Source organism: Ochotona curzoniae, unplaced genomic scaffold, assembly GCF_017591425.1.
Source record: "Ochotona curzoniae isolate NIBS_2020 unplaced genomic scaffold, NIBS_Ocur_1.0 contig_2599, whole genome shotgun sequence".
Taxonomy (NCBI): domain Eukaryota; kingdom Metazoa; phylum Chordata; class Mammalia; order Lagomorpha; family Ochotonidae; genus Ochotona; species Ochotona curzoniae.
The window spans coordinates 7158039-7219601 of record NW_024465520.1 but is presented as its reverse complement, the minus strand read 5'-3'; the positions used below and the strand labels follow the sequence as shown (position 1 = coordinate 7219601).

Below are 61563 nucleotides of genomic sequence, written 5' to 3'. Positions count from 1 at the left end.
AAACTGTATGTTTGTCACACTAGGTTTTCCACAGCCTATGTCTTCCTCATCACAAACTCATGGTGTCCTTTCATTATTGCTGCTCCACTTCCCATCCAGCTCCCTGCTTACAGTCTGGGAAAGCAGTGGAGGATGGTCCAAAGCCTTGGGGCCCTACACCCATATGGGCAACCCAGAGGAAGTTCCTGGCTCCTTGCTCAAGACCAGCTCAGCTCTAGCCATCACTGCCATTCAGGGAATGAACTAGCAGATGGAAGATTCCCTGTCTCTCCTCCTCTATCCATAACTCTGCCTTTGAAGTGATTTTTAAAAAGAGGGAATTAGGGCCCGGCGCGGTGGCGCAGGTGGTTAAAGGACTTCGCCTTGAACGCCCGGGATCCCATATGGGCGCCGGTTCTAATCCCGGCAGCTCCGCTTCCCTTCCAGCTCCCTGCCTGTGGCCTGGGAAAGCAGTCGAGGACGGCCCAAAGCTTTGGGAACCTGCACCCACGTGGGAGACCCGGAAGAGGCTCCTGGCTTCGGATCGGCATAGTATCGGCCCAAGTGCTTGGACCTCTGAGAGCCACAAGAGAAACTCAGGTGGAGCTCCTGGCCCTGACTTAGCATGGCAGAATCCTTCTTGATGACATTTGGGGGAGTGAACCAGTAGATATGTCATTTTCCCTCTTTGTCTTTCCTTCTCTGCCACTCGGCTTTGCACATAAATAAATAAACCAATTTAAAAATGACACATGAAAAAAGCTTTTTCTGTCTTTTCCCTCCTTTCAAATAAAACGAAAATAAATAAATCACAACTTTTTTAAAGTTTTGGCTGGTACCTCGGTGAATGGCAAGGGTTATGATTGCTTTATCTATTGTAGTAAGAGTCTTGAATATGGCATGATAATAAGTGAGAGGAAGAAATATTACTAACAAATTTTCTAGAGAAATAAGCCTGTTCAGTGATTGCTGACAAGGAGTATAAATGAGTAGACAGCTACCATTCACCCTTCCACCCTTCACTCTGTTGGTGTAGTCTGGGACCTGAGCATTCCCAATATGTTACAATTTCCTTAGATCGTGCCCATGTGCAATCACACCCTGTGCATGAGGTTCAAGGTCCCCGAGACTACAGACTGAGTCCTGTTTGCTTTCCAATCATTTGGGACTTACTAAGGGCATATGAAGCTAAGGTTACCAAGGAATAGCCAAATGCAGTTATACAACATTCTTGAAGCCTCAACTACAAGCATATCAGATTTCAAAACAATATGCATGAAAAAAACAACATTTGAATCAAAAGTCAATGAAAGATAAAGTACAGCAGTTGAGTAGCATACTCAGTTATCTTGTGGGGTTTCTTGAGATGATTAATCAAATGGGTGTGCTGTTTTTCTCCTCCTAGAGCTGGCCGCTCAGTTTCTCTTCTAGTGGCAGGGGGATGGAGGGTGGGGCTGTCAATCACACTGCCATCGCTCACAGCCTTGTACTGTCAGTTAATTAAAATCTCAACACTTTCACAGGCAGAGGAGAATCTGGCAAAGTCACGAACTATAAAAATGGGTTGGGTTTGGGAGAAGAATTTCAAGAAGAACTCTAGACTGCAAGCCTCTCCAGTTCCTGCCCTCTCCAAGTCTTCATTCTTTATCTTTTCCTTTGAATCAATGAGGAACCATCTATCATTTTGTTTGCAAAGCAAAAACTCTTAGAACTGTGCATCTTTCTTTAAGCCTGGTTGAGCTTTTTCCACTGCTGCCATTTACACATTCAGCTCTTACACATAGAATTAAAGACAATATTGAAGGTTTGAACGATAGACTTGTCCTCATTTGGAAAGCTGTTTTACAGATGGAACACCAGGCAGCAAGCACAGCGGCAAGGCTGGCTTGCTCTGCCAAGGAAAGGCTGGCCAACAGATTCTACAGCAGTTAAAGTGAAGAAAGTTATCCTGCAGGTCTTGTAATTTACTCCCTACTGTCTGCAAGTGAACCTGGAGTCAACACCCTCCCCTGACCAAGCCCCAGGAGTGTAGTTCTCAGTTATCAGGTTGTCATCTACACCTGCAGCAATGGCGCACAGCATCCCAAGTTGGCAGCAGAGACGGTTAAGTTGAGGAAATCAGCCTGTCTGGGTGAAGGAGGCTCTGAGAACTGCCAAGACAAGATTCCATTTAAAGGGGAAAACTGAATTTGATTCAGCAATTCCACCTTAACCTAGAGAATTAATAATAGATGAGTAAAGATGTGATCACAAAAGTGCTCATCAAAATGTCCATGATAAATCAGAAACCATGTCAGTGTCCAACACTGAGTTAAGTAAATCATGGTACGTTACAGGTATTTGAACAGTCATTAAGAATGACAAAGTCTTACACACAGTTACACACACACTAGTGGACAAGACACCAAGTAGTTGATTCCCAAGAGGAAAACTGGCAGCTGAAGACCCGGAAGGGAGAGATGTTCTTTTTAGTGTATAAAGAACTTCTGGGCATTTAACACAGTGTGCCATTCTTGCATAACACTTTCTCTAAAAAGTCAGTTGATGTTTTAGGAGATTTCATGAAAAATAAAAATGGCTTAAACTGGATAGCAGCCGGCAAGACCTCAGCACATTGTTCTCTACCTAGCACACTATCTACCACTGTCCACACCATCATCTCCCGAAGGCTGCTTTGGCAAGAAGGGGGAAAGGAGAGAACAGCAAACAAAAATCTCTTCCCTTGGCACCTCGCAACTCACAGACTGCCAGCAGCCTTGGGGTGTCAGGCATCCCCTGTTCCTCCTGGGGTGTGGGTGCAGAAGGGGTCCGGAACTAAAGTTCTGAGCCTCCGGTCTGAGGAAGTGTGAGCAGCTTCCACGCAGGGTGGGCGCTGAGAGTCTGCTACCTGCCCAGATGCACCGGGCCTGGCATTGTTACTGTCACTGTCACATTCTTCATCATTTTAAACAAGAAAATTCATGTTTTTATTTTGCAACAGGCACCACAAATTATGAAGCAGGCACTACTTTAAAAAAAGATTGATTAATTGATTGATTAGAAAGGCAGACACACACAGAGAAAAAAAGACAGAGAGAAAAAGATTTTCCATCCACCATTTCACTCCCCAAGTGGCTGCAACAGTCAGAGTTGAATCAATCCAAAGCCAGGAGCTTCTTCAGAGTCTCCCATGCAGATGCAGGGTTCCAAGGCTTTGGACCGTCCTCGTCTGCTATTCCAGGCCACAAGCAGGGAGCTGGATGGGAAGCGGAGCATCTTGGTGCATGCAAGACAAGGACTTTGGCCACTAGGCTACTGCTCTGGGCCCCAGGTCCTACTTCTATGCCCAGGGCTGATGCTTCCATGCTCAGTGGTACCCATGCTCTTCATCTTAAATTCCTTGAGCAGGTCTTTCCAGGCAATGTTTAAGGTGCAACAAACAAGTATGACTGAATCATCTGAGATAAAACTGAGACAGGGCAGAGGGGAAGAGGCACAAGTTAGGCACTTCTAGTTCCTTAAACAGAGGCCCGGATGTCCCTGCTGGGAAGTAGAAGGAGGAAGATGCAAAGCCAAAATGTGTGGGTACAGTGAAAGGGTTCTCTTTGGTGCCATGACAATTCTATTGTTTAATTCTACTGATTTTCCATGTTTAGCTTCAATTTAACTTAAGCCAATAAAACTGTGCCTAGAAGTCATTTTGCTTAATAATGTAAATATAAAAAAGTTTTGCTCTTTCAGATATCAAAACTATAAAACTATAGTTGAGTTTTCTTAAAATCAGCTTAAATCCTAGAGGTCACACAGTGTCTAATATGTAACTCTGCCTGGGTACATGCCTGGCTTCTGCAGGACCTCTCTCCTCTGCAGAACCTCTCTCCTCTGCAGAAATACTTGTGGCTGAAGTTCTCACTTTGCATGCACCAGGAAACCATGTGGTGCCAGTTCATATTCTGGCTGCTCCACTTCCCTTCCAGCTTGTGGCCTGAGAAAGCAGTGAGGCCGCCTAAACCTTGGGATCCAGTGCCCACATGGGAGACCCGGAAGAAGCTCCTTGCTCCTGACTTCAGATCAGCTCAGCTCTGGCCTTTGCAGTCACTTGGAGAGTGAACCAACAGATGGAAGATCTTTCTCTCTGTCTCTCCTCCTCTCTATAAATCTGACTTTCCAATAAAATTAAATAAATATTTTTTTAAAGTCAAGTTTACCCTCTCTTTAGTAATACCTGAAAACACATCAAAGCATCCTTATGAATCTCCTAAAAATGTCTTTAATCTGGTCTTCCTATAAAAATTATCATTCAAACTTAAAAAAGAATTCTCATTCTTACTATTTGGTATTCTAATCTTAATTTTTAAATTGTAAGTGATTAATAAGGCAATTTTGGGGAAGCTTTAGTTTCACAAAAAAAAAAAAAAAAACTGAATGGAAGGCACAGGGGAAATGTAACATACCGGCCCTCTATGTGCTCAGCCTCTCCCCCCAGAACAACGTGCAGCTGCACCAACTGCTCCTGACCATCCCAAGTCCGTCATTCACACTCGGTGCACCCTTGTTGCTCTGTGTTCAGTAGATCTGGACAAGTGTATAATGAGAGGCAGCCACCATTACGTGGTCCCTACAGAAGAGCTTTACTGCTCCGAAAATCCTGTATTTTACCCATTTCCTCACCAGCTGCCGACTTCCCACATTTTTAAACTTTTTTTTTTTCCTAATAAGTCCTGCAGATTTTCATGGTTCACCTTAGCAGCCATCATCATTTGTACATTTCTCCCATGGGAAAATATTGCCCCATTCTATAAGTTGCTGACTGACTAACAAACTCCTGGAACATGACTCATTTTAAGTCCAAGGGAGGTCATGAGTAGAGAAGTCTAGAGGAAAAGTGGGAGTAAGTTCATGGCAAGGGGAGAAATGGGGCTCACTGAAGGAATCTAATGGTGAGAAAAGAAGAAAGATCAGTAATCCGGAAGATTAAAATGACAACTTTAAAACAAATAAACATGTTCCAGATACACAGTAATATTTCCAAGTGCTCATGAATGTTCCTACACTTCCATCTCTGGAACCCTCTACTGGCCTTACGAAGAACCTTAGTAGCAGGTGACCTCAGTAAATGACTTCCAATTTTCAAATCCCCCCTAAGACGTACACATTCTGAAATGTAACGAAAAGTGTGCCTTTCTCACTTCCAGTTTAGCAGAGCAGAGCAGGCAGGAGCCTTTGCCTCTATCCTCATGGTGACAACACAGCCAGTGTAGTACAAGGACCATGGCAACAGGGAAAAGGAGGAAGGACAGGGCACTGCGGACATCCTAGGAAACAGAAAGCAGAAGGCATTGCACTAACCGGCTGACAGATCGTTTCCACAATGTACCGGGGTGGAGTAAAACTAAGAGCTGCTGAAACCGAGGCAGGTCCACAGAAGGAGGGAGGGGGTAGGCTGAGAAAGAACCACTGGCAAGGACTTTTCTCCAAGTGTAAGGAGCAAGTACGTTTCAAAGACAGCCCAGGGCTCCACACCTAAAAGAGAAATTTGAAAAGCAGAGAGGGAGAAGGAGAGAAAAGAGGGAGAGCTTCTCTTCCTTTTTTTTTTTTTAAGACACACGTACTATTATCAGAAAGGCTTTTGTCAGTTGATTCACTTCCCAAGTGGCTGCAATGGCCAGAGCTGAGCTGATCCGAAGCCAGGAGCCAGGAGCTTCCTCTGGGTCTTCCATGTGGGTGGGTGCAGGGTCCCAAGGTTTTTTGGGCCGTCCTCTACTGTCTTTCCAGGCTACAAGCAGAGAGCTGAATGAGAAGTGGAACAGTCGGGACAGGGACTGGAGCCCATATGAGATCCTGGAGCAAGCAAGGCAAGGATTTAGCCACTGGGCCCCCGTGCCAGGTCCAAGAAAGAGGGCATCTATGGCTCATGGCTACAACGACCAGAACTGAGCTAATCTAAAGCCAGAGACCAGGAGTTCCTTTGAGGTTTCCCATATGGGTGCAAGGGTCCAAGCACTTGGGTCATTCTCCTCTTATTTCCCAGCTGCATTATCAGGGAGCTGGGTTACAGTGGAGCAGCCAGGCCTCAGATAAGCACCCCATATATGGTACTGGCATTGGAGGGGGTGACCTATACAACCGCAGCCGAGTCCTAGCCTGACGCCTACCTTAAGGTGTGCAGCACTGAACTGTCTCTGTGGAAGTATCATGGTGGTGTGGAGGCCTGACCACGGAGCAGATGGGGGACTTGCATCTCAGCATGACTGTGGCTGCAAATGGACTGTGTCCTTACATACAGACAGGAGGTGCCAACATGACCTTGCTCACATTACAACTTTTCAAAAAATCAAAACTTTTTTTCCCTTAATGTTTTTGGGTACAATACAAACACCACAGACTGACATATAAAATTTCTTTGGTACATAAAGCTCAATTTAGTCTTTTAAAAAAAATGGCAAATTGAGGGAGGGTGAGAAAGGGAGAGAGGGTGGGACATGCAGAGCAAAATTTGATAGCTAAATCCTCACCTTACAAATGCCAGAATCCCATATTGGTGCTAGCTCATGTCTTAACTACTCCACTTCTCATCCAGTTCCCTGCTGGTGGCCTCCAAGAGCAGTGGAGGATGGCCCAAACCCTTGGGATCCCACACCCGCATGGGAGACCTGGAAAAAGCTCTTGGCTCCTGGCTTCATTGGCTCACCTCTGGCCATTGTAGCCATTCAGGGAGTGAACCAGCAGATGGAAGACTTCTATTTCTCTCCTTCACCCTCTGTAAATCTGCCTTTGCAATAATAGAAATAAAGCCTTTTTTTAAAAAATAAATCCTTAATCTAGCCTCCTTACTTCTTACAAAAAAGTTCGTGGCTTCTCAATTATGGAACTGTATAGTGACGGAGTACTTGGGTCTGTCATATACAGATGTGGGGGTATAATGGAACATGCATCCCTGCTTTCATATGAAAGATGGATTCCCAAAGAAACTGTTGGACACGGACAGACAAAGAGATGCTGGGCTGTCTGCATTGTCTGTACCAACAGTGTTGGGGTACACTTAAACAAGAAACTGATAGAATTATGATTCCTTATGAAGGACTACTCCATTGTAGTAAAATGGGGAAAATCTGTCAGGGGATGAAAGTTTGTGGGGGAGGAATCCCAGGCTATATGAAACTGTACCTCGCAATTCAAAATTCAAAATAAAAACATATTTAAAAACAAAAAACAAACAAAAATGATCTCCGTGATGGCAGTAACAAACAGGAAACTATATTAACTAAACAAACAAAATTCCAAAACCAAACAAGTGAATCGGGGGAAATGAAAAAATAAGAGTTCACAATAATCAAAGCCCAGGGCTAGCCTAAGGGGTAGATGCTAGTTAACATTCTTGCATCTGCAAGGCTGGGCTGAAACATCCAACAAGAACCAGATTGGGTGGAAGGCCAATCAGGAAAAGCCACAGTTCCTGCTAGGACAGGAGGGCTGGCTCATGGACCCCCTGGTATGTGCAAAATCTGGCATTGGGAGAGGTTCTGATGCAGGAGCCTGGGCAACCCCTCTGGCAGTACACAGACCCGGCAGGTAAGCGCAAGAAGCACGATAGGAAACAGCCCAGAAAAGGCCATGGAAATTAACCCACTGGCATACACATGGCATGGGTTGGGGGCAGACCAGGCTGAAAATGTTCACATCACCCACTGGCGAATTCGAGCACCAGAACAGAGTATGGGTCAGGACAGGTTCGGTTGCGACACATACCAGTACACATTAAGGAATGCCAAGGTGAGATGAGCCATACCAGACGTGGTTGCAGTGCTCAAACAGCACATGTGAAAAACAGTGGGAGCAAAGCCAGCAGGGGAATGTGGGCTCCCCTGCTGGGCATCCACTCCCATTGGAAAACATGAGTCGGGCTGGGGACAGACCAGACTAGGCAGGGCTACAACACCTGTGGACTTCATGTGGACTAGATCAGGGAAGGGTCAGGCTGGGCTGACTGTTCTGACTGGTACAAGCAAAAATTAGAGTGGGTGAAGGATGATTAGGCTTAGCTGTAGCATCAGTTGGCAGAGGATGGCTCTGGGGTCTAATTCTGTCAAGTCAAACCACAGAACCACCTGGAGAATGCATAATCTGGAAGTGGGAGTGGCCTAGTAGGGAAAGAGTGGGCTCCTCCCTCTTGGGTTACCACTCTCACTGGAGAGTACAAAAACTAGGACAGGGGCAGGGGTGGCTAGACAGAAAGGCAGCCAACAACATCTGTGTGGGCTGCATAGTGGAGCTGGTTAGATGGAACTAGCCTTCAATGACCATTGACATGTATGAGAGCCGAATGGGATGTGGGACAGAATGGACTAGTCTGCTGCATATACTGGCAAACCAGGGTAGGGGGCAAGGCTGGTGGGAGTTATTGTGGGTTGCTCCGACTAAGGCTGCAGCCCCCACTGGTTTATGTGAGGGCCGAGTGTGTGCTGGGCAGAACCAGACTGGAATGCAACACCCATTGTTTCAGTGAAAATCGGGGCTGGAAACAGAATCAATCCAGCAATTACAACCACCAGCTGATTGGGGCGATGGAAGGTACCCAGTACCGGGCCCTGTACTTGCTAGTACATACAAGAACCTGGTCTGGGAACACCTCAAAGTTTCTTTGGGGATCTCCCCAACTGAACTGCCGGACTCAGAATCCTAACCAAGAAAAGAGGGAGGACAGAACAAGTCAATCAACCACCTCAGCTATATGTTGGCAGTGAAAAACTGGGTAAAGGGAGACTATGTCAATCAGTGGTTTCTTCAACCTCATCATGCTTGGGGTGGCGAGACTGGCAGCGATTCATAACTGGTGAACTATCATAACCATTTGAGCAAGACCCTTGGAGCGTGCCCCACATCAGGGACCTGGGGTGGGAGACTGGGTGGAGCTTCTACCATAATATCTCCCTTTACGTTAGATACATGAAGGAAACAATATGGAAATAATAGTCTTACCCACTTTCTTATGGCCCTCGAACATTTTTACCCTAAGTAACTGTGTAAAGATTGTCAAGAATATAATATGAAAAAAAAAGGAAAAAGAAATCACAATATTGAGAAAGGGAAGCACTGATTGGGTGAAGGCATCTGGCACACTGTCATCTTGTCCTGGAGCATTTAGCTTTGAGTCCCAGCTCTGTTTTCCGGCTCTAGATTCCTGCCAGGTGTACCCTGGGAAGCAGCAGATGGCCCCGGCGCTTGGGGCGCCCCACTCGTGTGGAGGCCCCAGGAGGTCCAGGCCCTGACTGCTGCAAGCGCGTGAGCAGCAAAGACCGCACACATGATCTGCCTTTCACATCAATTAGATAATGTTAAAAACAATAACAAAGTCCAAGAGAAAGCTACATTTGATACTTAAAAAAAATAGGAAATATTTAGCAAAAGATGACCACAGGATGTTTGACATAGCCAAACGAAAACAAAGAAAAAAATCACCGGAAACATAAATACAGCAAAGATGTCCATAAGGCAAGCCATAATTTATTTCTATTTTAAGCTTTCTAGAAACACTTCTTAATGGAAAAAAATGACATTTGACTGTTTACACATTTTTAAGAACATAGTATCACATATTGCAGGGAACATGGGCTAAGTTCCCAAACTTCGGGAACACACTGGAGTCATTGCAGGATCAAAAATATAGACACCTGATTTCTACCACTAACTTTTTTTTAAAACGTAACTGCTGTGAAGGGAGCTTAATCATTAAAATGCAACAAAACTTGGGAATCACTGGGCTAAATAATCCTGAAAATAAACAGCACCTCCAAAAATCTCAATGGCTTAAAAAGTAAGTCTATTTCTCACTCAGGTTTTAAGTCCATCATGATTTGAAAGGGGGATTTTGCTAATCTTGCTCACTGGAGCCGCTCCATCAATAATGGTGCTAACACACCCCCAGGACTCGGGGTCCACCAGAGCAGGAAAGGAGTCACAAAAATCAAGTATCAGGGCCCGGTGCAGTAGCCTAGCAGCTTAAGTCCTCGCCTTGAACGCACCCAGGATCCCATATGGGCGTCGGTTCTAATTCCGGCAGGTCCACTTCCCATCCAGCTCCCTGCTTGTGACCTGGGAAAGCAGTCCAGGATGGCCCAAAGCCTTGGGACCCTATACCTGCATGGGATACCTGGAATAAGTTCCTGCATCCTGGCTTCGGAGCGGCACAGCATCTGCCGTTGTGCTCACTTGGGGAGTGAATCATCGGACGGAAGATCTTTCTCTCTGTCTCTCCACCTCTCTGTATATCTGACTTTCCAATAAATAAATAAATGTTAAAAAAAAAAAATCAAGTATCAGCTCATCAACTCTTGTGTTCATTTTTCACTAACTCTTTGTTAGAAGGATCAAGAAATATAGTCAGACCTAACTCAAGGGGAAACGGAAGTGAAATCCTCCCGTGGGCACAAAGGCAAAAACCACAAGAAACATTAACGCAGTCACCATGTGTCTACCGTATTTGCGCAATACTACACAGTGAATACTTGCTGTAATATTTTTCTCTGGTACCACATCTGGAATCTTGAATTGCCTTTTGCTGCCTGAATGAAGTTAACAAATCCACAAACATATCCCTAAATAACTTTATGTTTCTAAATTTCCTTTATAATTTGCAGTAAACCCAGTGAACTGACCCATTGTTATTGCTAAACCTGGTTTGACTTGCTGATCTTGCCAGTTGAGTAGACCTGGAGATGCAGGTGCCTGACATGGGCTTACCCCACCCCTCCTTTTCAGAGCCAACAAAAACTGGGTAAGATGGGCACAGCTGGGCTCTCGCAGTTACATCCTATCATGTCACTACTTAGAAATTCCGGCCAAGTTTGTCATGCTTTGGATATTGATGCATTCATACAGGTGGTTCAATCCAAGAGCCATTTTGAAATTCCTGAATTAAAAACTCTCTGGGCCAGGCCTGTGCCCCTGCCGGTCAGCCTGGCCCTTGCTCACACACCAAGTGCTGGGTTCAGTCTCAGTTGCTCTGTTTTGGATCCAGCTTCCTGCTGCTGAACCCTGGGAGGCAGCAGACAATGTGTCAGCTGTCTGGGTCCCTCCCACCCGGGGGGGGGGGGGCAGGCCTGGAGAGCACGCCAAGCTCCTGGCTTTGGCAGGCCCAGCCTCCATCACTGTGGCCATTGAGGAAAGAGCAGACCAGGGAATGGAAGATCTCTCGTTGTCTCCCCCTCTCTTCTCTGTCTTTCAAACAAGTAAAATAAAATCTTTAAAATATATATGTGAGAGATTACATATATGACAGGTTACAATATATATCTCTCTTAATTTAATACATGCCTCATAAATTAGTAAAGGAATTTAAAATAACAACAAAATGATTAAATTTAAAATGTCTTTATTTCATTTATCTGGTAAATACTGTCCCTTGTGGAAAAACAATGTCCTTTGTCTTTCAATCTGAAGCTTAGTTAGCTGAAAAGTTCATTTCTCTTTCTGTACTGCATACTGACATGATATAGGATGCAGAATGTAAAAGTCAATTTAACAGGCATTATTAAATATCTTCACACATAAGCAAAATCCTGAATGAATGGTTAAAATTATAGAGCCACATTAAATATGGGCACATGGATGTCCCACGTAGCCCAACAGCTTAACAGAAAAGATGCTTGAACTGACTTCCGGTAGCCAACTGTTTTGGATGAAACTTTAAATGCCCAATTCTAAGTCTTCCAGCTCTTGAAGAAGTGCTTTCTCTTTCTGAATTTTCTCCAACTGGAAAAGTTCAAACACAAAGAAGTTACTAAAAGGAAAGGAATAATCATCGGTTTTATAACCAAAACAACAGGACAAAGAATATTTCTGACATTTTTCAGATTCATGGGTAAACACACTTTAAAAATATGCTAGAAACAAATTTTAATGTATCTGATATGACTCAAGTTGGGAACTGTCTGAATGCTTTTGAGGAAGATCTTCACGTAGCGTGGGCTGAGGCGGCAGTGGAGCAGGAGGGGAGAGGCGGCCCAGGCACGGGTGACTGACACGGGGAACCGCCGGCTCTTCCAGCAGCGACCTCACTGGCTAAACTGCATCTTCTTAAGCTGAACACCGCTCAAGAATTTAAGTATGAAAGAGAAATGGCTACTCTTAAAACTTAACTTGCTTTTTTTTTTTTAACACATTAAATCACTGCTTACAGAGAAATGCCAGGCGGAAGTGGCTGTGTTTAGGACCACAGATGAAGCATGTAGAACATACCTGGTTCTTCTCTAGCTGCTTCCCACTTGCCGCTTGTTCTTTCAGTTGTTCAATTGCTTTCAGCTTCTATAAACATCAAATATGAGTCAAGAAGCAGGAAGAAAGCCGTTTGTTACATTTTCCTAATGACAACTGAGCTATGTGAGTGTGACACTTTAATAAGGTTAGTAAATTATCTTATATTCCTATCAAGAACAGTCTGTTAAAATCTTAGGGTAAGCTTTTTTTGGTTTGTTTATTTTCCAAGAATCAGAGAGAGAAGGAGAAACACAGAAAGACACAGAGAGAGTTGGCCTCCTATCGGCCCGCTCCCCCGATGGCCACACCGGCCAGGCTGAAGCAGGAGTTACACCCAGGTCTCCCAAGTGGGTGGCAAGTGACCAGACGCCAGGGCCACGTGCTGCTGCTTTTCTCAGGCCATCAGCAGGGAGCTGCTGTGGACGCAGAATGGCAAGGACACAAAGTAGCACCCAAATGAGCTGTCAGTATGGCACACGGTGGCTTTACTCACCATGCCACAGTGTTTAGCCCCAGGTAAACTATCTCAGAGTTAGAAAAGCATACGTAAGAGCAAAATGTGAGTGTGTGTATTGTAAAGATTTATTTTTATCTGAAGAGCAGAGTTACAAATAGAGAAGAGGCAGAAAGAATCTTTCATCTCCTGGTTCACTCCCTAAATGGCCACAACAGCTGCAACTGAGCCAATCCCAAGCCAGGAACCAGAAGCCTCTTCCTGGTCTCCCATGTGAGACTAGGCCTCCAAAGCACTTGGGCCATCCTCTGCTGGTTTCCCAAGGTTAGGAAATCATCCATAGATAACTGGCTTCAGGCAACCAACCTTGACTTTCTCTTACACCATTCTCAAGTACTTCTTTCAGTACGCACAGCTCTTTTTTAAGTTTCTCACCTTCTTCAGGTTCTTAATCTTTTTGTCGACCTCAGGGTCTCCAGAAGTTGACTGCGAGGTGATGTTTCGCGGCGTGCTTTGTGGAGCAGAAACAGATGTCAAATCTGGACTTTTGTCACTTCTTGCTTCCTGCAGGAAGAATTTTCTTAAAATTCAGTTTTGAAAAACATCAAAATATTTCAATCCATATAGCCTTGGTACATACACTACAGAAACCAAATGTGTAATGTGATCTATATTTTGTGTGGTCAAAGAATCTGAATTAAAGGTATCATGAAGTACACTACATATTCCCATAAAAGACAGAAATTAAATGACCTGAGCGTAAACCAGGAGATCCTGCCCGAGGAACAGGCGTTCCTACCTTCTGGACATTCCAGAGATGGTCTGGGAACGTGAGAGGACTTTTCTAATTAAGGCATTTAAAGTTTTGCTGTTGGGAATTCCTCCACGACAAGAGTGCACAGGATCATGCAGGTGTAACGGGTGACAGCATGTGGACCAAAGTCTTGCACAGATGAATCCTTGGTCCAATCAACTTTGCTCTGTCACATAGCTCCCTAGCACACGTTCTGCTGATAAAGAACCTAAACACTGCTTCTGTGGGATCCAACCTCTGATGACCTTCCTAGTCTCATTTCTCCGCTTTGAAGGAACACTGACTCTGAACCATCATTTATTTCTCCAAAGGGGTTACATACTCTTTGCTTCTGCTCCTTGTTTTTTTACTGGCCCTGGGGGACCCACAGTATGTCCCCCCAGGGTCATCCACTGAACCCTACTTATCCTTGAAGCCCCCGGGGAAAATGTCCCGATCAAGGCTGGGGCAGTTGCACAGTTCAGCAGTCAGTGAACAAAGCCAGCCCGGGAATGGCGGGAAGGTACCACTAAGTGCCAACTATGCAGAAGCTGGTGTGGGGAGCAGGACTGACAGTGAAATCCAGACACCTTGATATGGCACACAAGTACCTTAAGTGGCGCTGAAACTGCTATGCCAAACATTGGCCCAAATTTCTGTTTTTGTTTTATTTGTTTATTTATTTATCAAATCAGCAGAATTACAGAAAGAGGAAAGACAGAGAGATTTTCCTTCTGCTAGTTCACTCCCTAAATGGCCAGAGCTGGCCAGTTCCACGTCAGAACCCTGGATATTCTTCTGGGCACAAGGGCCCATGGACTCTCCTCTGTTGCTTTTCCAGATCATTGGTAGGGAGCTGGATGGGGAGTGGAGCAGCTGGGACTCAAAGAGGCGTCCCTATGGGATGCTGGTGCCACAGGTGGCGTATAGAACTGCAAAGCAAGGGTGCCAGTCAACGAGTTTCTATTCTTAAGGAGCCTGTAAATTCTGGTAATGTCCTGTTTGACCACTGCTGTGGTTTGAACGGGATATGAGTAATCACCCCAAAGATTCGTGTGTTGAAATTTAATCTCCCTTGTGAGGTCAAAAGAGAGTGGAAATTGAATCCAATTTTGTTACTCAAAGGTCAGGCCTGTGTGAAGTGTCAGCATGATGGAGAGTCATTAGGTGGAGGCCTCATGACTGAATCCAGGGAGTTGGGTTTTTTTGTTTGTTTGTTTCTTTAAGATTTATTTATTTTTGTTGAAAAGTCAGATATACAGAGAGAAGGAGAGACAGAGAGAAAGATCTTCCATCTGCTGGTTCACGCTCAAGTAGCCACAATGACTGGAGCTGAGCCAATCTGAAGGCAGGAGCCAGGTGCCTCTTCCAGGTCTCCCATTCAGGTGCAGGCTCCTAAGGCTTTGGGCCATCCTTGACTGCTTTCCCAGGCCACAAGCAGGGAGCTGGATGGGAAGTGGACCTGCCAGGATTAGAACTGGCGTCCATATGGGATCCTGGCATGTTCAAGGCGAGGACTTTAGCCGCTAGGCCATGCTGCTGGGCCCAAATTCCCATTTTCTTAAAAATAAATAAATAAATAAATAAATAAATATCTTAAAATTACCCAACCTGCAATACTTTTGTATGGCAGTCTAAGGAGGCTAACACATTCACTGTCTGAATCTCAAATAATCAGCATGGCTTCACTGCCCAACACTCCCAGCCTGCGTGGCCGCACTAGCACCACGAGCCACAAAATGCAACGACTGAATTGTCAATTATTACAGTAGTGTGGCTTTTCAACTAGGAATCAAATAAACAAGTATTTTAGAATGAATGCATCATTTGGGCATTTCTGACATTTACATTCCTAGCTGGATAATTGCATTCAGTAGTGTAATACTGATCGACAAACTGGCTTACCATATAGTCATTTTCATCCTTTGTAAAATTATTTTAAAGATTTATTTATTATTTATTGGAAAGGCAGAGAGTGGAAAAGAACTCCTGTCTGCTGGTTCATTCTCCAAATGTTTGCAACAGTCCGGGCAAGGCACGGCTGAGGACAGGAGCCAAAAACTCCCGATGCCTCCCAATGCTGGGAAGGCGCGTTGCCCAGGCTGCTCGATGGGCAGTGGGCAGCAGCTGGGACTCAAACAAGACATGCTGATACAGACGGGCGAGTGCCCGGACACGGCTTACCTCAGCACTATGATAGCCTCTCCTGCTATATATCTTAAAGGGAAAACAGCTACACCACCTCGGACAGTCTTTATAAAAACGGTCAAGAGCAAATAACACACCACACAATCCCACAGTGCCGCAGGTTTTAAGGTCAAGCCTAGATTACTTCATTAACTGCTAAAACACAAGACTACTCAAAGAGTAATAGGCAAAACAAGAGAAAGATATTCTTATTTAAGTCTAATTTTTTTGTGGTTTTTTTTTTTTTTTTGATGTATGAGTCAGTGAAGAATTTTTAAGTCTAATTTTATAACATTTTATAACAACCAACTCTTTAGGAATATAGTTCTTTAAACTTTAAGGCAAAGCAAATTTGAACTGTCTTTCTGTTCTGACCAGATTAACACCCCAAATACCTGTTTTGCAGCTTTCTTAGCTTCATGTTTCCTTTGATTTTTAAGGGCTGTTTTTGATAAAGGTTTATCATTTCCTTGTGGCTTCATATTTTGAGGCGGCTCCTCTTCATGCTATGGAAAACAGAAATAAACAATTTGGAAAAGGAGATTAGATATGAATACATATATAATGTACATACATGTAAAATGTGTGTGTATGTGTGTATGTATATATAGCCCCTATTTCATTATTTTAATGATAGGCCATGAAATGCATGAGGTAAGATGACTAGATGTTAAGTATTACTCTATCCATTTACTTCCAACCTACAAAACTGAAGGAAACAAACAAAAAAAGTACTAAAACAAATGACACACTTTTTCCACTAGAGGAAAATAGCTGTTTTAATTTAAACTATGTGAGAGACAAAGAATCCAAAAGACAGAGCGGCAGCGTTGCCCCACACTACTGGCGGCTCGCGCCCTGGCTGCTTCCCTCCTGGTTCAGCTCCTTGTTGCCACACAGCAGCCGACCCACGCACGTAGCGCCAGCGTCCCATGTGATCAACTCAAGTGGAGAGCAGGCTCCTGGCTCTAATCTGGCCCAGCCCAGCTACTGCGGCCATGTACATAGTGAATCAGCAGACGGAAGGTATTTCCTCCCCAGAACGATGTTACTCTGCCGTTCAAACAAATAAAACAGATCTTAAAAAGAGAAAGTTCTTACATGCTGGTTCACTTCCCAAGTGCCTGTAATGGCTGAAGCAGGGATCCAGGAACTCACCCCGGTGTTCTTTTTATTGTTTGTTTTTTTAAAGATTTATTTATTTTTCATTCAAAGTCAGATATACAGAGAGGAGGAGACAGAGAGGAACACCCTCCATCCGATGATTCACTCCTCAAGTGAGCGCAATGGCCGATGCTATGCCGATCCGAAGCCAGGAGCCTCTTCCGGAACTTCTTCCAGGTCTCCCACATGGGTGCAGTGTCCCAAAGCTTTGGGCTGTCCCTGACTGCCATCCCAGGCCACAAGCAGGGAGCTGGATGGGAAGTGGAGCTGCCGGGATTAGAACCGGTGCCCATATGGGATCCCAGGCGCGTTCAAGGTGAGGACTTTAGCCACTAGGCCACGCCACCGGGCCCAACCCAGGTATTCTATGCATGCAATTACTTCAACTACCATCTACTGCCTTCTCGGTGCATGTTAACAGGAAAGCAGACTTAAGAGTGGAGCCAGGATTCGAACCTAGGCAGTCCGACCTGGAATGTGGAAATCCTGACCAACAGCTGCTTCACTAAGCCATATGCCTGCACCAATAAGCCTACTTTATCAAACTTATTTTTTTTTAATTATCAGCAAAATTTTCAAAGCTCTCATTATTAGCAGTGGCATATTCCAACTAGTAGAATAAATTTATAATTGATACATAGTACCTTCCAGTTAATAAGAGCTGGTGTTAATTCACTTATGTTAATTTCACTTCAGTTGTTTAAACTGAATTATTTCAGCTCCAACTCAGTTGACAAATTTCTGAAAAGTGAAATACTAAGAAAAATGATAAGGAAATACACAAAATAGGGTTGGCAGTGTGGCACAGTGGGCAAAGCCATCACCTGTGACGCTGGCGTCCGACATGGGGGTCAGTTCGAGCCCTGGCTCTTCTAATTCTACCCCAGCTCCCTGCTGATGTGCAGACGATCACACCAGTGTGGAGCCCCTGCGCCCACATGGGAGACGAGGAATAAGCCCTGGCTGTTACGGCCATTTAGGCAGTGAACCAGCAGAGGTCTCTGCCTCTCCTCCTCCATCCATAACTGTGCCTTTCAAAGGAAGCACGAACTAAGGCCTGGTGGGATGGCTCATTAGCTAATCCTCCCCTTGCAGGAAGGATACGGGAGCCAGTTCACATTCCGAATGCTCCACTTCCCTTCCAGCTCCCTGCTTGCAGCTTGGGAAAGCAGTTGAGGATGGCCCAAAGCCTTGGGACCCTGCACCCACATATGGGAGACCCAGAAGCAGCTCCTGGCTCCTGGCTTTGAATTAGCTCAGTTCTGGTCATTGAAGCCACTTGTGGAGTGAACCAGCAGATGGAAGATCTTTCTGTCTCTCCTCTCTGTAAATCTACCTTTGCAATAAAAACAAATACATTTTTAAAAATAAATAAATAAAATTCAGTGGAAATCTTCAAGATCAGAAAATTCTGATTTTCAGTTTTTACCTTTTCACCATTTTCAAAGTAATCTTCCTTATGTGAAAACAAACCAAATGGTTTAATGAATCAAATAATTCAAAAAATATGCACTAATTTAGAATTTCTTACTCCTGTGCCATCTTACATGGATTTAGAAGGCAGGATGAGTCAGGATTATTTCTTTCTTTATCTTAGATACAACAAATTTTCAGTGGAGGGACAGACTAAACCTGAAGACTATTGTATGCTTTCTCTTGGCCTAAATACAAACATGATAAATACAAATATTGCAAGGCTTAATTTGTTACATTATTTCTACGTAGTTTTATTTAAATAACAATGTAACAATCATGTATTTAAGTAGAATATTTCTATGAGTGAAGTTACAGACCACTGCTACATTCTTTTAGTTCAAGAAGAAAAACTGTACCTTTATGCTTTTGTGATGGAAATGCAATAACGGAAGCACAGGGATATTTATTTCTTGGAAAAGTATCTACTTTCCTAAGTGCCTAATAATTTATTTTAGTTTTTTAAAAAAGATTTATTTATTTTTATTGGAAAAACAGATAAACAGATATGAGGCGAAACAGAGAGGAAGATCTTCAGTCTGCTGATTCACTCCCAAGCAGCTGCAACAACCACAGCTGAGCTGATCCAAAGCCAGGAGCCAGGAGCCCCTTTCAGGTCTCCCACGTGGGTGCAGGGTCCCAAGGCTTTGGGCTGTCCTTGACTTTTTCCCAGACCACAAGCAGGGACCTGGAAGGGAAGCGGGGCAGCCGGGATTAGAACTGGCGCCCATATGGGATCTTGGCACATTCAAGGTGAGGACTTTAGCCACTAGGCTACTAGGCCCCATGAGTGGCTAACAATTAAGTGACCATACATCCCTCTCTACTCAAATAATACCAACTGATGGATTTTGTATGGTCATTTTTAATTTCATTTTTACTGTTTATTTGTATCTTTTTGAAAGGCAGATTGACAAAAACAAAGACAAGGAGATATTGAGAAGAAACTGGGCAAGAGAGAGATCTTCCGTCTGCTACTGCACTCTCGTAAGTCCAGCACAATCAAGCTGAGCAGCAGCCCAGACCTTGAGTCCTGTCGCCTCCGACCTTCCAGAATGCAACTGGGGGGAGTTTCGTATCAGTGGGAAGCAAAGCAGTCGGGACCTCAGTTAGCACTCTGGCACCCCAACATGGGAAGTGGGAGTTCCAAGTGGTGGCTTAGCACACTGCACCACAGTGCCCATCTCTGGTCACTTTGCTAAAAGCAACAATTGTACTGTTCATTTTGGGAACACTTTTAATCCTTAGTGCTATGAAACAAATCTGGGCCATCAGGTCTCTCTCCTGAGCTGTGGAAAGCTAAATACTTTAAAAAGCACACCATAATATCACCAACTCCCTGGCTATATCTTTACAGCGGTAGGGAACTAGGGGCCCGAGAAGAACAAACTCGCTTTGCCTGTCTAGCACTATTTTAATAATTACGAGATTCCCCTTGAGCCTCTAGAATCATTTTGCCTTGGAAATCAAGTGGGGCAAATCAGCCACTGCTGTGCAGTTGCCAAGGCCTACAAAGCGGCACAAGCTCTTCTGTCTGCCATCCTTTATATTCACTGTTGCCTTACATTACTGGCCCAGCTTGGTAAATGAATTTGAGTACTTCATCTACAAACCCAGTAGATCATTCTCAAACTTTTTTTTTGAAAGGCAGAGAGGGAGAGGACCTTTAATCTGCTGGTTCACTCACCTTATGGTCATAATGAACACAGCCGGCCCAGTCCAAACCCAGAACTTCATTTGGGTCTCCCTGTGGGTTCAGGGGCCCAAGTTCTTGAACCACCCTCCAACACTTTTCCAAGCCTATTAGCAAGGAAGCTGGATTGGAAGTGGAGCAGGTAGGATTCAAACTGGCACCATACAGGATCCCAGCACCACAGACAGAAGCCAGCCTCTCAGATCTTCACATGTGAATGAATTAAGTACTTTGAGCTCTGTCCTACACTACGTATTCTAGTCGGGTACTAAGTAACTTAAGAACACAAGAAAAGGGTTTATAGAACTCAGCATAATGAAAATATTTTTTCTAACCAAAATAATAAAACTTTACTTACCAGTTTGGAATGAGTGACAGGTTTATTTCTTAAAGCAGGAGGTCTATAAGCCGTTGTGACTTTAGGCTCCTCATTGGGTACCTCACTTGGCACTGCTTGGTAAGTGATCGCTTTTGCTGGAAATACTCCATCCAGAAATGGCTGCCATGAAACCTGCCACAATTCTCCATTTGCGGGCACATCATATTTGTGCAAGATAGAGCCAGTGTAATGCCAAATCTTATACCCATTATTCACTCGTAACCTGGGAGCACACGTGGCTGTTAAAATATGCTCCCCATCTGGACACCAAGCAAAATATGTAGAATCAGAAGCCACCGGTTTAGAAATCAGCTTGTAATTTTTAGCATCCCACACTTCCATTTGTCCTCTCAGATTTCCAAACCCAGCCAGTACTAATATATGTCCGTGAGGGCTGTAGAAGGCCGCATTGCGAGGACCAGTCCCAAAGTCAAACACAGGGTCACATTTCAAGTTGAAAATTGTCGCTTTGGCAGGCATAAAACCATAAACAGCACAAAATTCAGTAGAACTAGAATTCCAAACCACATCGTAAATGGGGCCACCTTTTGCTAGAAAAAAGAATACAAAATCTCAAGTTAGTAATAAAGAATTACATTAATATTGACAAAGATATAATCAGAGCACGCAAACATATCAAATGGTATGCTACAGGAAGAATGCAAAATCACAGATTGAAGAATCTCTACTGAGCAGACATGCTAGCAATATGAGCTCACAGATGCCAATTTGGGCTTACTGAAACAGTTTACTATTGTTAATAAATGAACTTCGTTGGGAAGTGTAACATATGTACTTTGTAATGAAAATACGCTATAAAACAACACACCTACCCACACGGATGAACTCTATTTCTTGCATAAGCTTTCAGAGTATTTGTGCTGCAATACAGCATCCCATTCTCTAAGAACATACTCAAAAACGACAGCTGGGGCCTTCGTTATCTCAGCGAGTACTACCTTTGGTGGCTTTTCCTCATTAGTACACTAAGATATACTTTATTCGTTTTTAGCTGCAATGTATTCTATTGTAAATCTGACTGCATATTCTTTACTATGAATGTGCCCAAAAGCAAGGGGCATATCCACTTCCTTGCTAACAGACCAACAGAAGGCCTTTCCGAAGAGTTACGAAACTCATACGCCTACCTACAGATGCTCCGGTCAGGATGCCCCCACATTCTCACCTATCCAAGGTAATTTATCACTATCTTAAAACAAATATCAGATTTGTTATTTTGGTTAGAAAAGCAGATTTACAGAGAGATGGAGAGAAAGATCTTCCATCTGTTGGATCACTCCTCAAGTGGCTGCAAAGGCTAAGGCTGAACCAATCAAAAACCAGCAGTCCAGAGCTTCTTTTAGGCCTCCCATGCGGGTGCAGGGTCCCAAGGTTTTGGGCTGTCCTTGACTGCTTTCCCAGGCCACAAGCAGGGACCAGGGTGGGAAGCGAAGTGGCCAGAACACGAATCAGCACCCATCTGGGATCCTGGCATGTGCAGGGCAAGGATTTAGCCACTGAGCCACTGTGCCAGCTAAAATTATTATCTTTGCCAATCTACTAAATAAAAACTTTATCTTGCTTTAATTTCCACCTCTTTAATTATAAGCTAAGCATTTTCTAACACATTTCTAAATAATTTAATTTTCTCTGTGCATCTATTTTTTTTGCCTTATACGTATTAGCATACCTGAAATATTAAAATTTCTTATTACTTATTCATTTAAAAAGTGTATTTCTCCAATTTTTATTCATTATACTTCATTTATGAATTTTTTTTTTATTTTTTTTTTTTTTATTATTTTTTCATTGGAAAGGCGGACATACAGAGAGGAGAGACAGAGAGGAAGATCTTCCGTCCGATGATTCACTCCCCAAGTGAGCGCAACGGGCCGATACTATGCCGATCCGAAGCCAGGAGCCTCTTCCGGGTCTCCCACGCGGGTGCAGGGTCCCAAAGCTTTGGGCCGTCCTCGACTGCTTTCCCAGGCCACAGGCAGGGAGCTGGAAGGGAAGCGGGGCTGCCGGGATTAGAACCGGCGGCCATATGGGATCCCGGGTGTGCTAGGCGAGGACCTTTAACCACTTGCGCCACCGCGCCGGGCCCCATTTATGAATTTTTTAAAAGACTCATTTATTGGGGGAGGGGGGACACTACACGGTGGCAGGTTAATTGTGCCCCTGCAGCATCAGCACCCATACGAAGCTGGCTTGTATTCCAGCTGTTCCACTTTGGATGCAGCTCCTAGCTAATGGCCTGAGACAGCAGTGCAGGATGACCCAAGGAAGCGGCTTCTGCACCCATGTGGGAACCAGATGAAGCTCCTATGCAATCTATAATTTTAATTTTTTTAAATTATTTTTCAATCTATAAATTTTATATGGTCAAATTTACCATTTTCCCCCATTACAGAATCCTGTTCAATTTTTTTTAAAGAATGAATTTATTTGAAACCAAGCGTGACAGATAACTGTGGTCAGCATGTGGTTCTCTTCCCAACTGCCCACAACAGTCAGGGAGCTGAGGCTTGTCCCTGGTTTCACACGTGGCCGACAGGGACTCCACTGTTAATGCTGTCACCTGTGGCCTTCAGGTGTAAGCATTAGCAGAAAGCCAGAACCGAGACTTGAATCCAGGCACTACCCTACAGGAGGGGGGTGTCCCTTGTAGCAGCTTAAACACTGTGTAGAATGCCTGCTCCTTCTCCCTTGTTTTGAAGGTCTTTTTGTTATGGATAGCACATGTCAAAATGCTCTGATTTGGCTCTGCCAGGACCAACCAGAGGTGGGAATTGAAACCCAATAAATCTATAGCAGGTTAATTTTTTAACATGATTTTGTATGGTCTATGAATGACGTAAAAAATAAATACCTAAATGATCCTTGGCAAGAAAAAAAGGTTCCCTGGCTCATAAAGATTAGAGAAATAATTCTTCCATGTTTTCTTCTAGTTCTTTATTGTGTTTTTTTCTGGTCCAATTGAATGCATTTTGGTGAAGAGTTAGAGATACTAATTTTTTGTTCCAAATGGCTAGCCAGTTGTCTCTAAAACACATTAAATGCTCAATATTTTCTACATTGACATAAATGTTGACTTTATTATCTACCAATGCTTACTGAAGTGTGGATGTCACACAGTGGAAAGCAGAGCCAGTCTTGTTTTATCTGTGACTTCATTAGGGATAGTTACTAAGAAAGGGTATCTTACACAAATACTCAATCCAAATGAGAAAAAAATGGTGACCTGCCTGCCAGTATTTCGAAGTTAGTTTATTTCATCCACATAAGAAGTGATAACACTCAGATATTCTTCATAATTCTCACTAGCCGAAGCTGTGGTCCCAAGTCAGGAAGCTCCCTCCTGAAGGGCTAATCTGGCAAGGAAGGGTTAAGTTGGAGGATGATGTGCCCATACAGGAATTTTATCTTAAAGTGCCTACTAAGTGCCTACTCAGGACTTTTATCTTAAAGGTGATTGAAGTATTTTGAGTTCTAGGAGTTGATCCAAAAATTTAGATTCCACACCTTTATGGCATGGTATTTTTTTTTTAAAACTATCTTTGTCTTTATCCAAGAAGACGACTGCAATACTCACGTAATTGTACCACAGCACTTTCTCCATTCGTTGCAATGTAATGCAACGTCTGCTCCCCATAGTAGGACGCTCCGGTCTTGTCCACATCTGTGCTAGCTATTACCAAGACAGCAGTAGCTGTAACAGTGAATATTTTAGTTAGATTTCAAGCTAATTAATAAGCAAGGACTTTGCTTTTTAACACAGATAAGAATACAAAACGCTAATACTTGACTTCATTAAATAACAAAGACTTGATAAATAAGGAATAAAATATATTGATCATACCTTTTTTATTCCACAGCATTGTAACTTTATCAGCCTTAAAGAAACTTTTATTGGCTAGAGCTGCATGAGGCCCGGCAAAGTTGGGGTACTGATACAGCCTAACAAACGAAGGGGCGCCTTTGCTCCCTGGAACGTAGACAGCAACCTGAGACACACGGATACAAATAATTACTGAATGTTAATAATAATTTTACTTAACTACTTAATGTTTTCACAACTGCCAAAAACCAGGAAAAGGTTTCAACTCGTAATATTCCACATAAACAAAAATATAGTACTCACCTTGTATGGCTGGGGTCCCGGTGATAACACAAAATCATTAATTTTTTGCAAATGTAACTTATTTGCAATTGTATCTGCAAAAGAGTAAATGGCATTAGACTGACGAAAGTTAATTGAAATATCTTAAACTCTGAATGCATTATAAGACGTTACTATAATTACACACTAAGACTGAGTCAGAGTGATACAAAGGGAAAAATCTGGGCTACTGGCAAGACCCAGGTTTGAATTCTCATTCAGTCACATAGCAGCAAGCTTGGGCAGATAACAGTTATATCACCTGATCCCAGTGATTGATCTTAACAGCGCAGTGCAGGTGAAAGAAGATATTCAACGGATATCAGTGATCTGCTCTTCAACTGCTGAAATAAAGGAAGCTTGGGGCTGGTGTTGTGGCATGTGGGTAAAGCGGCAGCCTGCAGCGCTGCCATCCCACATGGACACTGGTTCATAAGCTAGCTGCTCTAATTCCCAGCCATCTCCCTGCTATTGGCCTAGGAAAAGTAGCCCAAATGCTTGGGCCCCTGCCACCCATGTGAAAGATGTGGAAGAAGTTCCTGGCACTTGGCCTTGTTCAATATGGCCATCACAAACACTTGGGCAATGAACAAGTGGACAGAAGATTCTCTGTTTGTCCCTCTGGCTTTCTTTTTTTCTCTCCCTCTGACTTTCAAAGAAATTAACTAATTAAAATACATAAAATATAGTTTCAATGCTCATGAGATGTGGAAAGACTGAATGCTGGCCTGCTCCTGTAGAATCTGCATATGTTAATCCATCCATCACAACAGTAACAATGGCTGGTACTGGAATATTTACATAGAATAGGCAATGAGAACCTATCCTATGAACAACACTGCTACCTTGGTGCCAGCATCAGCACTGTGAGCTGCTCACATGAGTGAGAACTGGTTCAAGTCCTGACTGTTTCACTTTGATCCAGCTCCCTGCTAAGGTGGCTGGGAAGGCAACAGAACTGGGCTGAAGTCCTGGATTCCTGCCTTCAACATGCGAAACCCAGGCTTTGGCCTGGCTCAGCCCTGGCTACTCTGTTTGCAACTCGGCCTCCTGCCAATGTTCCTGGGAAGGCAGATGAGGCGCACATAGTTGGCCAACTGCCACCCATAAGAAGACAAGGATGGCGTGCCTGAGGCTTCAGCCTGGTCCTATCTTGGCTGTTGTGGGCATCTGAGGATGAGCTAGTGGATGGAAGATCTCTGATGCGCTCCCTTTCAAATAAACAAACTTAGAATTGCAAATATTTTTCGTTAAGTTATTTTTAGTAATCACTAGAGTTGCTGTTGGTATTGCTAATCTACAATTACATGATAATGTGGGACAAAACAAATGAATATTACGTAAATGTAACATTCCAATCACCTCTGATAATAAAGGAAAACAAGACTATTGGCACTAACAAAAAACAATATGAGTAAACAAATTAAGGAAAAAAATCTTCTAGTATTTTCTAAATTTATTTCCTATTTTCATTAGAAAGTCAGATATACAGAGAGGGGGTGAGACAGAAACATCTTCCGTCTGTTGATTCACTCCCCAAATGGCTGCAACAGTCAGAGCTGAGCCAAACCGAAGCCAGGAACCTCTTCTGGGTCCCCAACACCGGTGCAGGCTCCCAAGGCTTTGGGCCGTCCTCGAATGCTTCCCAGGCCACAAGCAGAGAGCTAGATGGGAAGCAGGACCACAGGGATTAGAATCAGTGCCCATATGGGATCCTGGCACAGGCAAGGTGAGGATTTTAGCCATGAGGCTAGTGTGCCGGGCCCATCTTCTAGTCTTTAATGGAGGTATCATACAAACTCAGGATTATTACAACTTAAAAAAAAAAAAAACAAAAAAACAAAAAACAAAGGGCACAGACAGAATGCCCTAGAACACAGCTTGTGGCTTCTAAATGCCCTTTTCTCTTTAAAGCAACCAAAGTTTCTGGGAGTACTGGTTCATTCTAGGAGTGTAGCAGCACACTCAGGATAATCCTGGAATACCTTTTATACCTACACAGTTCTCAAATAGCCATTAAAGGCTAACTGATTAGGATGAGACAATTTAAGCTTCAACTAAGAAAAACGAACACAGGGGACTGAAGCGTGTATTTTAAATTTTAAAGTTCAATAAGGATAGGGGAAAGCTAACTTGTTACAACGTTAATTGATAGAGAAAGAATATATTATAGTAAATTGACAAAGGAAAAGAATACTCATCCTGCCACCTCTCCCTGCTTCACTACTTCATTCATTAGAAAGGCAGAGTGGCCCAGAGCAGCAAAGACAGGATTTCCATCAGTGGTTCACTCCCCAGTGCCCCAACAGCTGGAGCTGGACCAGGCGAAAGCCAGCAGCCAGCAATTCCATCCAGTGTTCCCTGCTGAGTGAGAGGCAAGTAGTTGAGGCACTTTTTACTGTTTACTAGATGCACTGGCAGAAGCCAGATTGGAACCACAAGTGCCAGGAGTCAAACTGGTATGGGACATGGTTGTCCCAAGTGGAGGTTGAGCGTGTTGTGCCGCAAAACTAATCACTCACCCCACCTCTTCCATCCGAGTAACACCACTAGCAGGAAACGGGAGAATTTTTCTTTATAATAGTACAATCAATATATAAGAAGCAAAAGGGGAAAATTAGAATATCAACAATTTGCAAATACTGATGAAATAAAGCTGACAGGATTGAAAACTGATGTCACTTTACATGACACGTACTTCTTCAAAAAGAAGGAAAGGTCATACAACGTAGTCCTGCTGCCACATGCCACAGATAGAAGAACCTAAACCTGAACATCTCTAAATCCAACTGGCAATTTTTAAGAGAAAGGCAAATATGTTGAAATACACCCATGGAATACAAAAACAAACTCAAGTTACAGAAAAATACAAGTCAAAAATAACTTGTTTCCTGAACACATTATAAGCGGGGGTGGGGGCAGGAAAGATGGATAGGGTTTGGAGCACTGGCCTAGGATCTAACTCCTCACCTTGCATGTGCTAGGATCCCATATGGGCATTGGTTGGTATCCTGGCTGCTCCACTACCCATCCAGCTCCCTGCCTGTGACCTGGGAGAACAGTGGAGGACAGCCCAAAGCCTTGGGACTATGCACCCAAGTGGGAGACCCAGAAGAAGCTCCTGGCTCCTGGCTTTGGACCAGCTCAGCTCCAGTCATTGCAACCACCTGGGGAGTGAACTAGGCAATGGAAGATATTACACTCTGCATTTTCTTCTCTCTGTAAATCTGACTGTCCAATAAAAAAGAAAATAAATCTAAAAAAAAAAAGTAATAGTCCTAATCCTCAGAGTGTATACTGACATTTTTACTGAGAAAGCTTTGTGATGTCTAGGGGCTGTCTCGGAAGGAGGCATAGCTGGGCAGCTCTCAGTGTTAACTAGGACAAGGTGTCGACTCTTCTATGCAACAAAACATGTGCAAAAAGTGTTAGAGGTTTTTCATTAGTATACTCAGAAGTATTCAGATGTCCTAATCTAATAGCAACAAGCATAGACCATACAAGTTATTGTAAAAGAAAACATCTGCAACAGAATTTCACTACATTTATAAAGAGTTAAGCAAAGTACGGATTAGTATCTATGAGAGCCCGATGGCACCACAAAAGGTGAAGAAAGCTGAATGTACACATGTGTATTAAATATTAGCTATTTTATAAATGTTTCCATACTGAAATTGTTGTTTTCAAAGAAATGAACTTCATTGTTCACATTTCGGGCACAAATATTTTCATCTTCTGACCAGGATGGACACCTACATAAAAAGAAAGGGTAGAAAAAAATTAGAAATGAACATTTTTACATTCACATTTTAACAACAGAGGCTGTTTACCACCTCAAAGAAAAATACTTAAACAGTAAATATAAACATCCAATCAGGTACCAACAGTTTCAGCCACTGATTGTAACAGGAAAAAAACTGCTCTTTCCATTTAAAAACGCTAAACAAACGATCCAGCTTTTACTCTATTGCATTCGATACACAAAATCCTTAAAGACACAGATTTTGATTTGGGAGTTTACTTAAATAGCAGAGAAACAATTATTATACCACGATGGTACTTAAAATTTTGTGTAAATAATTAGTACTTTAAATTTCTTTTATTTACCAATTTTGTATTTTTTTCTGGATGAAAGACTTCAAACATGTCCCAGTTTTCAAATCATAAAGTTGAAGGTTAGGTGTCCCAGCTGTGCCATCTTTAGAAGCTGCAATGAAGTAAAAATTTTTATAATCATCATCTCCTAACACATACGAAAACATTTCATTCTTAGGAAAAAAAGTGAACAAGGTTATAAAGATCAAGACTTGCTTCTGACGACAGCAAGCAAGATGGCATAGCAAGTATGCCTCTGCCTGCAGCACTGGCATCCCATATGCCAGTTCATATCCCGACTGCTCCACTTCCCATCCCGACCCCTGCTTGTGGCCTGGGAAAACAGCAGAGGATGGCCCAAACTCTTTGGATCCTGAACACACATGAGAGCTCCTGGCTCCCAGCTTCAGATTGCCTCAGCTCCAGCCATTGTAGCAACTGGGGAGTGAACCAGCACACCCAAGATCTCTCTCTCTCTCCTTTCTGTCTATAACTCTGCCTTTCAAAAAAAAAAAAAAAAAGTTTTTATGTTGTCTCTATTGGGCCTGGCACAATGGCTCAATGGCCAAGTCCTTAACTTGCAAATGCTGGGATCCCATATGGACCCCAGTTCATGTCTTGGCTGCACTATTTCCCACCTAAGTCTCTACTTGTGGCCTGGAAAAGCAGTAGAGGATGGGACAAAGCAGAAAGACCCAGAAGAAGCTTCTAGCTGCTGGGTCCTGGCTTTGGACCAGCTCACCTCCAGTTGTTACGGCCATGGGGGAGTGAACCAGAAGATGGAAGATCTTTCTGCCCTTTCTCTCTGTAAATCGGATCTGCCTTTCCAATAAAAAATAAAGAAATCTTAAAAAAAAAAAAAAAAAGACTTGCCTCTATTAACTTTCCTTTTGTACCTTAATTAAGGAATAAAACATCCATCTCTCAAGACATGATAGTATGACCAGTAAGTCCAGTATCTCTGAAATAAACTGCTATTGATTTTAAGACTACTTCAGAGACCTCTTTTCTTTTAAGTTTGGTGTGGAATACTGTTAGATGGATTAAACCATGAAAGTCTGGGTCAGTATCACCAACATAATGGAAAATATTTATATCAAATCACTCATATGGTTCGCAACTTTCATTTTGTTTAGAAAAAGAGAATGAGCGTTTACACCTCCTAAAAAACAAAACCATGAAAGTTTATGGCCTGTTTATGATTTAATTAGATTGCCTTTATCAGAACAGGTTCTTAAAACAAGCCCCTTATGCCAGCTTCCAAGATTGTATTACTAATCTGTGAAGTACAGCTATATAAATGTCCAAATAACATGTGATCACAGAAGCTTTAGATGGCACAGCATTCCCTACTCTGCCGTATCGTATGCCTCTCTTACACGCTGTCTGCCATTCCTCCATTCACTTATTTAAAATGTGGGGGTTTTTCATTCTTTAATAAGGAGACCTTCTGTATCACATAGTTATTTACCTTCTAAACTTTCCCTTCTGACTTTCTCTTTAACTTTCTCTTTTCCTCTATCTCATAATGGATTTTTTCCCCATTAACTTATTCTACACAGTCTTTATTCTACACAGTCTATAAGTTTCTGCACAGAATAAGTTTCATTCTCTGTGGTTACAGTTATCTGTGGCCTACTGCAGCCCAGAGATAATTAAACAGAAAATCCCAGAAAAACAATTTGTAAGTTACAGGTTATTCACTGTTCTGAGTATCATGGTAAAATCTTGCCCCCACTGTCCTGGCTGGGCTGTACAGTGTATTCATGCCATGTTAGCCTCTCACCTGTTACTTAAGCTGTCTTTGTATCAAATCTACTGTTCCACAGTGCTCGTATTCAAGTAACTCTTATTTTGTTTAAGGATGATTCCCAAAGTACAAGAATTGTGCTGTTAGCAATTTGGATTTGTAACAACAAGCCATAGGGAAATGGTAAAAGTTCCCAATAAGGCAAGAGAGAAAAAATTCCAAGTTAATGATCTTAAGATCAAACGATGATAAGAAGGAATCTCACCCCTGAAAGTGTAAAGAGGAAAAAAGAAATTTGTGGAGCTGGAGTTGTTATGAAATAAATTAAGTCGCAGTTTGTGGTATCAGCATTAGGCACTGCAGTTCTGGTCTGAATTCCAGCTCCTCCACTTCCAATCCAGCTCCCTGCTGTTGTATTTTAAAAAACAGTGCAAGCTGGCCCAATGACCTGGGTCACATAGATTTTCAATCTCCTGGCTTTGGCCATTGTGGCCATTTGGTGAGTGAATCAGCAGGTGTACCAGCTCTCTGTTGCTCTGTCTCTGTATCTCTCCATTTCACATAAATAAATAAGTAGACTGACAAACTAAATTGATGTGTGTATTGTTGCTGCAGCTCAAATTACAATAGTGATGACCACAATGCATGAAGTGTGCTTAGTTAAGATGGAAAAGAATTAAAGGACACAGTTGAGTATTGTCTATAATGTCAGGACCCTAGCAGCATCTTGGAACGTATCCACTGTGGGTGAGGGAGGAATATTGCAGTTCAAGAATCTATCTGCAGTATACTGTATTTGAAGAATACAATTATTGTTGAAAACAAATATTCAAACACTATTTAGTATCATAAAAGCTAATTACATTTTCTTAAGGCCATAGAACTTGTTTTCATGAAATTTGGTCCTGTCAGAACATTTTTAAAATATAAAAATACTTACTAGTGTAAGGCTGCCACGTTGCCAGAACGGTGTTTTTTGGCGAGAACTCGAGGCAAACTGCCTTTGGGAGGTCCAAGGAGTGCAGCGGCTCCTTGTTGCTGACACTGATAGTGTTCACTCTGGTTTCGAAAGAAATTACTTCAGCAATGAAACACTGTTTTATACCCAACACTAACCAAAGCTTCATACTTCTTTTCAAACACAGATCACTCCAAAATATCCATTATTCATAAAATCAACTTTCAGTTGCTTCTAGAAAATACTCAAAAAATACTCTAATAATAAAATAAAATGACCACATTAGCCTTCTCTAAAGCTAAAGCTGGGAAATGCCATAGAATTAGCAGAGGAGACACAAGAACCACTTGCTCTTCAGCTGAGAAGGAAGCAGCAAGGCCTTTCACTGGACACAGAGCTAAGCTGAGGGGAACTGAGGCACAGAAGGCAGAGGCCCCAGAGAGAGTGGCAAAAGAACACGTGTTGAAAGGGAATCGAAGCAAATTGCAGCGGCTAGGGAAATCAATGAGAAACCTTCTGATGTTAACTCAGATCTCAAAAGCAGTCTCCAAAGGACATGACTGTAAGAAGCATTAAGACTCAATAATGACAAAACTAACAACAGTGTATAATAAATAGTGCTGTTCGGATGCTTCCAAAGAACCACAGACTGGCCTAACCAGTTGATGCACATTTATTCATCTAATTCTTAGAAGGTATCATCAGCCCTATTTTTTTTTAACAAACTGTTTAGACTAACAAAAATCAAATGACTTGACAATTGGCCTAAGGTCATACTATTGATACTTCCAGGGCCAATGTGAATTCATTTTGGCCTGATTTGTTCTAACGTACCGTACTACACTCACTGGTAAAGAAAATGATATCCTACCTTATTCCAAAAATTGTTGAAACTATTTGTTATGTACCAAGTTTGAGGAGGAGATTGGTGTTAAAATTACTAGTAACTTGTTGGGAATGAAAGATTATCATACATTGCTTGAACCCACACACAGGATTCTTTACACTTACTGTGAACTACATAATGTAGAGTAACAGGAAACTTTTTTTTAATTATTATCATCTTAATATTCTTAGCTTAATGAATGGTGCTTACTTAACCTAAAACCATTAAAGGAAAAACTATAGTTTCTGACTTAGTTAACCACAAAATGAGCTAAGATCAAAATCTGATTCTCTTGACTAAAACTGTAGCATTGTGGCCTCAGGATATTCGGGAAATAAATGCTAAAATCTGCTTTGGAAATGACCTACGACAATGATGGACATGACTTACGGAGCCAGATTAAAAAGATTCAGTTGGACATCGGGCCTAGCGGTGAAGACACTGGGTATTCGGCATCCCACATGAGAGGCCTGTGTTTGAGGCCCGGCTCGTCCTCCGGCTAAAGCAGAAGCCTGGTGAGCAGTGGGGACCAAACTTCCTCAAGCAGCCGGGCTCTGCCACCCACATGAGCCAGGACAAAAGGTCCAGCTCTGTCAGTGAGCAAAATGGTGGAGGGGGGCCTTTAGTACCTACAGGAATGTGCCCCCCCAACAAATAATTTTTAAAAAAGATTCAAAATTGAATCCATCAGAAGACTAAATGAGGATAAAAGTATGCAAAATTATTAATAATCTCTAAAATATTAGAAAAAGGAATACTTAAAAAAGATAGCAAATTTCTACTGACTCATTATTCAAATAGTTCAAATTAAAATGTGAATTAAAAAATAAGTATTCATAATAGACTATAATAGACTATACCAAAATAAATGAGAAAACTTGAAAATTTATTCTGGCATCTACGCTGTTAAAATTGCAGCAGATACTCAAGACAATTACATTATTAATCATCTGACAGTAGCAGCTTAACATTTGGACTCCATAAATAACTTAAAAGAAAAACAAATTAATGCTTCCATTAATTTTGCCATCATAGAGCTAATTCTTACTTATGAAAGGTCAATCAAGTAATTCAATGTATTCTAATTGTTAATTTTTAAAAATGATACATTCATGTTAAAGGCAGAGTGACAGCGGGAGGAGACACACAGCAGAGAGGTCTTCCACCCACCAGGTCATTGCAAACGGCTGCAATGCCAGGGCAGGGCAGGCTGAAGCCAGGAGCTGCAGGGTCCAAAGTACTTGCGCCACTTCTGCCGCTTCCTTAGGCATCTCAGCAGGGTGCAGGAAGCTGGATCCGAAACGGAGCATCCAGGAATGAACCAGCACCCGGGTGGGATGGCAGCAGCAGCTAAAACCCACCACGTTCCAATGCCATCTCCTTGGCAATGTTCAAAAATGTTTACTCTAATCTGAGGTGAAATTTCAAAGACCTCACAACATATTTCCACTGTAATGACCAACATTTAAAATGTGCTTTTCAAACTAATCCATACATTTTTTTCCTTAATGAAAGAACCCAACAGTACCACATATGGCTAAAGATAGTAATTTTAAATCTAGCAACAAATATTTGAGCATTTCCCAGTCTGTGAAATGACACATTGTAGTAACTTCGAAAATTGAAAAGGACTTACTTTCTTAGTAAAATTTTAGTATTCAATAAAAATAATTATTCTTCTGCTCAGACCAATTTCATAATCTGATCATTTTATGTAATACAGATTACATGAAACATTCTTTTGAATAATTTACATACTTTTATATGCAATGCTAATAGTAACACTAACAGTAATACTAACCGAAGACAGGTGTTACTAACCTAATAGTAAAGAGAAAGTGTCTAAATAAGCAAGCTGTTAGTGCAGGATTTTAGATACTCTAAGCAACAACTTCTCCACATCAATATTAGATTAAATTAACCCTACGTTTCATATGTATTGATTTTTAATTCTAAATAGATAAGTCAGTCATGGCATATATACAAAAAGAACTTCAAATGTTATCAAAGTTGTTTTGGACTTTACACGGGAGATATTTCACCATATCATGACACTAAAAGATGGACTTTATTAACGATATCCAAGCACATGATATTCAAGTAACACTAGTTACATTTACAATCAAAAGACACAAAATAGCAATAAAATCTGAACACTAACTTTTCTCCATTGCACCAGGTAAACAACGTCCCGTCCTTACTGAAGGCATAGACTTTGCAATTTTTCCCAGATTCCCTGAAAATGACAGAAAGAGTTTAGATTAATACACACATGAATAATTTCCAAAAAGTTGATTTAATAACTCAGAACTTATAAAAAATTTAGAAAATAATTCAAATATGCTTCAGTCTGCCAAAATATAATGCCAACAACCATCGTAAAATAGAGTGGGAATCTGATACCAGCCACAGTTCAGACTCAAGAAACAGCCCCCGGAGTCAAGAAGGACTGTGTGGAATCCCCAACATGTGATTCCACGTAAGAGGTGCCAGGTGCCAGCCTTACTCTTAACAAAGTGAAAGGAGTTCACCCACGAGGTTTTGTGGAGAATCCCTAGACCGCCTTCACAGCAGAGCAGTGAAGGACAGGACATCCTCGAGTGACCAACAAACGCCTTGGACTTGAGGCAGAAAACACCTGCCATTAGTCTCACCTGGAGAGACAACAAGCTTAACAACACCAGGAGCGTCACATTCCGGAAATACTGACAAAGGAGTCCACATAAAACCAGATCATTTTCCGACTGCTGGGTAATATTCTAGAAATAATCACAGCTCTAAGTACGTATCTCTCCTTTTTTTTTTTTTTTTTTTTTTTTGGTTAAGATTGATTTATTTTTATTGGAAAGTCAGATATACAGAGAGGAAGAGAGACAGACAGGAAGATCTTCCACCTGATGATTCACTCGCCAAGCACTGGCTATGGCTGGGGCTGAGTCAATCCGAAGCCAGGAGCTAGGAGTCTCTTCCGGGTCTCCCACATGGGTGCAGGGTCCCAAAGCTTTGGGCCGTCCTTGACGGCTGTCCCAGGCTACAAGCAGGGAGCTGGATGGGAAGCAGGGCTGCCAAGATTAGAACCGGCAACCATATGGGATCCTGGTGCATACGAGGTGAGGACTTTAGCCACTAGGCTACAGCACCAGGCCCAAATACTGTATTTCTCAACCCAAACTGGGTGCTGGGGTCCGGCGTGGTGGCCATTGCGGCTGCTTGGGGAGTGAATCATTGGAGAGAAGATTTTCTTCTCTGTCTCTCCTCCTCTCTATATATATCCAACTTTGCAATTAAAAACAAAGTTATTTTTTAATTAAAAGTTAAAAACAAAACAAAACAAAGCCGGGCACTGTATTTCCTGCTTGACAATGAAGATCCAAGCAGAAATGTCTGGGTATGCACGCGTCCACTGGGGCATCCCAGCACTAGATGAGAACTCCATGACTAATAAATAATTTGAATTGCTGAATAACAATAATATACTGAGAATACAGTCCATTTTACAAATCACTGCCCGTTAGCAAGTAGTCACAGTTATGACCAAGATGTCCACCATCCTACTATTCATGCAACTCACTTCCGAAACTAAGATCGAATTCTACACTTAACTCTTACTAAATATCTCTCACCTTTTGACCTACCACTATAGTCTGCTTATAACTATTTAAACGTGATTTTCTCTTTTAAATCATGACATCTTGCAGGAGAGACAGAATGGGTTTGGGCCAGCTGAGCTAGGGTGTAGCACCAGCTGGCAAGGCTGGGACTTGGCAAGTCATGTCATGCTGGACCACATGACCCCCACGGGCACAAGATCTGGAGCTTAGAACATTTCTGGCAGGGGAACAGTGGGCACTCTCCTGTGAGGCTGTACCTATGGCTAATGAGCACATGAAGCAGGGGTGGAGCTGGCCAAACTGGACAAGGCAACATCACCAGTCGGCATACATGAGGGCCAAGTCCAGAGGGGAGTCAAGGTGAGCTAAGCTGCTGCACCCATGGGTGTGCACATGAGCCAGATGTGATGTGGGTTGGGTTGGGCTGGGCTAGCCTGTAGCAGAGGCTGGCATGCACAAAAAAGGGAACTGGCAGTAGCTCCGGTGGGGGTGGGGGCGACTGCTGGGAGTCACCATGAGTAGACCACAGCACCCACTGGGATACGTGGGGAGCAGCTCTGTGGCAGGAAGGCTGGCTGGACTGGGCTGCAGCACCCACCGGTGTGTGTGAGATATGGGACTGAGGTGGCGATAATCAAGCTACACCCACCAGTATATGCACTGGCTGCTGCAGGTGGCAGGCCACACCTGACCCAGCACTGGCTCACACCGGAAGAGTCAAGTCTTCTGTGATCCCAGGAGAGGTGTCTTAAAGGATTACTGGACTAGACTGCTGGACTCAGACTCCGGCCAAGGGAAGAATCACAGGCTGTGTGGTCCAACCCTGAAGTGCATGTACTGGGACAGGGCCTTCTCAGTTCCCGATGCCTGAGCAGTGAACACGGGCAGCAGAAGATGCCAGCTGCCTCATCAGAGGATGCAAAGCAGAACAGCTCTGCCACATGTTCCTGGGGTTGTGGCCGCAATAAGGCGCACTTTGTTAACCAGTAGATCTTGGCAACATTTTCTCAACCACAGAGCAACAAAACTGACAACATCTCAGGGGAATTGAAACTCAGAACACTCTTCTCCACATCAGGGTCTCCAAGGCATCATCGAGGGACTGTCCTCCATCCCTGGATGCTGATACGATCCGACAGCAAGGAGTGGCTCCCTTCCCTTCCCCCACTGGAGACACAGGAGAAAAAAAAGACTGAAGCATACATCCCATCCACCTCCCTCAGACCTCACCTTCCCTAATCAGGTCCACATGAGCCTGCAGCCCTCTCAGCCACGCAACCAATAGTAAAAGAAAATCAAATATTACATCTTTCCTCACAGATGTACATAACGTATAAATTATAAAATATTTCTAATCTATCATACAAATTACCTACAAGAATGACAAATAGGTTCAGTACATCTTGCAGTTCAAAAACTGCTTCTCCCTTATACTAAAACCAACTCCTTAACCAGTTCACTTCACTGTCATCATCACCACACCCAAAAGCTTATTTCCCACTTTGTTAAAATCACGTTTACAGTTCTATTTATTTTGCTGTGTCTGTAAATTCTGTGCTGAAACAAGACACATGTAAATTTGTTCTCATTTTGAGCCCATAATTACACTCTTATCTCAGTGGTTATAAACTGCTCTCTCAATAACTCATTCTAGAACTATGTTTAGGATGGATGGCAAACTTATTAAACTGCAGAATCCAGAACTCAACTGTAAAAGAATCAAAAAAAAAAAACAAAAAACAAAAAAACTCAATTCTCAATTGTTTTCTAAATCATGGTAGATGGGAGATTTTGCTTATTTTGACATAAATTTTTATTTATTTTTGGCATAAATTTTTAAATGAAAAATTTCAAACAAATAAGAACAGAGAAAAAAGTATAATCCATATAGGCAGGTGGCACCAACTTTAAATATTGAAATTTTTTCCTCTCCCTCTCATTTTTATTTTAAGCAAAATTCAGATATCATATTACTCTCTTCAACATTTCAGTATGCATCTATAATTGAAGACAGTCTTTTAAAAATCACTAATATGTAACTTCATCCTATAAAATTAACTCCACTATCATCTAATACTCAGTATTTACATTGGATAGGTATTTTTAAAAAGTTTAAAAGATGTCTTTATTGATTCATTTCAAAGGCAGAGTTATAGCAAGAAGAAATTGGCCTCCAAAGTCAGGGCTGGGGGGGGGGGCCAAAGCTGGGAGCCTGTAACTGCAAACGGCTTTTCCAGTAGGCTTCCAGGCACCCAAGGCTTGCACACTCTGCTGTTCTTCCAGGGGCACTCCCAGGGAGCTGGATACAGGCAGAGAAGCTGGGATTCAAATCAGCATCATTCTGGGATACCAGCAATACAGGCTGCAGTTCAACCTGCCGTACCACACCAGCCACAAATAACCATGTGTCTTTCTTTTCTAAAGATGTATTTATTTGGGCCTGGCATGGTGGCCTAGCGGCTAAAATCCTTGCCTCAAATGCACCAGGATCCCATATGGGCGCCAGTTCTAATCCCAGCAGCTCCACTTCCCATCCAGCTCCCTGCTTGTGGCCTGGGAAAGCAGTTGAGGATGGTCCAAGGCCTTGGGACTCTGCACCTGTGTGGGAGACCTGGAAGAAGTTCCTGGCTCCTGGCTTTGGATTGGCCCAGCACCAGCCATTGCAGTCACTTGGCAAGTGAATCATCGAATGGAAGATCTTCCTCTCTGTCTCTCCTCCTCCCTGTCTCTCCTCCTCTCTGTATATCTGACTTTCCAATTAAAAAAAAAAAAAACTAAAAAAAAAAAGATTTTAAAAGATTTATTTATTTGAAAGGCAGAGTTACAGAGTGAAAGTGAGGAGAGAGACAGACAAGAGAGATCTTCCTTCTGCTGGTACACTCCCCAAATGGCTTCTGGGTCTCCCATGGGGGAGCAGGGACCCAAGCACTTGAGCCATCTTCTGCTGATTTTCCAGGAACATTAGTAGGGAACCGGAGCAGCCAAGACTTGCACCAGCATCCATTTGGGATGTCAGCACCACCAAACCACAGTGAGAGCCTGTTAGGCCCTAGAAGTTCTCCAGGCAATTTAGAGAACTGCCTAACTTAACCCTTCCTGCTGCCAAGCCCCAACTATTCAATGAAAAGACCTAGTCACTTCATTCCCCAACACCACCGATTGTCACAGGCTCTATACCAATACACCCCTGACTGCCTCCATGACAGGAACAGCAACAGGAGTGCGGGCACCAACAGGCAATCCTGAGAATGCAAAACACGCTGGCTGCAGGTGCAATCCTTCCCCTCCTCCCCGAGTCGTGTGCTTCTAAAACAGTAATGTGCACACGATCCGAGTGCCGGTTCATCTCCACTGCCTGCTCCTTGAGAACACGCACACAAGCTGTGCCCTTGGAGCCGGGTCCCTGCCACCCACAGGGGACAAACAGCTGGAGTTCCTGGTTCCTGGCTCTCACGCATCCCAGGATTTGAGAAATCAAGCAGACAGAAGGTGTGTTTTGTATCTGCCAATATAAAACACATATATTCTTATATATTTACAAATACACACATATATATGCTGTTTGCCAAATTTAAAAATATATACTTATAAATATATAGCTAAATATATATATTAAAATAGTTATTTGATTTTTATTGGAAAGGCAGATATACAGAAAGGAGAAGAGACAGAGAGGAAAATATTCCATCCAATGATTTATTCCCCAAACAGCCACAACGGCTAAAGCTAAGCCAATCCGAAGCCAAGAGCCAGGAGGCTCTTCCAAGTCTCCTACAAGGGTGCAGGGTCCCAAGGCTTTGGGCCGTCCTCAACTGCTTTCCCAGGCCACAAGCAGGGAGCTGGATGGGAAGTGGAGCTGCCGGGATTAGAACCGGCACCCGTATGGGATCCTGGTGCATTTGAGGCGAGGACTTTAGCCAGTAGGCTGCTTCACTGCACATCTTTATCACTTCCTGGGTGATGTCTCTATAGCTGATCTCTGGTCTACATTTCCTGTAGAAGGTTCTGCATAATAAAACCTAAAATTGGCCCTTGGATTTGCATGGGATCAGCCTGATTCTAATATTCTCCATCAACAGTTCACTGGATAACCACTGACCTAAACCAGGGCTTCATATGCTATCCAACAGACTCGGTGGCAGCATCACTGGGAATTTGCTAAAAATGCAAATTATCAGGCTCCACTCCCGATCCAATGAATTAGGAAATGTGGAGGGCAGCTATAATTTATGTTTTTAACAAGCCTTTCAAATGGCTCTGATGCGTGCCCAGGTTTAAGGACGACTGGCCTACACTTTTGATTCCTTTAGGGCTACAAAATGGCAACCCTCTAATACCATCATTCCCTCTGTAATTACCTACTGAAATTCTTCAACAAAAAAATAAAATAAAAACAAAACAAAAACTTTCCTGTGGCCCGTGAGGAGGTATCCCATACGGACAGTGGTACAGCATCCGGCTGCTCTACTTCCAGCCCACCTCGCTGCTTATGATCCGGGGAAACAGAGAATGTCTCAGTCCGCTGGGCCCCCGTATCTGCCAGGAGCCCAGAAAAAGTGTCTGGTTCCTGTTTTGAATTGGCTCAGCTCCAGCTGTTGTGGGTTTTTGGGGAACCTCTCTCTGTTTCTCCTTTTCTTTGAATAACCCAACTTAAAAAAAAAAAAAAAAAAAAAAAAAACTTGTGGACAGGAAAAAGTAAAATAAAACATAATATCATAAAAAACCTCTCCTTCATCCACAATTTAGTCCCTGAAAACAAGTGTGTGCAAGAAAGGCAACATAAATGCTAGATCGCTGCATCGGTTCTCACAAATGGTTTTCTCTATCGGCGGAGACACAGAGCAGCCCCTGCACCGCTGGCCCACGCCCTGCCGGCCGCAGTGGCCGAGTGGGCCGCGTGCCCCAACTCCAGCTTCCTGCGTTCTGCTGCAAGATGCCCCGAGTGCTTGAAGTGCTCTCTGCGTGCTACACACGAGCTGACCGCCTCTCCAGAGCTGCTGCTTTTCAATAAGGAACAACATTTAGAGATCGTAATCTGGAAGGCTGCTGTTAGTGCCTTATCACTGCTTCCAGAACATTTTAATGAACAAAATTTGAGAAATCTTGCTTCCTAATGATAGTAACATAATTCTGTATCTACTGTACCCCACAACAGTCAAATGACTGCATCAGTTTACAGCTTAACACAAAATGGTCAAACATACCTAAAAACTGTGTAGGCTGGGCCCGGTGCAGTAGCCTAGCGGCTAAAGTCCTTGCCTTGAACTCACCGGAATCCCATATCGGTGACAGTTCTAATCCTGGCAGCCCCACTTCCCATCCAGCTCCCTGCTTGTGGCCTGGGAAAGCAGTCGAGGATGGCCCAAAGCCTTGGGACCCTGCATCTGCAATGGGAGTCCTGAAAGAAGCTCCTGGTTCCTGGCTTCAGATCAGCTCAGCTCTGGCCGTTGCAGTCACCTGCACAGTGAATCAGCAGACAGAAAATCTTCCTCTCTGTCTAGTCTCCTCTCTGTATATCTGACTTTCCAATAAAAATAAATAAATCTTAAAAAAAAAACTCTGGTTTTCTATGGTACAGCACTAACTCTGGTACACACATAGGTTCATTTGTTTCTGCTTTCCATTTGAGCATTTTTAATTTCTCTCTTTTTGAAAATTTATTTATTTTAAAAGAAGGTTGTTTCCTTAAAAAAAAAATCAAAAAAAAATTTTTTTTATTTTTTATTGGAAAACCAGATTTACAGAGAGGAGGAGACACAAAAATCTCCCATTCACTGGTTCACTCCCCAAGTGGCTGCAACGTCTAGAGCTGAGCTGATCCGAAGCCAGGGGTCAGCAGCCTCTTCCAGGTCTCCCACGCAGGTGCAGGGCCCCAAAGCTTTGAGCCATCCTTGCCTGCTTTCCCAGGACACAGGCAGGGAGCTGGATGGGAAGCAGGGCCACCAGAATTAGAACCGGCAACCATATGGGATCCCAGTGCATGCAAGGTGAGGACTTTAGCCACTAGGCTACCGTGCCAGATGCAAGATTTATTTATATTTTTATTTGAAAGGCAGATTTTACAGACAAAAGGAAAAATGTAAAGAGAAAGAGTGTTCTTCCATCCTCTGGTTCACTGCCCTAAAGGCTGCCAGGCCAGAGCTGAGCTGATTTGATGCTGGGAGCCCTGGAGTCTCTTTCCGGTCTCCGATATGCGTGGTGGGGTTCTAAGTACTTTCAGCCATCCCGCGCTGCCTTCCCAGGCCACAGGCAGGGAGCTGGATGGGAAGCAAAGGAGCAGGGGCAGGACCAATGTCATTTGGGATGTTGGCTCTTCAGAGCTGAGGATTAGTTTGTAGCGCCACCACACCAGCACCTAAATTTGATCAATTTAAGATAATTACATGGCTCAAAGTCAACTACACTCATCAAAGATGATCCACAGGCAATTCTTCCGAGTCCCTTAACTCTCTCTCACTCTGTTTATCATTCACCTCTTCTGGAGAAAAATGGCTTGAACTCAATATCCGCGGGGTCCGCACACTCCCTCACTGCCCCCAGCAGCACCGCCCCTCGGCGGGGGGACTGCTTCCGACTCTGAGGACCACTATCCTTGACACTGCTTTTTCCACATTCTATTGACACTACAGAGTAGGTCCCAAAAACTTGATGTATCCTTTTTATTCTTGCTTAAAATATACCCAACTACAGTACAAACTTTATACTCCACGTTCTCTACAACATCACTCAACAAACCAAGCCGTACCTTGGAAACACCGTGCTTTCCGTAAAATGCGGGGGCCCGTTCACCATGTACAGTCCCTCTGATCCTCGGACTGTAAAAACAAAACGAAATGGATCACCATCTACTGGTACAATTAGCAGAAGTTTTCTTAAAAAAAAATCAAAAACTTTTTTTTTTTAAAGATTTATTTTTATTATTTTTTATTGGAAAGGCGGATATACAGAGAGGAGATACAGAGAGGAAGATCTTCCGTCCGATGATTCACTCCCCAAGTGAGCCGCAACAGCCGATACTATGCCGATCCGAAGCCAGGAGCCTCTTCCGGGTCTCCCACGCGGGTGCAGGGTCCCAAAGCTTTGGGCCGTCCTCGACTGCTTTCCCAGGCCACAGGCAGGGAGCTGGAAGGGAAGCGGGGCTGCCGGGATTAGAACCGGTGCCCATATGGGATCCCGGGCGTGCAAGGCGAGGACTTAACCACTTGCGCCACCGCGCCGGGCCCAAAAAAATCAAAAACTTTTCAGACAAAATACTAGCATAACTGTCAAACATTTTACTGAATTATAGAATGTTATATATAATGTATAAATACAATGTTAGCATTAAAGGGGCGTGGTTTCCTCCTCTAAATCAAATAACTACTGAGAAATAAATACGTGGTTTTCAGATAAAACTGTGAAACTTTCATGGCTGTCGGCAGAATGAAGGGCACTGTGATGCCGTGGAAAGGACACAGGCGAAGGGCGACGTGGGCGCCTGTGTCCTAACATGTCAAACAGAGATCGCAACACGTGAGCTACGGAAGAGAGAATGAAAATATAAAACATATGTGACATTCTTAGCCATGCGCAGCATTGCGAATATGTTTACAATCACTAAAAGAGAACTTATTATTTACTAATAAGTTTTTAATGATAGCAATATCCTAAAAGCCTCAAGCGAGAACACGGTTCCTGAATAAATAAGTGAATAAAGCACCTGCAGAACCAGACTACGGTTTTAAATGGGCGAGTTAGATGTATCCAAAATAGGCCAGATACTCAATTGAGTCATTCGAGAATGTTCACTGGAAGATCATCTCCGAGCTCCGAGGTCCAGGGTTGGGCACAGGACACGGACCGGGGAGGGGGACCAGAACTGCGCCTGGCCTCTCAGCAGGCAGTGGCCAGCCACCCCGACATGTGACCAACACTGACGCTAGCGCTACAAGGAAACCGGAAGGTGCAGTGTGTAACAGGGGGCTCGGACCCGAATGGTAAGAAGTTAGGACAAGCGTGCTTGAACGGTGCATACACTGAGGTCTGCGCAGAGAGCAGCACCAACAAGCAAAGAGAATTAGTAACAATTACAGAAACCGCACAGCAAGAACAATGACAAAGTACCAGAGGGACGGATGCAAGGCCCACAGGCTAGAAGAACAGGGCTGATATCTCTCTGAGAGTGAAGCACTGTTGTTTCGTATCCTAAGGATGCTGGGAAACTCAAGCCGATTGCTAAAACCACATCTGGACTTGGAAAAGGTCAACCTGGTATCAGGAATATAGAAAATAAAGTGTAAAGATGAAGAGATAGGAGCCCGGCGCAGTAGCCTAGTGGCTAAAGTCCTCGCATAGAACGTGCCAGGATCCCATATGGGTACCAGTTCTAATCCCAGCGGCCCCTTTCCCATCCAGCTCCCTGCCTGTGGCCTGGGAAAGCAGTGGAGGATGGCTCAAGGCCTTGGGACCCTTTTTCCGCCTGGGATACCTGGAAGAGGCTCCGTGCTTCTGGCTTCGTACTGGCTCAGCTTCAGCCATTGCAGCCATTTGGAGAGTGAATCATTGGGTAGAGGATCTTCCTCTCTGTATATCTGACTTCCCAATTATGAAAAATAAAATAAAATAAAATAAAATAAATCTTTTTTAAAAAAACAGACTAAGAGACAATGTGGAGATGTGGAGAAATTGTCCCGGACACTTGTGCAGTAGTGCCACAGGGAGGAGCATGGAAACTCGGCAGAAGAGAGAAAAAGCACAGCAGAAGTTTGCAGTGTTCAGCATAGCAAACTAACAGGACAACGAGTTGCTATTTTATTGCTAGAATTCCTGCTGGTAACGACAGTGTAAGTGCTGGGTACTGGTGCATCAGCCTAGTGGCTAAGGTTCTCTCATTGCAAGCGTCAGGATCACATCTGAGTGCCAATTCGTATCCCAGCTGCTCCACTTCCATCCAGCTCCCTGCTTGTGGCCTGGGAAAGCAGTCGAGGACCGCCCAAAGCCTTGGGACCCTGCACCCGTGTGGGAGACCCGGAGAAGGCTCCAGGATCCTGGCTTCAGATCAGCTCAGCTCTGGCCGTTGCGGACCCTTGGGGAGTGAGCCAGCAGGTGGAAGATCTTTGTCTCTCCTCCTCTCTGTAAATCTGACTTTCCACTAAAATAAATAAATATATCTTTTAAAAAAAAGTGTAAGCGATGAAGGCAATGAAAACGTGTATGGAGGTCCATGGCTGCCGTCCACCTGCTTTCATTTCCACGAGCTGCTCACACATCTCCTCCCTTCCCTCGGTTACTGGGGGAGAGGGGAATCTTGGCTGGGTGATCTCCACTGGAAAGTCAGACTTATAGACTTGCCTTCTCAAGAACTGCCAGGGGGTGGAAGCCGTGGCCGACTTTACCTGGTCAACCCCTCCCTTGCCGCTGTGTAGCTGAGTCCTGGTTTCTCTGCTTCCAGTCTGCCTTTCCGCTAATGAGCTTGCTACACTTCAGAGAATGATGGCCAAAGTGCTGGAGGCCCTGCCAAGCAGGGCGGAGAGCGGGGCCAGGCTCGCGGCTCCAGCCTGGCATGCTCGTTTGCCAATGAACCAGCAGAGGGCGACGGTCTTTGCGTCTAGCACTTCCTCAGACCTGGCTCTGATGCACAAAACAAACATTAAAAAAAAAACCTACCAGGAAGTGGGTCTCAGAACACTGCCATTCTACTTGAGAACTAGTTCAAATTTCAGATATTCTAGGATCCCAAAGTGAATCTAAACTTAGAACAACAGAATCACCAATGAGTAACACAACTATACCCTCGTAGAGCCTCCACAGAAAATAAACATACATAACCGCATGATGAGTTGATTGTGAAGCATTTGTTAGTGTACGGCCGGATGCCATGTTTGGTCTTATACAGAACTCAGGACCCAGCTGCTTGGGGAGGACAGCTGCCCGTGGGTGGTTTGTCTGAGAGCGGAGCCTGGAAAAGTACTCTGCACGCATCACAATCCAAACTCCTTGTATCACAGCCCGCACAGCTCTGAGAGCCGTTCCTTCAAAAACTCAACTACGTGCCAGGCATTAAGGATTTCAAACAAACGGCTGAGAACTCACATCCCACTGTGTGGGCTTGGTGTCTGCCCTGGTTCCCGACTCCAGGGTCCTGCTATGCTAACAAAGCCCCCGCCGGGGAAGTGGGGAGTTTCGGGACCTGGGCCCCTGCCAATCCCGTGACAGACCTGACCACTGGGTTTCCAGCTCCAGGGCTGCAGCACGCCCCTCCGGCCACCCACCCACCCACAAGTCATGGAGGGTATTTGGGAAATGAGATGAAAGCTTTCTCTCTCTCCCTGCCTCTTAATTAATTAGTTAAATCCATCATTGTACTAAAATACTATGATTTCAAAGAATCTTGGTCTATTGCTACAATGTGTACACACATTCAGACATCCAGTTTGAAAATCTTTTAAAGATGTTTATAAAAAAATCATGTGTCCTGGGGCCCAGCACGATAGCATAGTGGTTAAAAAGTCCTCCCCTTACACACCCGGAATCCCATATGGGCACTGGTTCTAATCCTAGCAGCTCCACTTCCCATCCAGCTCCCTGCTTGTGGCCTAGGAAAGCAGTCAAGGACAGCCCAAAGCCTTGGGAACCTGTACCCATGTGGGAGACCTGGAAGAGGCTCCTGGCCCCTGGCTTCAGATTGGCTCAGCTTCAGCTGTTGCGGCCACTTGGGGAGTGAACCAGCAAACAGTAAATCTTTCTCTCTCTCTCTTCTTACTATAAGTCTGACTTTCCAATGAAAATAAATAAATCTTTAAAAAGTTTAAACAAGAAATTTATTTTTTAAATTAAAAACAAAACAGGGCCCGGCGGCATGGCCTAGCGGCTACAAGTCCTCACCTTGAATGCACCCAGGATCCCATATGGGCGCCGGTTCTAATCCTGGCAGCTCCACTTCCATCCAGCTCCCTGCTTGTGGCCTGGGAGGACGGTCCAAAGCCTTGGAACCCTGAACCCGTGTGGGAGACCCGGAGGAAGTTCCTGGTTCCCGGCTTCGGATCGGCATAGCATCGGCCGTTGCGCTCACTTGGGGAGTGAATCATAGGACGGAAGATCTTCCTCTCTGTCTCTCCTGCTCTCTGTATATCTGACTTTACAATAAATAAATAAATCTTTAAAAAAAAAAACAAAAGTCTTGCCTTACATGCACCAGGATTCCGTATGGATGTGGGTCACACCCAGCCGCTCCACTTGTCTGGCAAAGCAGTAAAGGACGGCCCAAAGCCTTGGGACCCTGCACCTGCTTGGGAGACCTGGACAAGACTCCTGGCTCCTGGCTTTGGATTGGCTGGACTCTGGCCAATGTGTCCACCTGGGTAGTTAACCAGTGGATAAAAGATTTCTTCCTCGGTGTCTCCTCTCTCTAAATCTGCCTTTCCAATAAAAATAAATAAATTTTTAAAAATTATATTTGGAATTGAGGGCGATGGAGTGTGGTGGGGTGGGATGAAGAGTGCTGAGCGAACCGTCTGCTAGCTCACACCTCCAATGCCAACAACATGTGGGACTCACTGACACAAAGCCAATTGCAGGCGGGCGGGCTCAGGAATCCACCTGCTTAGGCTGGTACCATTGCTGCCAGGGTCTGCTTCAGCAGGAAGCTAGAGTCAGGAGCCCATTTACTCTAGTGTGGGCCAAGGGTGTATTAGCTGGGGCCGACTGCTATGCCGAGTGCTTGCTTCTGAACACTATAATTAAGGATCCAGTAAACACTGGTGCGATTGATTGCTCAAACAGGAACTCTTCCTGTCAGAATTCACAATTACCAAGCCGCACTTCACCTTGTTACATAACATTCTGGTAACATAACGAGGCCCTCTGATAAGCTGCAGCGGCAATTGTCCATTCTAAGCTTTTGTCCCAATGAAGCTGCACTGTAACAGGAAAACGTTATCATTGCTGTTGTTTTAGCAATGCACATATCCCACCCAGACACCTGCTCATAGCCTTGTTGCTCCCTCTCTGGGCAAGGTTCCTGCGAGTGAGCCTGGAAGAGCAGTACAACCTGAGCCAAGTACTTGGGTACGCACTCATGGCCCTCAGGGGGACCCGGAGCTAGGCGCGGGTTCCATGCACTGACCTGGCCCACTCCTGGCTCTTGGGGCAATTTTGGGGTGAGCCTATGAACACAACCTCTCTCCCTCTCTCTGTAACTCTAATTTTCAAATAAACATAAATGCGAAAAAAAAAAGAAAGAAAAAGACGTTGGTGCAATCAATACCTTAACTATCAGCTCCAAGAACATATAACTGTAAAAGGAAGCAAATTTCCCAGCTCACCTCAGCGACCTGCATGCTTAGAGCAATTTTTTGTTTTGTTTTGTTTTTAAATATTTATTTTATTTTTATTGGAAAGGCAGATATACAGAGAGGAGAGACAGAGAGGAAGATCTTCCGTCCGATGATTTACTCCCCAAGTGAGCGCAACGGCCGATGCTATGCCGATCCGAAGCCAGGAGCCTCTTCCAGGTCTCCCGCATGGGTGCAGGGTCCCAAAGCCTTGGGCCGTCCTTGACTGCTTTCCTGGACCACAGGCAGGGAGCTGGATGGGAAGCGGGGCTGCCAGGACTAGAACTGGCGCCCATATGGGATCCCGGGCGTGCAAGACGAGGACCTTAACCACTTGCGCCACCGCGCCAGGCCCTAGAGCAATTTTTTTTAAAAGATTTATTTATTTTGATAACAAAGTCAGATATGTATACAGAAGAGACAGAGAGGAAGATCTTCTGTCTGTTGATTCACACCCCAAGCGACCACAACAGCTGGAGTGGAACCAATCTGGAGCCAGGAGCCAGGAGCCTCTTGCTGGTCTCCCCCGGGGATGCAGGGTCCCAAGGCTTTGGGCCATCCTCGACTATTTCCCAGGCCACAGCAGGGAGTTGGATGGGAAGCGGGGCCGCCGAGATCCAGCACCCATATGGGATCCCAGGGTGCTCAAGGCGAGGCGAGGACTTTAGCCACTCAGCTACTGCGCCTGGCCCCAATGTTATAGCTCTTTAGCAACAGTCACAAGTCCAACATCCTGCTATTTAAAAGTGTATCATGACATTGTGGGTACAGATAATGGTACAAAGTCTAGAATCCAATTGTCAAGATATATATTGAACAGTTTCATTGGGAGGCCTCCCTTTATTTGGAGTAGAGATGCCTACTGAAATTATTTTCATTTTCCAGTCTCCATTACACCAGAGCAGGACTTTTATACTAAGGTAAAAACATATTCCATAAGACAAATAGTTATCAAAACTGCTATGAAGGCTGCTGCTAATGTTGGTTCTCCATTAAATTAGACGATCTTGCTTGTGTGCGATGCTTTATAATATGTATGTCTGGCATCAGTGGAATCAATTGTCAATTGAATCCATCATAAGTATCACATTGGATCATTATAGTTCTGTTCTTATTCCATTTTATATTTCTCCATCTAGAAGAAAGTAATGAAGGACATTTTGGACTTCTAAGTTACTTGAATAGATTCAATCATTTTACACAACTTCCTCACAGACATTTGTATTGGATACACAAAATTTATTAAGCAAAACAGAAAAATGAAGTCAATAATGGAACAGTCACTGCTTTCTATGTTAACGAAAGCGAAACTGGACATAGACTCAAAATTTCAGTAAGTGAATTTTTTAAAATATAATTTTCTAATGAGAAATTCATTTTAATTACAAGTATATGAATCAGAAACAGTAAGGAGAATTTTAAATTTGCTTAATAGAGTCAAATTGGGTGAGATGCTGAGCTTTTAATGCTTTCTTTCTATAACAAAAATTGTCAGTGATAAGCTCTGTTAAAGAAAGATAATCTCTGTTAGAAGATATTAAAGAAAGATAATCTGTAACTTTTTAAAAAGAGTTATTACACCCCGGCAGGGTAGCCTAGTAGCTCAAGTCTTAGCCTTGCACGCGCTGGGATCACATACGGGCGCAGATTCAAATCCCAGTAGCCCCACTTCCCATCCAGCACCGTTTGTGGCCTGGGAAAGCAGTCGAGGATGGCCCAAAACCTTGGGATCCTGCACCGCATGGGAGACCAGCAAGAGGCTCCTGGCTTCAAATCAGTGCAGCTCCGGGCATTGTAGCCACTTGGAGAGTGAATCAGTAGACAAAGATCTTCCTCTCTGTCTCTCCTCCCTTCTGTATATCTGACTTTCCAACAAAAATAAATAAATCTTGGGTCCGGCGCAGTAGCTAAAGTCCTCACCTTGAACATGCCAAGATCCCATATGGGCGCCAGTTCTAATGCCAGCAGCCCTACTTCCCATCCAGCTCCCTGCCTGCAGCCTGGGAGAGCAGTCGAGGACGGCCCAAAGCCTTGGGACCCTGCACCTGCGTCGGAGACCCGGAGGAGGTTCCAGGCTCCTGGCTTCAGATAGGCTCAGCTCCAGCTGCTGCAGCCACTTGGGGAGTGAATGATCAGACTATCTCGCCTCCTCTCTGTATATCTGACTTTCCAATAAAAATATTTTAAAAATAGTTATTATATTAAACTTTGTATCTACACAACATACTTTCTAAATCTACTAAAAACTTCAGCAAATCTATCATTTTCTTCCTCTAGGCCTGAGTTAGAATCAGAGAAACAATTGGCTTTATAAACAAGGGTCTTACGGCGGGGATACAGTGATCCTTAAAACAGGATACTTTTCCCAAACCTTCCATTAGCTCCACTGCACATCACAATTTAGGAGAAATGACTCGGTGACAATCAGGCAGCTGCTGGGACTACATGGATTTCGTGTTATGGTTATTACTGTTTTAGACACACAGCCTTTGGACCTCCTTAAAGGAGACATTAGGGATTTTTTGGTTTTGTTTTTCTAAAGACTATTCAAGGGTGAGAATTCTAATCTGGCCTTCACAATTTGATTAGAAGTTGACTGACAAACGGATCCAAGCAAAGGACACTCAGCCTCAGGGCTCCTGCTGGGCCCTCGGAGCCTCGGGTGGCCCAGAGGCCTTAGGCATGAAGCGCAGGGCGCAGGCAGCACTGGCCCCAGTGACGCCTTAAGCATACGGAAATTCAAACAAAAATCCCAGTTTTCAGTTAGGCTTTTCACATTTCCAATTAACAGTCTTGACTGATAAATGTACTGGGTAATCTCCGAGTTACCCACAGCTCTAAAATCACTCAAGTCTAAGTCTAACAAAAGTATTTCGAAGTTTAAAAAAAATCCATAATTGGATAAAATATTTACACTATGTGTAAAAAAAATTATCAAGTGTATTCTATTGAAAGAAAAACTGTACTACAGAATTAGCTAATCCGAATACAATCCTGACCCTGACAATTTCCATTGTGAATCTCATCAGTCCTGCTCCGGGGGCCTCTAAGGACAGACAGAGCATCACCATTCTCCAGTAATTGGACCATAAGGGAGTTATCCTTCATGAATGAAAAGAAAACGATTAATTTTTATGTGAAAGGCAGAGAGAGAGAGACACCAGCCGGTCCATTTCCCAATTGCCCGCAGCAGCTGGGCTGGGCCAGCCTGAACCTACGAGCTCAGTGTCTGAGCGGAAGGCTCGGACGCAACTGTGAGTCACAACCCGCTGACCCCCCGGAGCAGGCATTAGCAGAAAGCTGGAATGTGGGGTGGAACCAAATCCTAAACCTACGCTGTTTAGACAGGGCACGGCAGCGACTTTCTGGCTAGCTAAAAGGCTTGCCCTTATTCCTCTAGTAAATATTTGGAAGTCATGTGTCAACTGGGCACTTACTTCATTAGCTACTGCGAAGACAGGCCTGAGTAAGAGCCCCCTGCTGCCCAGGGGCATACAAACCCACAGGAGAGAAAAAGACTCAAACAGGAAAGTAATTACCTTCTACAATAAGTAAAAGCAATCGTGAGCACGAAGCAGTGACAAAAACAGACCAGGGTGTGTTAGCTCTGAGGTCAGGAGAGGTTCCCCAAAACAATGATGACTGAAACCAAATTTAACAGATAAAGCTGCCAAAATCAACGAGTACAGCAGGCGAACCCTGGGCTGAAGAAATCGGCTACGTATTTTAAAGAGATTAACAAAGAGTTAGTATTACTGTGGCACAAAATAAGATGGCTTGCAGGGAAAGGAAATGTCAAGAGCTATTCTAGGAGTATAAAGAGATCTACTATGTAAAACAAGATGGAATTTACTGTGCAAGCACTGAGAGGCCATTATAAACATCACAAAACAGGAAAAAATGTATTAGCTTTGAAAATAAAATGATTGGGCCCAGCACAGTAGCCTAATGGCTAAAGTCCATGCCTTGCACATGCTGGGATCCCATATGGGCACCGGTTCATATCCCGGCAGCTCCACTTCCCATCCAGCTCCCTGCTTGTGGCCTACAAAAGCAGATGAGGACAGCCCAAACACTTGGGACCCTGGACTCTCGTGGGAGACCCAGAAGAGCTCCTGGCTCCTGGCTTCGGATCAGCCTAGCTCCGGCTGCTGCGGTCACTTGGGAAGTGAACCAGGGAATGGAAGATTTTTCCCTCTGTAAATCCGACTTTTCAATGCAAATAAGTAAATTTTTTTTTAAAGATTTATTTATTTATTTATTGGAAAGTCAGATATACAGAGAGGAGGAAAGACAGAGGAAGATCTTCCGTCCAATGATTCACTCCCCAAGTGACCGCAATAGCCGATGCTATGCCAATCCAAAGCCAGGAGCCAGGAACTTCTTCTGGGTCTCCCACACGAGAGTGCAGGGTCCCAAAGCTTTGGGCCGTCCTCGACTGCTTTCCCAGGCCACAAGCAGGGAGCTGGATGGGAAGTGGAGCTGCAGGGATTAGAAACAGCGCCCATATGGGATCCCAAGGCGTTCAAGGCGAGGACTTTAGCCACTAGGCCATGCCGCCGGGCCCAAATACATAAATCTTTAAAAAAAAAAAAAAAGGAATTTCCTTTTGATTAGGCCTGACATGGTGGCATAGCAAGCTAATCCTCTGTGGTGATGCTATCCCTTACAGACACCAGTTCTAGTCTGGGTTATTTCACTTTCTTTTTTTTTTTTAAGATTTATCTATCACTCTATTTATTTATTTAATTGGAAATGCAGATCAGATTCACAAAGATCTTCCATCCGCTGGAATATTCCCTAAGTGGCCACAACAGCCCGAGCCGGGCTGATCTGAAGCCAGCAGCCAGGAGCTTCTTTTTGAGTTTCCCATGCGGGTGCAGGGTCCCAAGGCTTTGTGCCGTCCTCTGCCGCTTTCCCAGGCCACAGGCAAGGAGCTGGATGGGAAGCTGGCTGCTCCACTTCTGATCCAGCTTCCTGTTTACAGTGTGGGGAAGCAGCAGAGGATGGCTCAGGTCCTTGGGCTCAGCACCCAGGCGGAAGATGCAGAAGAAGCTCCTGGCCGCTGGCTTTGCACCAGTTCGGCTGCAACCCGGCAGCCATTTGGAGAGTGAATCAGTGCACTGGGTAACTCTTTCAAGTAGAATAGATCAATCTCAAAAAAAGAAAATTTCTCTTAGACTTCAGATAAGTATCTACTATTTTAATATATGAATATACAAGCTACATTTATGAAGTTTAAGAAAAAAATCCATTTATTTAGGTGTTTATGCCATTTAGAACAGTCTGCCTAGTGCATCACCCAGTAGGTTACAGTCAGTATTTGATGTCTGGCAAATGAACTCTGGCAGGCAGGAAGCATAACAACAAAGATTTTAAAATACAGAATGGCAAAAAGTACAGAGGTTTAAGATTCATCTCAGGTCTACAGCAAGAATTCCCCCGCCCCTCGACAAGTAGATAACATTTCTCTGAACGGGCTTTTCTCTCCCCGTGACTGTCCTGACTTAGTCAAAGCCTTCTTGCCTCGCCTAAGCATCCCTCTGGTATGCCGCCGGCGAGCAGCGACTTACTCCCGACCAAGTCCCAGGGCAGGGTCGCCCCCGACTGCCAAGCCCAAGCTCCAACACCAACTCCGTAGCAGCTCCAAGCTCTCAGGAGTTCATGAGAGTTCAACTTCGAAAACGCTCAAAACCATTTCCACATCGAACATCACCAAATGTGTCTACCGCACCCCTAGCAGCGCTGGCCACGCCGCGGACACTGGGAGCCTGCCGGCACAGCTCCCCGCTGAATCCCGCAAACCTCGCTCTTTATTGGGGATGACTTAAGACCGGGGGCATTTAACGTGTAGGATCACCGGAGACAGTGCGTGGAATGGTTGCACAAGGGCCCGTGGGACATCAGGACTGGGGACCCCAGGTTCAAAGCTTGAGCCATCGCGTTTAGTTTTGCTCGCTTGCATCACTTTACACGAAACAGTAGGGAAGTAGGATGGATGGGTAAAGGGGGGCGGGGAGGACGACAGCGCCTCACTTCCGACTGCCATGCCACAGCTCGGGAAAGCTAAAGGACCATCTGGCGCTGCCGAAAGACGCAGCACACGGTAGAAGAGACCCCCGGAGCCCGCCCGCCGAGGCCCCTGGGGTTGGTTCTTCAAAGGCAAAGGCACAAAAAAGAAACTACTCTTAGGAAAACAAGAGCGGTTTGCACGTTGAGAACCCACCTGTCAAGAGCGGCGTGGACGGCGCCATCTTGTCCCGGAAAAAGAAATCCCACGCGCCGAGGTGAGAGTTCACAGGGGCCGAACCCAGCCGCTACACGTCTCTCCAAGGCGTGGGGAAGCAGCGTCGGTGTTTCCGGGGCCGGCGGGCTCGGGGCCCGGCGACTTCCGGCTGCCGAAGGCGCAGGCGCAGCGCCGGGCTGGGCCACGGCGGGCGGGCAGGGCGAGGGCCGGCGTGCGGTTCGGCCCTCCTCTCTGGCGGGCGGAGCCTGCTCAGTGCTGACGTTGGCACCCGAACCCGGGGCAGTTGGAGGCGGCGGGCTGCACGGCTCGCTGGTGGCGTTGCGCGTCCTGCCTTCTTCTCTCGGCGCTCCCGTTCCGCGGCGGCCTGCTCGCTTCCTCCCCGCGCCCCCGCCTCGCGCTCGCCGGGTCCCGGCCCCGAGGCCCGAAACCAGCGCCCGGCCCCGCCGGCGCGGCCAGCACAGGCGGAGCGCCCTCGCAGCGGCCTTCCCGGGGCGGCCGGGGCAGGTGCCGGCGCCGCGAAGATGGTCGCCAAACAGCGGATCCGGATGGCTAACGAGAAGCACAGCAAGAACATCACGCAGCGCGGCAACGTCGCCAAGACCTCGGTACGAGAGAAGCGGCGCCCCTTCTGTTCCCGCAGTGGGCCTGGGGGTCCAGCTGTGCCCGGACCCGGCCCGCCCTGGGCTCTGGGGGCTGCGAGCCAGACAATAAGTTGGGCGCGGGGCTGGGGTGGGGGGTGGGCGATCTCTGGCTGGCGTGCGGGCGTGCGGGAGGGCCTGCGATCCGGTGGTCTACGCTGCAGGCTCTGGGACCCCGGGCTGCCAGCACTCTCTGCATCTGAATCAGTGGGGGTTTTTTTGTTTTTGTTTTTTGCCTTTTGCAGAGAAACGCCCCCGAAGAGAAGGCGTCTGTAGGGCCCTGGTTATTGGCGCTCTTCATTTTTGTTGTTTGTGGCTCCGGTGAGTGTTTGCGGGGGCTCCCATCGGGCAGGGGGTGAGGGTGGGCAGCCAGCGAAGGGTTTGGGCTGATGTAACAACCCAGCTAGCCGTCTGTGGCGAGTCCAGCCCTCTGGGTGCGCGACCCACCTGCCGAGACCTCCACATACTGGTGTTTCATGTGAATCAAAGGCTCCAGAAACTTCCAGCTTGATTTATGCCCAGAGGAGATCAGAAAGGAGGTCAGATCTGTGGTGATGATGAAATTGGAAAGCATCCGAGATCAAACAGCACCCCTCAGCTCCTCGTGGAATGAGAATTTAGAATGTTTCGCAGCTCTATTATGAGTGCCTTTCCAGGGAAGCCTGTGGGTCTGAGAACTGGGATTAAACGCCCAGCAGAATGTCCTGTCTTTATTGTCAGCATTGGGTCTATTTTATAAAGTAGAGCAAGTGCAAAGAATTAATTCCCTGCAGAGGAAACACAGCTTTTGAGCGATTTAAACCCGTGAGACAAATGTTTTCCGATAAAGAAATGTTTGACATATGGTAAGCAAGTTCTAGCTGGGCGCTCTGCCGTTAACAGTGATACATGGACGGACCGCAGGATAGCTGCCCCGTCTTCATTTATTGTCTTCGTAGGCAAGCTCTCAGAATTGAAAGAGATACTTCTGCTGTCCACATGCCAAGGTTACAGGGGTTTCTGTTGAACATTCCACTTTGCCTTTCCCCTGAACCTCCCAACTGGAAGCTCTCCTGATCAATGGCCTGGAGCCAAGCAGTTTATGTAACCTCAAAGGATCATTGGATTTCAGCTTTGTGAGGAAGAGGAAACGTGCATATGTTATTGCCAGACCTTAGAAGGATGCTCAGTTATTTCGGGGTAAACCACAGTAATTCCGTGCTAGAAAAACCAGTTTGCTTTGGGTGCTTTAAGTTCTTTATAAATCAAGTGGTTACTGAGGAATGCTGTCAGGGGCTCAGAGAAGCTGAGATCTTTCCAGAGGTAGCATATGGACATTTCACTGTCCTGGCGCATCGGGCTGGTCCCCCTTGTGCAGTGCGTTGCAGTGCACTGCCACCCCCCAGCAGGTGGCTTCGCATCCAGTGAGGACCCGGTTGTTGAAAGCTCATCTTGTTGTTTGCTTTTTCTCTTTGCAGCAATTTTCCAGATTATTCAGAGTATCAGGATGGGCATGTGAAGTGACTGACCTTAAGATGTTTCCATTCTCCTGTGAATTTTAACTTGAACTCATTCCTGATGTTTGATACCCTGGTTAAAAACAGCTCAGTAAAGCATCCTGCCTCCGAATGACTTTCCTATCATCCTTCCTGTGTCATTCCAAGATTTCTTCACAAGTCATTCCAAGTTTTCTAGTCCATACCACAGTGCCTTGCAAAAGCACCACATGAGAAAAGCAATAAAATTTGATTGTTAAGCTACAGTAGTGGACCCTACTTATTCAGTCAGTAAAGAGTTTCTTTTTTTAACATTATTAAGACAATTTGCAGTATGGATAAATTAGATTAAATCTGAGTAGACAGGATCTAAATTTCGTTCACCCTAATATGAACATGAAATTAGCTTAATTTAAAATGTGGACTCCGGTGGTTTTTTCTTCTAACTAGGCACTTTATTACTGTCTCAAATTAAAAGCACACTCCCTTAGAGGGTCTTGTAACTAACTCGTAATAAGGTGCTTCAGTGGAACAACACAACCATGCAGCTTAGTTTGGCCACAACTGTTAGCACCTGAGGTTTTAAAACAGCCTGTAAATACATTGTGTAAAGGGAGATGCTTAAAGCCATGCCATCTATTGTAACAATTTTGTTTCTGTTACACTTCTTTGGATTTTTGTATAACTGAGTCTGGTAACCTAATTCCCGTGGAGCATTTTGTGACTTGGTCACTGCAGTTTCACTGGAAGCTTCTGTGGTCAAATCAGGGAAGGTTGGCTGTGGCACATGATTTCAGAATTATTTGAGTGTTTTAAAGAAATTTACTATCCTAGACAAAACTTTAGGAAGAAAAATACTAAAAATACGAGTGCCTCATCAATACTTGTTCTAAAGCGCTGGAGGCCTCAGCCTGTGAATGGCACTTTTAATACCAAACAAGGCACATCAATTAAGAAGTTACACTTAGTTTGTGAATGACTTTTCCAGGTCTCTGATTGAAATGTCGCTAGGGTATCTAAGTACACATCAGAGTTCTTATTTGGAATTAAATGGATTTATTGATAAGGATCAATCTTTAGTCTTCCCTTAGTTGTATGATTTTATAGGTTGTGATTGGTCAAATTTTCTTCTGATAGTAAGGGTGAGAGTGATAGGGCAAGCCTGGGATCTTGGTACTGGTACTAGCTGCTTATGCACGGGGCCAGTTGTTGGTGAGAAGGCATGAGCAGTGTCTATTAATGAATCAGATGAAAGCTGCTTAGTTTACTTTATTAATTGCCTCAGGACATCTCCTCTAAAATAAGCTGTTTGAAGAGGAACCGAAGGGAAAACTGCTAGCTAATCCAGACACAGTTTGGACCTCAGAGCTTCTGACAGCCTCAGATGTGGAGGAGAGGGCCGCAAGCTTCTGGGCGCACAGGAGCTTACCCACTCTGGCCTAGGAAAGGAATAGCTGAGCGCAGGCCAGCAGGCTCATAACTGAGGTGTTGTCTGTGTTTCCCACCCAGTAAGCCAGTCTCCATACTTGTTTCCCTCGTTGAAACAAGTGATGGGTAACTAATTGTGTTTTATTGTACTTTTGAAAATTAAATGAACTGCTCTAAATCCATAGCAGGTGCCTTATTCGTTACTTGGAAATCCAGTCATTCCCATCAGCATTTCCCTTGGTTTACAATAGATCACTGGCTTTAAGATTTTTTTTTTCCTTGATGTACGTTTTCATTAATCTGTTAAACTGCAGTAGCCAACAATCATTTCACATGTAAAATTGCATTCCGTTTGTACTCCCTGTATGATTTACCAGTTGAGTGCATTTTATATTCAGATTGGATTATGCTTGTGTGGGTAAATGCAAGTTGTGTCTATTTGATTTATCATTTGAAAATAAAGTTCCCTGGATATTTGATGCTTTTCTTCTAAAGGAAAATGATGGGGTTTTTAACTAAGTACACTGTTGGTAACACAAGAGTTTTAAGAATGGCTGTATTATGTTATACTTCAGTTTTAAAAAACAATAGTACCTAGAAGTGCAGATGCAAGGTTTAGGATTGAAAATGGACGCAAGGAAAATATGCAGCAAGCACAATGGGCTAAAATCAGGATTTCCTCATGTTACCTGCACCTGATTCGAAGAACATGCACGGGTGTTTCATCTTCCTTTCCCAGTTGCATTTTACATATAAACTAATGTTGAGCACAATACAGGAATAAATGCTTTCCCGGGGCTGTCTGCATCATCCAGTTATTTGAATTTAGTGCTAACATTTGAAGTTGTCAGTTACTTCATTGTCTCCGTTAGGTTGGATATGATGGTTTGACGTTTTAACAGTGTATACCTTCCTGCTGGGCTGCAGGGTGTTGTAACCTCACCGGGGTCTGTTGACACAGAGGACCACCCTGGGCAGTTGTGTTAGATACTTTGGTTCACAATAGGTTCACCAACAAAACTTTAGTTGTACGTTGCCATGCGGGACGTTTAGAACATCATCTAATTCCCCATTTAGAAAGTGTTCTTATTAAGTTTGCTGTTCCTTGACCTGCCTTTTTAGTTTTGCTTTTTCTGGGATGCTGTATGTGCGAGCCGTCCTATAGAAACAGGCTGTGGCGGCAGAAGGCTCTGTTAGAGCTTCCCGGACACAGACTTGGTTCTGCTCCGAGTGTTTCTGGCTTTCTCTTCAGGTTGAATCAACAGCAACATTTTCTCCTCTGGGAAGAGTAGCCCTGAACAGGAACAGGCTAGAAATGAAGGTGAAGGTAGACAACTGCTTAGATCAGAAAGTAAGCTCATGTTTATGGCAGGAACATAAGGTAGAAAGAACACAGAACGTTTAGCCCAAGCACTGCCATTTACAGATAACCAAACACAAGCCGTGGGCCCATGCACACTGAGTAGCATGCCGAGTATGGAGACGGCCCTCGCACAAGTATCTGTCTGGTAAGGGGTAACAGACAATGGAAGCACGACCACCACGGTAGGGTTTCATAAGGAGAGCCAAACCACCTTAGTGGTCTTTGCTAAGACCCCATTGTGCGTAAAGGAGAAGCTGGGGTTGACGTATACTGGACTCGGGGACTTCACTGTAGAAGCCATGGCGTGATTGCAAAACCTAACGCAGACTTCTGCATTCTTGAGCCCTCTGCTTCCAAGTTTAGAAAGTCTTAACTTTTTTTTCCCACTTGCCAATTCAAAGAAGGAAGAGAGGGATTTGTCCTTTTATGGATGCAATTCATTTTGAAAATGAATTTAAGTGACATTTGCCATTGGTGTTTCCTGTATACGCCACAAAAATGCAAAGACAAGTCAGTTACGTTACCACTGACATTCGAGGACTTTGGTAAAAACAAATTGTTTTTGCTGCAATTCTTTATTTTTATCTGTGATGTTAAAAAATTTTTTTTGTAAAAGATTTTATTGGAAAGGCAGATTTACACAGAAGAGAGACAAAGGTCTTCCATCTGCTGGTTCTCTCCCCAAATGGCCACAAATGCTGAAGCAGAGCCGATCAGAACCGAGAGCTTCCTGGTCTCGCACGCGGGCGCAGCTTCCCACAGTCTGGGGACATTGTCCACTGCTTTCTCAGGCCAAAACCAGGGATGGGAAGTGAAGTTGCCAGGACATGAACTGGTGCTTGCACAGGGATATTAGCCAATTGGGCCTGAAAAATTTCTGTAATAAAAGTAATTTTAAAAAGAATTAGGGGCCCGGCGCGGTGGCGCAGTGGTTCAGGTTCTCGCCTTGTACACCCGGGATCCCATATGGGCGCCGGTTCTAATCCCAGCAGCCCCACTTCCGATCCAACTCCCTGCCTGTGGCCCGGGAAAGCAGTTGAGGAGGACACCAAAGCTTTGGGACCCTGCACCTGCGTGGGAGACCCGGAAGAGGCTCCTGGCTTCGGATCGGCATAGCATCGGCCGTTGCGGCCGCTTGGGGAGTGAATCATTGGACAGAAGATCTTCCTCTCTGTCTCTCCTCTCTGTATATCCGCCTTTCCAATAAAAAAAAAAAAAAAGAATTAGGGCCAGACGCGGTAGCCTAAGGTCCTTGCTTTGCATATGTTGTGATCCCTTATGGACACGGGTTTATATCCCAGCAGCCCTGCCTCCCATCCAGCTCCCCACCTGTGGCCTGGGAAAGGACAGCTCAAAGAACTGGGACCCTGCTCACATAGGGGAAGCCTGGAAGTGACTCCTGGCTTAGGATCGGCTCATCTCTGGTCATTGCGGCCAGTGATCCAACAGATGGGAAATCTGTCTCTACTCTCTGTAAATCTGGCTTTTTAATAAAAATAAGTAAATCTTCAAGAATTTGGCAGTACAAAAAAAAGCAGTCATGATCATCTTTGGTGCAGCTATGAGTCTACATTTAAATCATTAAAGCAGGGCCCGGCACAATAGCTAAATTCCCACCTTGCACCTTGTTGCAGGCAGCCTTACTTGCTACCCTACAACACCAGCCTTAGATTTACCTGAGATGATTGTGTAGAACCACATGAAACTCATTGAGTTATGCAGAGCGGTAAAAATCTGAAGACTTGGGCCTGGTGCAGTTGCATAGTGGTTAAAGTCCTCACCTTGCATGTGCCCGAATCCGATATGGATGCCGGTTCTAATCCTGGCAGCTCCACTTCCCATCAGCTCCCTGCCTGTGGCCCTCGCTCTCAGGCCATCATGTGCTGACTTTGCAGGTGCACTCTCAGGGAGCTGGATCAGAAACACAGTACCCAGGTCTTAAGCCAGCACTCTGTTAGCAAGTGGCAGTTGAAAGTACCATCCCACAGTGCTCACCCCCAGCGTCAACTTTGTTTCACCAGTACAAAGTTTTCCTGCTTTCCCATGGGAGTCATTTTCTGGGATTGATGACTTTGGACCAGTTGGTAGCTACAATGTTGTCATGGTTACCGGTTGTGTTTGATTGTCTCAGCTACACTGTAGATGAGATGGATGCCCTATCCTGTTCTATTTTATTTTCTTCACCTATTTGCGCCACAGACAAAACCAACTTGAAGCTTCACACGCCCAGTGGCACCTCCGCTTACGTTAGTTATATGATGAAGTGGGAAAAATGGAAAAATG

The 61563-nt window shown here is 44.4% G+C and overlaps 2 protein-coding genes and 1 long non-coding RNA gene across 5 annotated transcripts; 2 read left to right on the top strand and 1 right to left on the bottom strand.

Annotated features, from left to right (window-relative positions):
* The first annotated feature begins 5664 nt into the window (after positions 1–5664).
* LOC121152647 lies at positions 5665–21825 on the top strand. The gene is made up of 3 exons (XR_005883292.1): positions 5665–5682; positions 10674–10679; positions 21749–21825. It is a non-coding gene; the product is annotated as an uncharacterized LOC121152647 (long non-coding RNA).
* On the bottom strand, positions 11313–54543 carry EIF2A (eukaryotic translation initiation factor 2A). 3 transcript variants are annotated; one of them, XM_040974783.1, is made up of 14 exons: positions 54356–54543; positions 42564–42633; positions 34369–34443; positions 31304–31422; positions 28626–28725; positions 28188–28270; positions 24501–24574; positions 24219–24363; positions 23952–24068; positions 20336–20907; positions 16043–16153; positions 13103–13231; positions 12196–12261; positions 11313–11709 (listed from the first exon to the last, which is right to left on the bottom strand). In XM_040974783.1, exons 1-14 carry the CDS (start codon positions 54381–54383, stop codon positions 11644–11646), a joined length of 1755 nt encoding a protein of 584 aa, XP_040830717.1. In that variant the 5' UTR covers positions 54384–54543; the 3' UTR covers positions 11313–11643. The 3 variants fall into 3 exon arrangements, with proteins under 3 accessions (XP_040830717.1, XP_040830718.1, XP_040830720.1); XM_040974784.1 differs by lacking the exon at positions 34369–34443 and having other exon boundaries at positions 54356–54483; XM_040974786.1 differs by lacking the exon at positions 31304–31422 and having other exon boundaries at positions 54356–54482.
* A 70-nt stretch (positions 54544–54613) lies between these two features.
* SERP1 (stress associated endoplasmic reticulum protein 1) lies at positions 54614–58396 on the top strand. The gene is made up of 3 exons (XM_040974787.1): positions 54614–54981; positions 55260–55335; positions 56472–58396. Exons 1-3 carry the CDS (start codon positions 54898–54900, stop codon positions 56510–56512), a joined length of 201 nt encoding a protein of 66 aa, XP_040830721.1. The 5' UTR covers positions 54614–54897; the 3' UTR covers positions 56513–58396.
* Positions 58397–61563: the final 3167 nt, after the last annotated feature.

Coding starts and splice junctions, on each gene's coding strand:
- EIF2A (XM_040974783.1), bottom strand. CDS start 54,383: ATGGCGCCGTCCACGCCGCTCTTGACAG. Junction 28,271..28,625: donor CAGAAAAAAATACAAAATTG/GTAAATAAAAGA, acceptor CTTTTTATGTAG/GTGTCCATCCTGGTCAGAAG. Junction 24,364..24,500: donor CGGGACCCCAGCCATACAAG/GTGAGTACTATA, acceptor CGTGTGTCTCAG/GTTGCTGTCTACGTTCCAGG.
- SERP1 (XM_040974787.1), top strand. CDS start 54,898: ATGGTCGCCAAACAGCGGATCCGGATGGCTAACGAGAAGCACAGCAAG. Junction 54,982..55,259: donor GCAACGTCGCCAAGACCTCG/GTACGAGAGAAG, acceptor TGCCTTTTGCAG/AGAAACGCCCCCGAAGAGAA. Junction 55,336..56,471: donor TTTTGTTGTTTGTGGCTCCG/GTGAGTGTTTGC, acceptor TTCTCTTTGCAG/CAATTTTCCAGATTATTCAG.